The following is a 72089-nucleotide window of genomic DNA, read 5'->3' as shown; positions in this document are numbered from 1 at the left end:
AACACCACAATTATGACATGTAGGCACAAAACTAGATTTAGTATTATTAGACACAACGCTATTCCATCAATTTGCACAATATGCTTACTCTCTTTAAAGCAAGCAATTTCATCAAGTAAAAACTTATTTTCACTAGTCAAAGTATTGTATTTCTTCTTAAGCACAATATATTTTGAGTTAAGTTTTTCTAAGTCATTTTGCATACTTTCAAAATCTTCAAACAATTAATCATAAGAGCGGAGTTCTAGAGTTACCTCATCATCAAGTTCATCATCTTTTGCACTATGAGCCATAAGACCAAGGTGTGCTACTTCTTCACCATCACTTCCACTTTCACTTTCACTACTTCATCCCAAGTAGCCTTCATTGTCTTCTTCTTGAATTTCTTAGACGATTTGAGGAGTGGACAATCCATTCTTATATGACTCGGCTTTTTGAATTCATAACAAATCACCTCATCCTTTTTGCTCTTTTCATCTTTTGACTCTCTTGGGTTGATAGGTGTTTCTTGAATTGCTTCTTCCTTTTGATGAAACTTTTGTACTTACGTGAAAAATAGGCAGTTTCATTTTCATCAAAGAGATGGTTTTTAATGCAATACTTTTCTTCTTTTTGGACTCATCCAAGTGCTCTTTCATAGAGATCTCATGCAGTCATGAGTGAATTTGTGAGTTCCTCTAATGGAAGTTTATTGAAATCCTTTGCTTCTTGGATTGTCGTCACCTTTGCTTTCCAAGTCTTAGGTAGAGACCTAAGAATTTTTCTAACATTTTCGGATGTTGTATAGACTTTACTAAGTCCCTTCAAAGCATTGATAATGTTAATAAATCTAGTAAACATATCCGTTATAGATTCGTTAGTATTCATTTTAAATAATTCATAATTATGAACAAGCACGCTAATTTTAGACTCTTTAACTTGATTTGTTCCTTCATGAGTAATTTCAAGAGTATTCCAAATTTCTTGAGCAAAAGAACACATGGATATTTTATTAAATTTATCTTTGCTCAAAGCACAATACAAACAATTAATAGCCTTAGCATTAAAAGAACACTTTTTCATTTCATTTTCATCGTACTCTTCTTCTAATTTAGGCTTATCAATATTATCAACCTTTTTCATGGGTACATAAGAACCTTTAGCAACAATTAACCACAAATTATAGTCAATAGATTGCAAATAAATTTTCATTCTAGTTTTCCAATATGCATAGTTTGAACTATCAAAATAAGAAGGTCTAGAAGTAGATTGCCCTTCAACCATTCTATTTGCTACTAGATTTGCCATAATGCTCAAACAATAAAATTTATCAAGAAATTTAAATTTCAAGAGAGCAGTCTCACTCTGATACCAATTGTTGGACCAATATGGCAACCCTAGAGAGGGGTGAATAGAGTTTCATTAAATTTTTTTCTTAAAGTATGCTCAATTTGATCTAATTAGATATTATAAAATTAAACTAATAAAAACTCTAATTTATTCTAAAAAAAATATTGATAAAAATTATGTAACAATATACTCGATCACTCTCAACCAACAAAATTAAGCAATTAAAATCAAATGCAAAAATAACGATAAAGAAGAAAACACTATGATTTTTATAATGGTTCAGTCAAACACGACCTATGGATACGCCTCTTGGGACTTCGATTTAAAAAAAAAAAAATTGACTCTTTCTGCGGATGAGAGTCGAACCGCTACCTTACTCCTTTTACGGGTTCAAGAGTAAACCCGATCCTTTCCACGGATTAGGATCCAACCATTACAATGTTTTGAAATCTTAAATCACACAATAAAACTCTCTAAAAAGAGTGAATATACAAGTTTAAGCTCTTACACTTTAATCCTTACAATACAATAAAAATTTCTCTCAAGAATAAGATGAAAATAAAGAAAATTAGAAGTTTGCAGAGAGAGTAACAATGGTGGTTTTTTTTATTAATTTTGAGGATTAATATAAAATGTGAAAAGTTGAAATAATTTTGGAGAAGTTGAAGTATAAAAAGAGAGGAAAATGGGATAAAAATCACATTTTAATTTGGACCATTAGATTGATCAAAAAGTAAATAAAAAGTAGAGATTGAAAGAGAAAAAATAAAAATATAAAATAAATATATTTTTTTAAAAAGCACTTAAAGAGACCAATGGTCACTTTTTATATTTTCTTTTTTTAAAATTTATTTTTTTCTTAAAGTTACCGTGGGTCAATTTATATATATAGATATTTATTTATTTATAATTTTCAACCCAAACAATTTCTTTTAAATCTCTTTTCATAAAACTAAAATCAATTGATTACAATTTTAAGCCATGTGTCACCCACTTCAAAGTAACACTCTCTAATTGGTCCAATTTGATTCGTTAAATCATCGTTCCGAATATTTTTCCGTTACACTTCTTTTAGTTATATATTTTTCATATGAAATCTGATTTGGGTGATTCAAAAGTCTTTGGAATCGTTGTTTTGAGTTCCACGCTATGAATTATTTAAAATAATAAAATTTTTAGTAAATAAAATCATATTTGTTATCATCAAAACATTAATTAATTAATTGATTAAAATTAATTAATTTGAGATTAAGGCCCAAAAAAACAATGATGGAATTGTGTGGGTTGTTTCCTACCCAAGGAGGGTGAGAATGAAAGAGAGAAAATGTGGTATCTAGGGTTTCAACCTTTGTTTTCTTTTTACTAAGTCCTCATTTTTCTTTATCATCTCTTTGGTTCAAAAGGGAAATGCTCCAAACTAAAAAGGAAATAATAACTTTGAGATTACTTCCCATTCCATAACTGATTTCTCTTTTTCTCCCAAAATTAACCTAAATAATGACCCATCAGATTTCTAATATTTCAAATCCAATATCTTGAAAATACACATTTTAATTTTATTCTCCCTTCTTTTTCCAACATTTTATGAAATTTAATTTGACTAACTTAAAAGCCCAGACTGAAATTCTAATTTTCCAAATTAGAATTGAAACTTGAGAAGTCCAATTAATCTAGAATTAATAGACAAAGACATAGTTTATTCCAAAATTAGCTTAATTTCACTTGGCTTGCTTCATAAAATACCTTCAAGAGTTATCTGAATCTCAAGTTCAAGGAAGTGGCTAAGTTGTCGAAATCTAAAATTCTTTGGACAACTGAAGCTTTAGACGGTGCACATAGTCAAAATCTGAACCAGTAATAACAATGTCTCCAACATAAAACAAAAGGTAAGTTAAAGAAAAACTGATTGAATGCACAAACAGAGGGTTATCTGAAGTAAACATGGTAAAATCAAATGTAAATAAGTATGAAGCAAATCAATCATACTAAGCCCACGGTGTTTGCTTTTAAGTCCACAAAAACTTTTATGGAGCAAACAAACATGATGTGGGCAAGTTTTATTAACAAGTTAAACCAATATGTTGAGACATGTAAATGGTTTCTTGCGATTGGCTATGTAAGAAGGCAGTTTTCACATCCATCTGAGGTAAGGATCATGCAAATTGTGTAGCAAGCATAAGAATGACCTGAATGTATACTTGACTATCGGACTAATTGTTTTTTAGTAGTCGAAACCTTCAACCTGATGATACCTTTAGCTACAAGACGAGCTTTGTATAGAGCAACCAATCCATATGCATTGCGAGAACACCCACTTGCATCCACCCATATTCATATCAGTTTATTTGGGAACGTGAGACCAAGTGCCAAGCACTTGAAGCGCATTAAACTTAGAGGTCATAGCAACACACAAGTGTTGAAACTTGTAGGCCTCAATATAAGATACATGATCAGTTGAAGTAGTGATGCAGGCATGAAAGTTCAAATTCTGTGGCTTAAAGATTCCAGAGGAGACGGTAGAGAAAGGAAAATGATTCCATGAAAAATAACATACAAGAGAGACAATGGACTTCTAACACTGAATATTATAATAAATATAACCTTTGAAATCATGTGTGTAACCAAGAAAAACATGTTGATAGTCTTAGGTTCAAGTTCATATTTGTTGTAAGGTTTTAGCAACAGATAACAAGCACTTCAAAAAACTTTCAAATATAGTAAATCCAAAGTTGTTCCAAATAATTTTTCAAAAGGTGACAACATATTTAAGGAAGGGGTTGGCATTATGTTAATTAGAAAGATGGCTGTAGAGAAAGCATAGAGTCAAAATTCAAGAGGAACAAAAGAATGATTGAGTAAGGACATCGTAATTTTGACGATGTGCATGTGCTTGTGTTCAACAACATCATTCTATTCAAAAGTATAGGGACTAGATTTTTTATGTAAGACTCCTTTTGTTGTGAACAAATTATGGATACTTGTGTTAGCAAAATTCACCACCGCCATCAGAAAAAAAGATTTTTAAACGAACTGAAAGCAAATTCTCAACAAACGGAATAAATTTATGTAAAATTATAATGACATCAGATTTATAAGACAATTTTTTCATTTCCGCACGTAGACAACTAACATAATCACAAGTAGAAATAGACTTATTGATAGAAATACCAAGACGAGTCAAAGAACTATGTAGAACTCTTGAAGGCAGATGACCTATCCGAAAATGCCGTAAAGAACACTCCTTTTTGGCTGAAAAACAAAATTTTTATTTAATGTACTTGAGATGAAGATGCATTAGAGTTGATGGGAATGGGATATACGAGCCATCAATGCATTTGTCTGTATAGAGAGGACGACCAATGACTTTTTCCTCAATGAGGAATTTGTCAAAGTCAAACACAAATAGACAATTTATTATCGAGGAAAAGTTGACTAAAAGATAAAAGATTTGTAGGTAATTTTGGAGCATGAACAATATTGGACAAAGTAAATGATTAAGAGGGAGTCAGGGAATACCACCGCCATTATGAGTAATATTTTTTTGGATTTAGTGTCTTAAATCTCATTCATCTTGTAGTTTATAATTTGTAAATATAAATTATTTTTTAAATAAAATAAGAAATATTTTATTTGACATTTAGATAGCATTAACTCAATCCAATAAACTAAGATCCATAGTCGTTTAATGAAACTTGAACAATATGTGGTAGACATATAAGTGGATCATGTTCAAGTAATAACCTAAAAGGTCTGTAGTATATGGTTAAGTTTTGGTATCTTATCCTCGTGACACTGTGGATACGAACCAATTTGTAACTGTTACATCAGTTGTAAATGTTACAGACAATATGATCCACAATGTTCATGTGGAGACATGTCATTGGGGTATCCTGTATAAAGAGTTTATATAAGACCAATCCACGAAATGATTAGTTTCTCAGTATAACACCGTTGCTTGAAGAAACTAAATTTTCACTAGGATGACCATAGGTAAGAACTCCTGTCTATGAGAACAATCCTACTCAATTAGCTTACCATTTTGAGGAAAAGGGGTTAGTTTATAGTTGGACTCTAAATTATTTGTTAATCAGTGGCATTTAAGAAGTTAGATGTAACTGCAGGGTAAAACGGTATTTTGGTACTTTTGACCCAATTGTAGTTACAAGCAATTTGTGAAGGGTCAACTTACTATGAATGCTCGAACTACAATTTTTTCCTCTGTAATTTGTTGTCTGGGTCATTCGTGGTGGCTGGTTGCTGAGGAGAACGCCGAAAAACAGAGGAAAAAATTGTAGTTCGAGCATTCTACTGCAGCGTCACTGGGCTACGATGCGAGGCGGGCCGTGAAGATTTTTTCCTAAGCGTCACGATCGTGCGAGCTGTTAGTCTCTGGTTTGAGCCTCCCAGTATTGTTTTTTTTTCCATTTTTGCTTGTAATTTTATTTGTTATAAATTAATATAATTTGATTATATTAATTTAATTATTCGTTTAGGATACCAAATATCGGTTTATTTATGCTTATTATATAGTTTAATGTGCATGTGATGTATGTTTAAATTATACTGCTCCATCTCTCCGTTGCTTACCCTTTGTCGACCATCGCATATCCGACCACTGCTCGTTGGCCGCCACTTTTCTCTCTCTGTATCTTTCTTTCTCTCTCTATCAATTAATTTTTTAGGAATTTATGTAATAAAAAATAATTAGAAATTCATAATTGCTAAACTAAGAAACTGTTCGGGACTGCATATTTGCCATATTTGTAAAGTTTGAGAAGTGAAAGTCATAATTACTAAACCCTAAAGTTAATTTGCTACCAATACAATTTCTCAAAAATTAATATAAGATTTGACAGATATAGTTAAATTTGGAGAAGATTTGAAAAATTAGGTAAGATTTGGTATAAATTTCGAAAATATTATTTAATATTTGAAAAAAATTGGTAGAATCTTGTTGTTAATACTACTCGAGATTTCACCGAGAAAGTAAAAAATAATCGATAACATAAAAAAAGTTAGATATTGAAGTTGTAAATCTCAATGGTCGATCTCGGATGAGGTGTATCGAAAAAAATTATTGTAACGATTTAAAAAAAATGTTAATTTTTTTAAAAGTGAAAACTTGAATAGGCTATTTCTGATTATTTATTTAAGTGCATTATGAATTGTATTGGTTTTTGTTTAACCACCTAATTATCCTAACTACAGTTTCTCATATTGCAAACTTTTGTCTATTTCTTTTTAATTTTTTACTGTGTGATTGAAGTGAGTTGCACAAAATTGGATGCATTTTACCTTATATTTAATTTTATTTGTTGTGATACACAGGTCGTGGGCAAGATCCACAGGCTACTAAAACTTTGATGATCACACTAGAGAAGATGAATTCATGGTTGGATTAGGTTTTCATATAAAAGGTATTTTTGGTTCTAAAATAAATGCATCCCACAAAAGTTGTACAACTAGATGGACCATAAACATTAGAAAGATTTGTAAATTATGGTGGAAAGTCACACTAGTCTATCTATTACTTGGATGTTCAATAAATAAAACCGACCAAACTAAACCAAATGACAAAATCAAATCGAACTAATCAAAAATTTGATTTTTACTGAAATATCAATCCTATTCAATTATCGATATGAATCCAAATCAGAATCGAATCATTTACTATTATTATTATTGTTATTATCATTATATTATTATTATTATTATTATTATTATTATTATTATTATTATTATTATTATTATTATTATTAAAGATATATATTATATTATATATAAAATTGAAATCCAAAACCAAATATTTGTAGTTCAGTTTTATTGGGAGCAAACAAACGGTTGAGTTTGATTTGGTATATATCCAAAACTGTATTTTTCAGTTCGGTTTGATTTGACTACCAAATTGAATCATGAATACCACCATTTTTCACTATGGTGAATGATTTTCGTCCAAAAGATTTATATATAATGTGAGATATAAGATTATTGTAATTGTACAAACAAATTTAGGCTACGTTTGCATTGTGTTGGTTGTGTCAAAAAGTCATTTAAAAAATTTTAACTATCTTTTTCTGTTTGGTAAACCAAATTTAAATTAAAACATTTAAAATCACTTTTAGAAACTAGCTTTTAGATTCTCTTAAATTCAGGTAGAATTTTTAATTAATATTTAGTTTGTAATTTTATAGTTTAAAAAGAAGGTTTATTTTATATATCTATATATTTATCATATAATCAAATCTATTTTCTATTTTTCATGAGTTAAATATATCAATTTTTAAAAAAAGTATACCATATTGATTTTTTTAAGTAAAGATATTTCCCTTAATATTTAAAAATTGACCTATAATAAACAAAATTTATCGTACTAAACAATTATTTAAAGTTTTAAATTGCAAAAAAAAATTTAAAAAAAATTGCCTATTTTAGTTATTATATCAAAAATAAGATGTTTTTATATTTATTTACCAAATACTCTAATTTATTTTTTTAAGTTTAAGCTGAAATTTACCAATAATTATTTTACTTCTTCTCAGAGTTGACTTTTTAAAAAACACAGTTGCCAATAATTATTTTAAAAACTATAAAAATCTCAAACCAATCTTTAATCTTATTTTTCTTGAATGTGTAATCTCTGAAAACCATAGTGCATTTGTTCATAGTCGGTTTCATTAATTATTGATGATGTTATATTGTATGGTTTAAATTCACCATATAAAATGCTTGACCAATCCTATAAAGAATGGGTATGCTTTCTTACATTTGAGTGAGTGAGCAAAATTTTATTTTAAACTTGTATTTCATAAGTTCAATTGGAGTTAATTTTTTAGATCGGTCCATCTTGAAAGTCCTAGATTTTCTTTTATGTGATATGGAGATGACCTAAGAAAAAAGAGAGTGAAAAAAAAGGCAGAAAATTAGAGAGAAAGGCAGAAATCAGCGACAACTTCCACAAAATTATAAATTTCCAAAGTTTGAACCGTTGGATTGTGCTGAAATTTGATCAGCATGTTTAGGAAACATAGAGTCTCGTTTTGAACGGTAGGATTATTGTTTGAAGATTTGGTTTGTCCCTAATCACTGTTTAATAGAACCTATAAATTTTGGTGATTTTCATTCTTTTTATCTCTAAAGTGTTCATCTTTTATGTATGAAAGTATTGGTGGGTAGTGAATCTTTGTATGACTAATTTGGGTTATTTTTCCCTCAATTTTATCATAATAAGAGAAGTTGACAAGGGTAGACTCATCACAAGCCTCGTAACTTTTACTCTTCACATCAAAGGGGGTTTTCGTGTATAATTCGTGTGTGCTCTTTGCTTTTAACTCTTCCAGAATTTTATGGTTTATTGTTGTTGATTATTGATTGATTGCTTGATGATTATTTGGTGACTTATTTGTAGTATTTTGGAGATCAATTATTTGATTGTTTATCTTTGGAGAAGATCCTAGTGGGTTGTTATATTGTTTGGGTTCTTTCAGTTGATATCAGAGTGGGTTTTAATTTAATCATTGTTATGGAGTCTACTAGTAATAGTGGAGATAGTTCAATGATAAAATTTACATCAACCAATTATTCCATCTGGAGACCGATGATGGAGGATTTGTTATATTGCAAAGATTTTTTTGATCCTATTGAAACAACCACAAAAACAGATGGCACAATTTCTAAACCTACAAAACGATAGAAAATGGAAGAAAAAAATTGGGAAAAGTTAAAGAGAAAAACTTTGGCGACTATTAGGTAGCGGATTGATATTAACATGTTGCTTGATTAAACAATTAAAGGGCAAGAAGTCTGTTTCTGAGCATTTGAGTGACTTTCAGGGTATTATTAATAAATTGATGAATTGCAGACTTTGTTTTTGTTGAGTTCTTTGGCGGATAGTTGAGAAATCTTGGTTGTAACTATTAGTAACTCTGCTTCAGAAGATGTTTTGTCTTTAGATGTTATCAAACAAAGTATGATAAATGAAGAGATAAGAAAAAAGGATATGGGAGTTGATAATCCACATGCTTTTGTTACTGAGAATCGTGAAAGATGCAATAGTAAGGGACCTAAAAATCGAGATAACTCAAAAGAGAGTTCTAAGTCTAGAGACAGAGACTAGGACATGTCATGCCTGACCATATAAAAAAGCTTTGTTGTCATTGGAAGAAAGAACAATTATTTCTCAGAGTAATAATGTTGTCACCTTTATTGTGCAACCAGTGAGGGTCATCATGTAAAGAGTTCAAACACATAGTGGGTGGTAGATTTAGGTGCTTCGTACCATTGTGTTCCCAAAATAGAGTATTCCATGAACTATCAATCTTGTGATTTTGGTAGTGTAAAGATGGGAAATGAGAGCTCAGCTATGATGGAACATAAAGAACACATGCACAGCGGAAGCGATGAAATTGACAACATTCTAATTGCAATAAAAACAAGAATAAGCATGCAAAAAAGATAGAAAATACAACCTTTGAAGACTTCACCACAAACTTCCTCTCCCAAGCTCGATCGACACCATCAACGAAAAATCCTTGCTATTCTCCGATTGAAGAACATAGTGGTGGGACTGTTATGTTAGTGAAAATAAGGAAATTTCACTATTGAAAGGAGAGTAAAGGAGAGTTGAGGTGGAAGAGTTTAAGTTAAAAGTTATGGAAATATTAGTCTTGCAAATTTCAAAAACAAAGTCATTTATAGAGAAAACATATGCAAAATCCTATTTTGCATGTCTTCCACCTCAAACTCCACTAGCATGTAATATCTAGGTGTCAAGCTTTGGAAGTGTCACTTCAAAGTCCACTTAGTTAGTGGAAAAATCCAACAATTGGATTTTTCCACTAATTAATTTATTTTTCAAATTTAGAAATTATTTAATTAAAACAATTTCAATTAAATAAAATAAGCAAATTTAATATCACATATTCAATTGTTTATAACACCTAGCTTTGATCAATCACATTAATCAAGTTTAAAAAACACTTTCATGCTAATGATCAAGTATACTCTCAAAAATAATTAATTAATAAAAAAAAATTATTTAGTTGTAAATTATATCTCATATAAAATACAGTTTTCCCTAAAATCTGAATTTGAACATTTCAAATTCTTACTTCACCTAGTTCTTCAATTTTATCTGTATTGAGCTAGCAAGGAGACCCGATGGACCTATAGATCGAACCATCTGAGACTAACTGGTCAAATTTTTTAACCTAGTTAATCAACATTCGTTAACTAACAGGACTGTCCACTATAGCCTGCAGTTGCACTCCCTTCACTATAGATATATTATGTGTCCATTTGATATAACCATGATAAGTAAGTCAACCCTTCACAGGTTGTTCGTAATAACGACTAGGTCAAAAGCTGTTTTACCCTAAGATTACATCTTGCTCCTTAAGTCTCACTGATCTTCTAATGAATCAATTGGTTTATAATCCAATCACTAAACCGAGTCCCTCTCGGACCAATGAGAGGGTGGGCCCCTTATTCAAGACTCAGTATTAGCACTTAAGGGAACAACCTCTCTACTATCCCTAAAAGTGGGTAGGAGTGAATTTTGTCTTGCACCCTATGTTTCCAGCTATCTACCTGGTCTTACCCCTGAAATGGGAGGCTTATTGAGCCGGTGCTGTTAAGCCAACCCTCACCCATGCAAATCTGAAGATAAACTCAAATAACCAGGAGTTCATAGTTAGCTCAGGATTAAGGTTAAGTTACCTAGGTCATCGCTTTGAAATAGTTAATCTTAAACAATAAACAACGTTATAAAGTAAGAGTGACCTAATTCTTAGTCCGATCTTATGCGAACTCATTGCATAGGATGCCCCCGCTCCTCATGTCAATATATGAACAAATCAAGATCACTTCGTTTGTAGCACTTTACAACAAATTGTAATAACTTCAGAGTGGGTCGCATCTGATAGTATTACCAGTATAAGGTACCCAGCCTTATTCGTATACTATAGACCATTTTGGCTATTTACTAAACTTGATCCACTCTTATGTCTCCACATAAAGTTCATGTATTCATATAATAGTCATGAGTCTTTAGTTTATTGGATTTAGACTTTACAAGTGCAATTCACATATTCAATAGCAGTTTTATTGAATAAATGTCAATAACATCTTTATTGATAATAGAATATATATAATATTACAAACTGAGAGTTTTAGGACATGCAACCCAACAAGCTAACATAGTTAGGTTAGGTGATATTCATGTAAAAACTATTAGGTTTTATGCCCTAAAACTCGTAGATAGTAAATGTTATCAATTGCTCATCATTAATAAAGAGTTATCGATGTTAATCCAATAAATGTTATTGATTGTATTGCATTCTATTTTTTCTTAATAACCCTAAATCCAATAAACTAACATCCAAGGTTACCATATGAGTCGTGAACTGTATGTGGAAACATATAGGGATCAATGTTCAAGAAACAGCCTAAAGGGTCTATAGCATAGGAGTAAAGCTAGGTACCTTAGTCTGGTGACACTATATATACAACCCACTTTTTATTTGATATAAACGCGAGGATCCAATGTGTTCATGTAGGTGACACGCGAGTGAGGGTATCCTATGTAATGAGTTTGCATAAGACTGGATCGCGAAATAGTAACCACTAAATGTAACGTCATTAACTAGTTTGGTTCCTATTTCAATTGAATGACTTAGGCAACTTAGTCTTAATCTTGAGTGTATTATGAATTCTTGTTCACGAGAGATTGTCCTTTGATTTGTATGGGTGAGAGTGGCTGATAGCACTTGAAATGTGCTATTTTCTTCTGCTTAACTCAGGGTTGTTTAGCTACTTAATTTGGTTTAATTGTTTATTTTGTAGGACTCGAGTGTACAAGTGGTTGGATCAAGCGTTCGAGACTTAAAGATGCTAAAATAACAAAATTAAAAGGTAAATTGATCAAATGACCAAAAAAAGGAACAATGCCTGGACGTAGGCCAGCGTTGCAACGCTGCCCCAAAGCATTGCAACACTTCGGAAACTCAAGGATGCCAGCATTGCAATGCACTCCAACGTTGAAGCCTGACGCTATAAGACAGAAGCATCAGCGTTGCAACATACCTTTAGAGCATTGCAACGCTGCGAAGTTTGACGCGAACCCTTCAGCACACGTGGCACAGTCGAGCGTTGCAACGCTCTCCCTAGCATTGTAGAACTGTGGTTGGCCTATAAAAGGAACCCCTAGGGTTCAGCCGAAATCATCCCATCTTCTACCTTCTACTCTTGATTTTGGGTGTTTTAGTCTCTTTTCTAGCTCTATTTTTATTGCTTTTGCTTTTAGTATTGTAGTAAGTTCTTCCCCTTTGCCAATCGTGTTGATTTTTGACATGTTTCGTGGCTGAAGGATAAGAACTTAGCTTTGGTTAGTTAGTTTAATTTCATTCCAATGTAATTCTTAAAACTCGTTTTGTAATTCCATGAGTATTATTTTGACTTAATGGAATTTGTCTTAAGTAAATTTTTAGTTTTCGTGTATGGGATAATCTGACAAATTAGCTATGCACGTTTAATTAACTACTTTGATTGGCCCTAATTTGTAATTGTTAGGTAGTCATCACTTAGAAGCAAAAGTTAAGTCAGTTTGTTGGGTTAATTAGGGATTCCAATTAACAAGCATTTATTTTCTAACTTAGACAACTTTCACTCAATTAATCGGTTAGACGATGGAAACCAATTAATTGGCTTAGTTTTGCCCTAAAGCGTAAAGCCTATTAGTTAATTGATTGGTTGAGAATCCTCGCTCTTTTAATTAACTTGATTTTATGGACTACTGGTCAAGATTCTAATCGAGTAGATTAAGTTTTTTTAGTTCAAATAATCTCACACGTATTTTGAGTAGTCTATGATAGAGTTATTGAGGAATGAATTAAATTACAATTTCCCAAGCTAAGTGTTTCTTTGATTGATAATTTTCACAATTGTTACATTGCACTTCTTTTTGTTTTCAAAATTAATTTTTAACAATTTTCACAACCCCCTCCCCCTCCCCCGGTTACTTTCTACAAGTTCCAACTTTTTAAGGAATCCATATTAGGCTCTCTGTGGTGCGACCCCGAACTTACTACTTGTACTATTAATTGGTATAAAGGATTTGTTCGATGATTTATAAATTTTATTTTTATAGCAAGGGTTTAGGAGCGATACCAAAATTCTCATTGTTAGCTTGACTTCAAGGTAAGTAGATGAGTGTTCCCTTAAGTGGTGTCTCTGGGACTTGAACAAAGAGCCCTACCCTCTTATTGGCTCGATAGGGGTTTCTGTTTATTGGTTAGACCATAAACGGGGTTGTTCATTAGAAGAGCACTGGTACTGAAGGATACAGAGGTAACCGAAAGGTAAAACGGTAATTTGACCTAGTTAGTGTTATGGACACTCGTGGAGGACTAACTTACTATTATTAGTTATATCCGTGGGTACATAAATATATCTACAGTGAGAAGAGTACAACTATCAATCTTTAGTTGAGTGTTTAATTAATTAATCTCATATCATTAGAGCTTCTTATCTGTATGTCTATAAGGTTCTCTTGTTAGCTCACTAAAGAAAAAGATGAATGATTTGAATTGTTCAAATCAATTGATGGAATAACATATTAATAAAATTAGTATGATATGGTTAATTATAGACCTGATCTATAATTAAGAGAGAAATATTTGAATGCGTTCAAGTATTAAATTATTATGAATTTGATTAATAAAGAATTAATTAATTAATTGTAAGAGGTGAAGGCAAATAAACGTACGATGTTTATTAATTAGTTAAATATATATTAAATTAGATTTAATATGGTTATTTAATTAATGAGCTAATTAATTAAATAATGGTTATTTAATTAAATTAGCCCTAAGGGTAATTTTAGAAAGTTATGGAGAAGGCCTCCAAATAAATTTGTTATTTTTCCCAAATCAGGATAAGGGTATTCATTTGGTGAAATAAAACTTTAGCCTCCAAATTAATCTCCTCTCGGAGTTTCTCTTTTCCATATTCTCTATTATTCTTCCTCGTCCAAGGTGTAGAGACCATTCTTCTACCCTTGGATTTCTAAGAAAATAACGAGGTCTCACTTACGGTAGTGTCCATTTTGGTTCAATCTAGTGAGACGTTTTCTATCCAATCCAGGTAAGGCTCAGTGGGAAGTAGTGAAGTGGATCTTCAGATACTTGCGGGGCACCTATAAATTGAGTTTGTGTTATAGAGGTGGTAAACCTATGCTTGAAGGCTATACTGATTCAAACATGGCAGCTGATCTTGATAGCAGAAACTCTATCTCAGGTTATGTGTTTACATTTTCAGGAGGGAGCTATCTCATGACAATCCAAGCTAAAAAATATGCGTAGCATTGTCCACAATTGAGGCAGAGTATATTGCAGCAATGGAAGCAAGCAAAGAGATGTTATGGCTTAAAAGGTTCCTTCAAGAGTTGGGTTTGAAGCAAGGTGAGTATGTAATATTTTATAATAGTCAGAGTGCTATAAGTTTGAGCAAGAAATAAATGTATCGTAACGTACTAAACACATTGACATTAGTTATCATTGATTACGAGATGTAATTGAAGAGAAGATATTGAATCTAAAGAAATCCCACACCAACAAGAACAATGCAGATATGTTAACTAAGATAGTTCCCGGAAGCAAGATTGAGCTTTGTAGTAAGCCTTCTAGGATGATGTTCAAGTGATCATAGATGTGACTTGAGTCTTCCCCGTGTTGGGCTGGAGGGGGAGATTGTTATGGGTCTTCAACGAACTTATTGCACAAGCAAGACTTTATTTTAAGCTTATGTTTTGTGAACCCAATTGGGGCTAATTTTTTAGATTGGCTCATCTTGAAGCCCTAGGTTTTCTTTTATGTGATATGGGGATGACTTAAAAAAAAGGACTGAAAAAGGCATCAGTTTGATTTTTCACCGACAGCTTCCACAAATTTGTCGATTGCTAGAGTTTGAACCGTTGGATCATACTGAAATTTGGTCAGTATGTTTGAGAACATAGGGTCTCGTTTTTAACGGTTGGATTTTTGTTTGGAGCTCTGGTTTGTCCATAATTTCTGTTGAACAAAACCTGTAAAACTTGATGATTTTCATTCTTTTTATCTCTCAAGTATTCATCTTTTATGTATGAAAGTATTGGTGGATACTGAATCTTTATATGACTGATTTGGGTTCTTTTTCACCCAATTTTATCATAATAAGAGAAGTTAACAAGGGTGGATTCCTCACATGTCCAGTGTTTTTTGCTCTTCATATCGAAGGGGTTTTTCATGTATAATTCGTATGCGTTCTTTGTTTTTAGTCTTCTAGAATTTTGTGATTTATTTTTGTTCATCATTGATTGATTTCTTGGTGATTATTTGGTGATTTATTTATGGTGTTTTGGAGATCAATTATTTGGTTGTTTATCTTTGAAGGAGATCCTAATGAGTTGTTATATTGTTTGGCTTCTTTCAGAGTGAAGTTCTTCTTAAGTAGATGCATGATGAATAGTAAAGTTACACACATACATAAGCAAAGTAATTGTTTCTTTAAAATGATCAAAGTAATTGGTTTTTGCTAATCGGTAAACATTGATTGAAAATTCAAGTAAAATTTTAAAAATCATTGAAAACTATTTTTTTATTTTTTTAAAAAATTATACCTACATATAAAAAATAGACTAGCTTAATAAATATTTTAACAACCATTCTAATTTAGTTGCCATGGAGGAACCACCACCCTGAAAGCAATTACACCGATTTTGATGCTAATCAACTATGTCGGTTACTCGAACCTGCCCGTCCGACTGGACGGATGGCAATGGCGAGACGCATGTGTGGTGAAAAGGTTATACTTCCACTACCAATATACTTTGGACTTACATCTAGCTTGCCTTGTTATTTATACCCTTTAGACATTACTAAATTTTCCAATGTGGAACAAAACTCTCCCACTCTTTTAACTTTTGCTATAGGCCTAAGCCCAAAAATCATTTTCAATAATCCCCCACAAATGACTATTACGAAAAAGTTAACAAGTAAAACAAAAAAAAATAATAATAATTTGAAGAAACTATTCTGAGCAAATAAAGAGATCAAACTTAAACATCAATATCTAACTATTTGAATTGATGCATAATGAAACAGGGTAACAACCTCATTAGAGAGTGTGAGTTACCTCTTAAACTTTTCCTTCGGCCTTCAAATGGGATGCTCTAGTTGCTGCTGGCAGCTCTTAGCTGAATACCTTGCTTCGCCCTACAGCTAGTGGAGACACTGGTAGAGACCCCCACAATACGTTTTACTCCTAGTTTGTTTCTTGATTCAGTGATATGGAGTGTGCTTGATAACTTGTGGAAATACAAGTTCTTGTTCTCTCAAAGTTGAAATAGTTAGGATCTTTAATGATGTAAACAAACTCTTTATAAAGAAAAATGCATGAAATTCTATGTATTGAACACATACAAAAGTATAATTTTAAGTAAAAAGTTGCTTCACTAATGCATTGTAACACAAGAATTAAAGAAATTTACTAGGTATTGTAGACAAGGCCAATGCAGGGGTATGCGTTCAAGACAGTTAGATGCATGAAAGATATAGTTAGCTCATGCATTTTATGTCAAATCACCACTTGCAAGCATGGGCTTCTAACTAGCAATGTTTGAAATGATCAAATGTGGCAAGCAGCTGTTCCAAGGTACGGAAATTAATGCAGTCAAATCACCAAGTTGTTGACATTTTCCTATAAAAGAAGCAGACATCTATAGAATTAAGAGTTGGCCATTTTTTTTCACATAAAACAGTTATAATTTCTATAGTTAAAAGCTCTATGTCGTTACAAGCAAGAAGTAGGAGGGAAGACCACCATTCCACCATTGATCAAAAGGTGTTGGCCGGAGAGAAGCTCGAGAGAGATATCTTCCTCAAGTTCTCCACCGAGTTGGTCATAGCAAGCATTAAAAACAAACCAAAGAGGATAAGAGTTTAAACTCTGCAGCTTGACTTCTTACTTTTCACTTTTCATTTTCATTCTCCATTTACTTTCATTAAGCTAAGATTGTTTGTATAAACACTTGATATCTTTAATTCAATCTCATTTTCCACCATTCATCAATTCTCCATCTGTTTACTTTCAAATTATGTATGTCTGTGAATTTTCTGACTTAATGAGAGCATGAAATCTGTTGCTGAAATCTTTCTGATCAGTTGACTAATGTGGTAAAATAGTTAAGTCACTCGAGAGAGAAGTTTAACTATTGAATGCATTAAGTCAGGGCACAAAGTGATTTTAGAGATATAATTGCTCATGCATTTTATCTGTTCTTTGTAACCAACGCATGCACCCTAGAGATAGGATTACATGTGGCAGTCGTATCGGGAGATGTTGAATCTAGCATGAACTAAAGAACAGAATTTAATCCTATCACTTGGTTCAAGTGGTTCACAGGCGATTCGAATTTTGGGTGGTCCGGTTCGCTTGTTATGAATTGGTTAAAGCTATTATTTATGTAATAATTAATTTTTTATTAATTAAAGTAATATAAATATTATATTAATTTAATTAATAGCTTAGGAGTCCAATCCCGGTCCATAAATTTTTGCTTAAATTATGCATTTAATATATGATTTATTTTTAATTATATATCATCATGTATGCCATATAGTAAAATCTCACCATAGGTTATGCATTATTCATGCATCATTTATATTAGAAATGTTATAATATATGGTTGCATGATTTAATTTTATAGCATACTCATGCATAATATAATATAAGTGTTATAATATATTCTTGCATGCATAATAAGAGTTATATTATATAGTTGGATCATTTATATTATAAGAGTTATATTATATAGTTGGATGTATGTATGAATGTTATTTTATTATTTTATTACTTTAGTATATATAAATGTTATGTATGTTAAGTAACGAAATAGGAATTGCATGAAGCATGATACTATTTTAGATAATTTTATAAACGTTATAATTTTATTAAGTATGTCATTAAATGCAATGTATGATTTTAATTTGCTTCATTTATTTTATAATTGTTATAATTAAATGAAATTAGAAATTAAAATCGATAATTCATAATTGCATATAAACTTAGGTTAAAATCTTTTTTTAAAATAGTTTTAAAATATGAATCACATAGACCTAAGATCACAATATTTCTAATGAGATTAGAAATTAGTTTAATCTTTTAAGCAGTTTAATAGGATGAAATTGGTTTTAATTAAAATATTAAATTTGTAGCAAACGTATCTATAAGAAACCTTTTGTCTAAGCTAGTTCTGTCAAGGCTGGAGTATTTAAGTTGACGAAAATGGAACATCCCTACCTTGGAACTGACCTGGAAAGGCGAATTAGATAGATTTGCTACAAGCATGCAATTGTTGATTAAAGTTTATTAAAATGTTTAATGAACATTGATCAAAGTTGTTTCACTATCCAAAGTAAGTGTTACTTTTGGCAAATTTAAACAATCACTTAGTAAAAATAAGTAGTCGTATTTTTCTAAATTAATTAACCCTAGATAAACACTTAATGGGAGGAAAGTGGGGTATATGATACTTCATTTTTCCTTTTCACGTCTCTCACTCAAAGTTCACACCGTGCGATCTATACTTGGCCTCGAGGAACTTTTGCTTGTGTCCCCCTACAGGTTCCTGCGTTCGACCTTGGATTTACCAGGAAACTTGGATTAGATTTATTCTTAGGTCTGACCCAGGAGAACTTGTATGCATTATAAGGTGTGCACGCATCTATCCCCAATGCATCACTTTATTTTCATACCAAGAGATAAACCAATCCTTCATTCATTTTCATTCATCATACTCATTCATCTCCACTTACATTCACCACTGTAAGCACATTTAGAATCAAAATCATGAGGCGAACACTTATTATGGCCATGCACATAAACCTTGGGTCACCTTGAAAGCTCTAGAAAAATGCCTTTAAACTCTTTCATAGAGAGCGCCCACACCTTCACTGTCACATTAGATGCTTCATCAAGTTTGTTAGAAATAAACCACTTAAAACTGAGCTATGAAAACTTTATCATCTAGTCCGTGTCAGGACCATCTTCATCAATTCTGTCCAAGATAAACCGCTCAAATATTGAGCTATGAAGATTTTATTATTATCCAACGAGTTCATATTAGGACTGCCCAAAGAAAGGGCTATGAATCATTAAAAAGTTTTAATATTATCCATCAAGTCCATCGTAGAACTACTCACACAACAGGCTATGGACCATCAAACCTATCATAATAGACGACCCAAATAAAGGGCTATGGATTATCAAGTCTATCGCAATAGACCTCCCTGACAAAGGGCTATGGAATACTATAAGGGTTTAATCCCCATGTTCACTGAGGATTCTAAAATTATTTTCCTTGTTAAGTCTTTGGTTAAAGGACCAGCTAGATTCTTCTTAGACCTCACATATTCCAAGGAAATAACTCCTCCCTTTGACAATTGTTTCACAACTCTATGTCTAAGACTAATACGTCTCCTTTTGCCATTATATACACTATTCTTGGCCATACCAATAGCAGCCTGTGAATCATAGTATATAGAGATTGGTATTGATGCCTTTAACAATGGTACATCCCCTAGTAGGCTTCTAAGCCATTCAACCTCTTGTTCTGCTAATTCTAGAGCAATAAATTCATATTCCATGGTGGATGTAGCTAAGCAAATCTGTTTTGTGGACTTCCACGATATTGCTCCTCCTCCGAGTAAAAATACATATCCACTTGTAGAACTGACCTTGTCATTATCAGTTACCCAGTTTGCATCACAATAACCTTCTAATACAGTAGAAAATTTGTTGAAATGCAAAAAGTACTATATTATGCCCTTAAGATATCTCAACAGACGACAAAGAGCACCCCAATGATCCTTATTAGGATTATGTGTATATCTACTCATTCTACTCACAACATATGTAATATCAGGTCTAGTATAGTTCATTAGAAACATAACATTACCTATGATCTTTGCATATTCAGACTGAGACACACTATCTCCTTTATTTTTCTTAAGATTTATACTAGCATCATAAGAAGTTCTTACAGGAGGATCATCAAAACAGTCAAATCTCTATAATAAGTTTTCAATATAGTGTGATTGACACAGAGAAAATCCATTTTCAGTTTTTCTTATTTTAACACCAATTATTACGCCAGCTTTCTCTAAATCTTTCATTTAAAAAATGTGATGATAATAACAACCTGGTATTACTGATTGTCTCTATGTTTGTTCCAAAAATGAGCATATCATCAACATACAAACATATAATCACACACTTGGCTGTAAATAACTTTGAATAAACACACGTATCAGAGGAGTTTACCTTAAGCCCATTTTTTATTCATACCATTGTTTGAGAGTTGCATAAGACCATAAAGAGATTTTTTAAATTTACATACCTAGTTTTCCTAACCGACAACTATAAAGCCTTCAGGTTATATCATATAAATCTCTTCTTCTAGATCACCATTGAGGAATGCTATTTTTACATCCATTTGGTGAATTAAAAGTCCATGGATGGCACTAATGCAATCAAGGCTCTAATTGTAGCTATTTTTATTATAGGAAAATACGTGTCAAAATAGTTAATACCTTGTTTTTGTGTATACCCTACTACTAGTCTTTTAACCTTGTATCTTTCAATTGAACCATCTGACCTTGTTTTCTTTTTGAAAATCCACTTGCACTTAATAGGTTTAATTTCTTTAGCAAGATCTACTAAGGCTCAAGTTTGGTTCATGATTAGAGAATCCATAAATTTTGTATTTTTAGATGTGACGGGTTTAAAAGATTTGTTGATAAATTTTGTTTCTACACAAACAGGATATTTACTAGTTTCATGTGTTTCAAATGCATTAATCAGTTTTAATCCTTAAGTTTCTTAACCGATGTAATATTCATATGACCTAGTCTACCAGGCCACGTATCAAATACTCAACTATGTAAGCAAAATTAGAAGAACTTGCATTCATCATATTCGCAACAGGGATATTATTCAATACAAAAGACCATCAACCAAATACCTCTTACCAACAAAGTCTCCATTTTTTGTGAGGACAACCTTGTTAGCTTCTAGTACAACCTTAAGCCTAGCCCGATTCAATAGACTCTCAGACACTAGGTTCCTACGTAAGGAAGGTACATACAATACATTACTTAAGAATAAAGTTTTTCCAGAGGTTAATTTTAAAAGAACCTTCCCTTTTCCAAGTACTCCTGTCGTGGCAGCATGACCCATGAACACACACTCTCCGTTAGTAGTGTCCTCGTAGTCATGGAAGAGCTCTCGATTTGAGCAGAAGTGTCTTGAAGCCCCGGTGTCAAGTATCCAGTCAATTTTTTTTCCACCAGGTTGACTTCCACAATAACAATTATTATTTCATCTTGTTCAACTGATTTGGATTTCCTAGGATTTTTCTTAGGGTTCCCCAGACATAGCAAATTAATTTCTTCTTTTCAATCTTCCCACCAGCAATTTGGTGATGTCCCTTCTTTTTAAAGGTATTATTCTTTTCAAACTGCTTCTTGTGATTTTTGAACTTGTCTTTGTTAACAACAGAAGGTTCAACCAAGTTAGCATTAGCTGAATTAAAATTTCTAGAAATCAGCTTATCTTTTAGCATGTTGGCTTCTTCTGTGCGCACGTGACTGATCAGCTCTTGGAGTGTCAGATTATTCTTTTCGTGTTGCAGATGGTTTCTGTAGCTGCTCCAAGATGGGGAAAATTTCTCTAACAGTAGATTTTCTTGGAGAATATCACACATCCTCACGCCTTCAGACAAAACGTTGGCCACCAAGTTTTCAATATACATGAATCTGCTCCCTTATAAGTTTCTCATCCATCATTTGAAATTTTAGCCATTTATCGACAACGTACTTCTTGCGGCCTAAATCATCTCTTCCATATCGGGGCTCCAGTGTATTCCAAATCACCTTTGCTGACTTTTGGACCACGAACAAACATCGAATCTGTCATATGATTCAACAGATGACCACAGACTGTTTTGTTGTCTTTCTCATATTTATCAAGATTGATCGTAGATGACTGCTTCGGCTGGTCAGAAACATCAAGGGGTTCTTTGGAGTATTCTGGATCAGAGACATCAGATGCCTTCTTGGTATCAGTCGGTGCTTCTGTGGTGGGGATATAATTGATGGAACACGATACATACGCAGCGGAGAAAAAAACCTAATTACACTCTAATTGCTTTTAATTTGAAGGAAAAAAACATGTAATTTGAAAGAAAAAAACTAGTAATTAACCTACCTTTGAAGCTCTCGAAAACTGCTTTTCCTCGCTGAATCTCGACCCAGACTCTTCTGGACCACCACTAGAGTTGACCTACTATCCTCTGGACTCAGAACCGGATTGTGGGACCCGGTAGATGAAGAAAATAAGAGAGAGAAAGACATGGAAAAGAAGATGGAATTTGGGTAGGGTTTGGATTTTTTTTTTTCAACCCAATTTTAGGAAAAAAAAAATTGGCAAAATTGGCAAAAAAATTTCAACTAAATTGAAAAGCCCAATTTATAGAAAAAAAAAACATGCAACAATTGTTTGAACCAAATCCATAAAAACCCAACGCCTATAATTCAATATCTTAGTAGGCTAAATGTCTCCACTATAAGCCAACACCTAGCCCACTATTTTGTTAGTGGAATTATCCCACTAATTTTAGTCAAAGGGCAAAATAGTCATTTTGTCAAAGTCAAACTTTGACCAAAAAGTCAACATTTTGACCTTTTATGATTTTTTTCCGTGTTGACTAATTTTGACCACCCGAGCATGAACCCACATACATTTTCTTGAAATTCAAATCATATTTGAATATAAGGTCGGTCAAAGTTTGACTTTTCAAAGTCAAAAGTCAACTCTTTGACTTTTTACATCTTTGACCATTTCCATCATTTTCGAGCTTCTGAATATGAACATATTCATATTCTTGATATTTAAATCACATTTAAATATTAAAGTTGTATCTCTAAACTAAAAACTCGACCACTATATCACATATACTTGTCGGTTTCTCTCTCTTCACCTAATTCGAATCATTCTATTATACTGTTCTAAATTTATTCCATATGAGCTAGTAAGGGAACCTAATGGACTTATAGATCATGGGCTCCAATGATCCGAGATTAGCTGGCTAAACTTTTTAGACAAAGCTAATCAACATTCGTTAACTAATGGGTCATTCCACTATAGTCCCGTAGTTGCACTTCGCTCACTATAGATATATTTGTGTCCATTTGATATAAATATGATTAGTAAGCTAATCTTTCATAGGTTGTTCGTAATCTCGGCTGGGTCATAAAAACTATTTTACCCCCGAGACTACATCTTATTCTTTAAATTCTACTGATCCTCTAATGAACAATTGGTTTAAGATCCAATCTATAAACCGAATCCCTCTCAGGCCAAGGAGAGGGTAGGGTCCCTTGTTCAAAACCTAGATTCAGTACTAAAGGGAACAACCTATAAACTATCCCTATAACGGGTAGGAGTAAATTCCGTCTTGCACCCTATGTTCCCAACTATCCACCCGATCTTACCCCTGAAATGGGAGACTTATTGGGCCAGCGATGATGAGTTGCCCTCACCTATGTAGATCTAAGAATAATTCCAACTGAACAGGAGTTCATAATTAGCTCAGAATTAAGATTAAGTTACCTAGGTCATCAATTAACGAAATAGTCAGTTTTATACGTAAAACGACATTTAGAACGTAAAAAATGACTATTTCATGGTTCAATCTTATGCAAACATTGCATAAGATGCCCCCACTCACATATCTCTATATGAACGATTCAGGATCACATCGTTTGTACTAACTACAAAGTGGGTCGCATCCATAGTGTCCCCAGAATCGCCCAACCTTATTCATATACTATAGACCATTTTGGCTATATATTTGAACTTGATCCACATTTATGTTACTACATAAAGTTCAAACTACATTAAATAGCCTCAGGACCTTAGTTTATTGGATTGAAGATTACAATTTCAATAACAACTTTATCGAAAAACAAAACAGAATATGTTTATTAATTTACAAATTACAAGTTTTAGGACATAAAATCCAACAATAATCAACCTCCAGCTGCTTGAAGAAGACTAGTGGCGAGAGTTCGTTCCATTGAATAGTTCAAGCTTGGATAGATCGAGGAGGACCTTACCATTCTTGATCGACATTCGGAAATAATTGCTTTCAGATTGTTAAAACAGATGTCACGAAGAGTTGTTGCGCCATGGAGGAACCACTACCCTGAAAGCAATTATGGTGTGACCTTGGTGCTAATCTCTAAGTCGGTAGCTCGCAAGGTTAGCACAGCCTCCAAATTCATGCATGCACTTGCCAGAAAATTAATTAGAATCGGAAAAAAAGTGCTCAGAACATATGAGAAAAAAATATCGCCAAAAGGAACACGTTTAGATCTGTCTCTCTTAGATCTGATGAACATGTTAAGAAGAAGAAGAAAAATGGAAACGATTAGGGTTTGGAGAAGAGGAAACGTTCAAAGTAAAACATTCATAAATAGGCAAAATAACGTTTAAGCTTTTAATCAAAAAATTAAATGGATAAGTAATAAAAATGTAGTTCTTCATAAGCACGGTTACCAAAACCCACTTGTCCAATTGGACAAATGATGGCATGCACATGTGGTGAAAAGCTTATATTTCCACCACCAACACATTTTGGACTCACATCTAGCATACCTTAGTATTTATATCCATTAGACATTACTAAATTTTCCAATGTGGAACAAAGTTCTCCCACTCTCTTAACTTTTGTTATGGGCCTAAGTTCAAAAGTCATTTCCAACATAATTTTGACGTTGAAAGTACATATTTTATGACACTTAAATTATTCTTATTTTGATCTCCACAATATTTAATTATTAGGCATTTAAGTCAAGTGATAAAGTTATTTTCTTAAGATATGCTAAAAAGGATGGAAAAAAGTGAGAAATAGGTGGTTTAAGAGATTAAAAAAACTAATTAAATAGTTAATTAAACAAATACTATATAACAAGCTGGCAATCGACAATTTATTAAAATGTACAAAATCTGTCCAACTACTGTCTCCCATCTTCTATAACTCGACGACCAACGTTGTCTTTTTAGCCATTCTATCGAATATATAATTATTAAATCTGTTTTATTGTGTATTGTATAATCCAAATTATATATTTATTATATATGTTTTATAGTGTAGTGTTCTTTTTTCTTTCAAGGATAGTAGTTTTTTTTTCCCTAAAAAAGCTATATATAGTCCTACAAGTCCAACCAATATGTTGTTTTTCTTGATATATATAGGTATTCTTCATAATTTTCCTTTAAAAAATAGTTTTCAAATATCTCAAATTTGTTTTAAAAATTTGAAAAGTTAGATAAAAAAAAGTAATTGGTAAATTACATTACATTATAAAAAGTAAAATTTTTTATCAAACAAGATCTAAATTTGCAAGGCTCCAGCTATTAATATTAGAATATCTGCTAGACTCTGCATCCATAATATATATAGAGAGAGGTGTGTAAAATTATTGTGTCCAGTTATACCCCTAGTATTGATATCTTTTGGATAAAGATTTTTTATTTTTTATTTTTTATTTTTTATTCTTTATTCTTTTTATCTTTATCGTTTTGTAATGTTTATTTTAATTTAATAGAATCGTTGAACCTTAATCTCTCCTAGATTTAGTTTAGCAAAATTGTCTACTTTTATAGAATATAAGAATACATACTACAGCAAAAACTGTTTCAACGACAAAATTACAATAACAAAAAACATTTAGTCACAATTTTTGTGATGAAATATCACTTTCTTGTAACTCGTACAATAAATTATATTTTCGTCGTTCAAATCCTGCGACAATTTTTTATTTTCGTTGCAATTTGGGACGAATTATCTATTTGTTGCAACAATGCTTGCGAGAATTTCATATGTTTATTGCAAATTGTGACAAAAATATGTAATTGTCTCAAACTTAAAAACTCAAAAAATAGGCCAGCGGCAGAAGGGTTTTTATTTCCACCCTTTGGCCGCCCACGATCTTTAAACTTCATTTTAAGTTTTCTTTTTTCACAAAGAGCATATAGAGAATGATTTTGATGGTTTAGAGGTGCAAGTTCTTCCATTTTTCACATGGAGATGGGAGATTCTTCCATTTTCATAAGGGAGGTGACTTTTTCGATTTTTCAGAAAGGGACGTATGTTTTTCAATTTTAATCTTCTTTTAGGTTTTGTGTTTTAAGGTGTTTCTTCAATTTCAACGTGTTTTCATTTTTATTTTTATTTTTATTTTTTTTTTGGATTTTCTCTCATTTTTAAGTTTTTTGTTTCCTTTTTGTTTAAAGAACATTGTTGGAGCTTGAATTGTTTTTCGATTAAACATTTAGAGGTATGTAAAATTTTCCATTATGTTTTTTTAGCTTAAACTTTGTTATTGAGAAATATTTGTGTTATTTTGAGTCTATTTGTGTGATTTAAGTTTGATTTAGAGCTTGTTGTTGGATGAAAGTGTGATTTTTAATTTATTGTGTAATTAGAACTTTATTAACGATCATTTTGGTTTAGTTTAAGACTATATGTAACAGCATGTTTGTGACTATGAGGACTTCCTTTTGTTTGTATGTTTAAGTTTTTGAAAAAAAAAAGTTACGTTTAAGTAATTTGAAAAATTTGTTATTGTGATAATACATAATTTATGATTGGTAAATGCGACTCTACTGATGATTATAAGGGGAAGGGGTTGTTTAGTTTTTAGTTGTGATAGTAGTAAATGTTAATTTGTGATTGTTATGCGTATAGTATTGACTTGTTCTACATTTAGCAACATCTTAAATAACATTTTCATTCCTAATCATTGGCTTGTTACAAGATACATATATTATGAAATTGGAACTAAACTACTATTTATGATTCTATGTGTGTGATTGAAGTGTTATTTGGACGTTATTTATATAACTGAAATTTGTTTTGGAGCTTATTGTTTGATTGAATAGTGATTTTGCGTCTATTGTGCACTCAATTGTTTCATTTGGAAGTTATTTGTGTGGTTAAAATTTTATTTGGAGTTTATTGTTTGATTTGAAGCATGGTTTGTGTGATTACATTGCGGTAAGCCCAAATGTGTCATTAGTTTAATTTTGGGTTTCTTGTGTGTGATTAAGTTTGATTCTAGTCTTAATGTGCAATTGATTTGGAGTCTATTTTTTTTTATATTAATCCTATTGAATCTATTGAATCTATTGAACATTAAGTTATTACAATTTACAAATTGATTTTGTCATCTTAATTGAATCTTTTATTATTATGCTTGAGATTGTTTTAATACTTTTATTGTGATTTTACGGGTTTCAAATAAGAGAAAAATTGTATATATTATGTGAAGAATTAAAACTTATCCTTGTTGAGGATATAAGCACCGGCAGTCTCGTAAGGGTCAGGGGAGCACGTAAAATTATGATAATATTTAACAATAGATATATATAAAAAAAAAACATTTTTCTTAAAATCAAGAGTTGGTGTAACAGTAATTGGGGCACACATTGATGCCCTAGGTTGTTGGTTTAAATCTCGGGCCCCGCCTTATTATTATTTTTTTTTCATATTTTACATTTTTAATATAAAACTTAAGTAATATTTAACAATATATATATAAAAAATTCTCTATTCTTCCTACAACAAAAAGTTGGTGTAATGGAGGGACACATGTTCATGTAGCGGGTTCAAATATTTTTTATGTAATGTTTGAAATTTAATTTTTTTTAAGATTAAATTTTGGTAGCGTTGTTACCTATTGAAATTTTCTAGTTGTCACCTCAACAAAAATTTAAAAGAAGAAAAAATACAACAATTTTTTTTATTATAAATATTTTTTTTCAATCTAAATTTTTACACTCAAGTCTCAACAACATTCTATTGAAGAGGTATCATTAACTTTTTTTTTTTACCTAATTTTCAGATTTTTATTACTTAGTATAATATATATTTATTTTAATTAATTTCAGAGTTAAAGCTACAAGATAATTTTCACGTTCCTCGTCAGGATATACGTATCATATCATTCACAAGTAACTTTCGAATTTTTCTCAAATTTTCTCAATCTTTTAAATTTTCATACTTTTAGGTTTGTAATAAATCATAATACTTTTATTGATAATACTTTTGTAGAGCTAACTCTATATCAATATGGAGAGATATTTTAAAAGAAAAATAACAATAGAGACTATAGAGTCATCGTCTTCAAAAAGAAAATATACCTCTAATTCTAATAAATCTTATATAGAAATCAATTTAGCAGAACTACTTACAGATCATTGTCTAAGAACTAAAATTCTAAATATGATGATTATTTAAGATCAAGTTCGTAGATATACTTACAACAAGGTCTTTGTCAGACTCAGAATCATATTTTTTTTCATTTATGAAATTTGGATCGATTTCAAAACATAAAAACTCGTAGAGGATAGTTGTAATATGTACTAAATTAGTTAATATATCGAGCTATGAATATTTTTTAAAACATTTTTTATCGTTTTTTTTAATTACATAGTGCCCCTTATACAAAATTTCTAGCTTCCCACGGACATAAGAACGAAGATTGTTAATTGACTTCTTCAACTTTTGTGGTAGAACATTTAGAAATGTTTCTTTTGTTTTTTCCGGACATTATAACTTAAGCATTATGTTTGTTCACTTATTTTGTAATTTCAAAACTCTACACAAAAAAGTTGCTACATGTGTATATATTAATTTCAAACTATTTTATAAATATATTTGGTCTTATCTTATTTTATTTGATACTTTTTTCATGCAAAATGTTTGTTAGATTTGAAATACAAAAGATAGAAGAGATGTTGTCATTATCAGAAATTAAACAAAAATAATTTTTTTCTTTTAACAAAAGCAAGCTTTTGCAGCTAAATTCATTTTCGTCGCAAACAATTTTTGCAACGAAAATAATTTTCATCGTAAATTGCGACATTCCTCGAAAAATGTCGCAAAAGGTATTCATCGACAGAGCTTTAATGACGTTTCATGTGATGTTAATATTTACGTTGCTGAAAATTTTTTGAAATGAATTTGTGGCTATTAGCGATATTTTGATTTTTTCACTGAAAGCAATGATTTCTTGTGGGTTCATAAGGGATTTGATAAATTTTGATTTAAAAAAGATGTAACCATATAAAAACCCTACTATTTTGGGTTCTAACCTATGAATAAACGAAAGCTTTTAAATATTTGTATTTAAATTATATATATTACCTATATGAAAGTTAAAGATATCTACATTTTAAAATTTTGTGTCAATGGTCACACTCAAATGGGAGCGATGAGAGAAAAAATTAGGTGCTATCCTTATCAATAGGTGAAGGTGGCAGTTAAAGGTAGAATTATGGGTTTATTAGGCTAAACGATGAGTATGAAGGAGGATGACTCTAAACTCGAACAAAGTTAGGTAATATAGTTTATTAAACAAAAAGAAACACAAGTTCATTTCCACGTTGCAACAGAACACAGACGAGCTCATGAGAAATTATTTGCAAATCATAGGAATTATATTCAAATTAAACTTTTAAATTTGAAAATTGTATGGAAGTATCTACTGCACGTTAACTTATGGTATTAGTGAAGAATGTCTTATGCTCCCCTTCTCACTTGAACTATATCTTTCCTTCTTAGAGCAAAGTCCCCCTCGCTCAGTTAACCTAGGTTCCCTCTAAGCTTGAGAATCACTTCTCGATTAGATCACAATTCTAATGCAATGTGTGTTGGGGTTATGCCATAAATCTCATTGTTTTGTAGTATATAATTTATTTGTACAAACAGATTATTTATTTAATAAAATAAGTCATTATTTTATTTGATATTTAGTTGCATTAACCAAAACCAATAAACTAAGATCCTAGGTTATTTAATGTAGCTTAAACATGTATGTGGTGACATATAAGTGGATCATGTTTAAATGATAACCTAAAAGGTCTATGTTGATAGATAAAGTTGGGTACTTTATCCTGGTGACACTACGGATACGACTCACTTTGTAATTGTTACGATTGTTATAAAATATTACAAATGTTCTGATTCTAATCATTCATGTGGAGATATGTGAGTGGAGGTATACAAAGAGTTTGTATAAGATTGGACCACGAAACGTTTAACCTCTCTTTATAACACTGTTACTAGAAGAAACTAGCATTTCGCTAGGATGACCATAGGTGATTTGACCTTAACCTTGAGTCGTTGTGAACTCCAGCCTATAAGGGCAATCATTTGATCTGCATGGGTGAGAGTAGTCAGTTTTGCCAACTCAATATGCCCTCCATTTTGGGGATTCGTCTGAGTGGTGAGCAAGGAACGGGTCAGTAGATACATTACTCCTTAGGGTTGATTCCAAGTCTTGAACAATGAGGCGCCTCACCCTCTCACTGGTCAGGGAGAGGTGGAACTATGACTAATTGTTCATTAGAGAGGTCGATGGTACTTAAAGAGATGGATTTAACTACAGGGGTAAAACGATAATTTTAATCCAACTGTACTTACGAGCAATTTGTAAAGGATCAATGCACTGTTGATTCATTATATCCAATGGACACATAAATATATCTACAGTGTGAAGAGTGCAATTGTTGATCTTTAGTGGAGTGCTTGACAATTAATAAATGGAAATTAATTCAATTAAAGAGTTTAATTTCGATCTTTAGTGGAGTGATCGACAATTAATAAATGAAAATTAATTCAATTAAAGAGTTTAATTAGTTAATCTTGTATCATTGAAACTTCTAATTTGTAAGTCCAAGAGGTTTCCTTAATAGCTCAATAAGGATCAATGAAAAGCAATTAATTTTGGATTAATTTGAATTGTTTAAATTAATTAAAGAGAATTAATTGTATGAGATACAATCAATATAATGTATTTTGATACATTATATTATAAAGTTTATATGAGAGAAATAAATATTTGAATATGATTCAAATATTTATTATATGAATGGGATTCATATAAAAACTATATGTTAAAATTAACCTAAACTTGATTCATATTAAAACTATATGTTATATGACAGAATATAATCTCTAAGTTATATTATATGTGCTATAATATAAACTATAGGTTATATATTATATAGGATGAAATATATTATTTAATTTTAATAATATTAAATTAGTTAATATTATTAAAAATAAATTTGAAAATTAACTCCTAGGGAGTTATTTTCAAGTAGTGGAGAGAGTTATTTCTGATAACTCCCTCACACCTCTTAAAGGGCCTTAGACAGAGGAGTTGAGGTATTGATTGTTACATAAAATCATTCTCCACAAAAAGCTTTCTCATTCAACTTCTTCATCTTCTTCCTCTGTCAAATTTTCTCTCAGAATACTCTCCTCCCTTTCACCAAAATTAACCAAGGAAGCTCACAACTCTCCTTGATTCTCACTTTGAGAATAACAAGGCAATCATTGTGGTAGTGTCCTCATTATTTTGTTCAAGGTCTTGCTATGAAACAATGTTCATGAGAAGGAGATACTGTTCGTGATCTTGCTGTGGGAAAGAAATTCGAGAAGAAACGGTTCGTCAAGGGTAAGTCTATCTCCATCTCTTTCTTCTCTGAATTTACAATAGAAATGCATGTTGTAGGCTTATGTATGCTTATCCATGTTTCGGTCACTCTCTGTTTAATTTCAAGTTCCAAAATGAAATTCTAAGACATGAATCCAATCATTCGCTTCCGTTGCAAGAATTTTATTCCCTACAATTGATATTAGAGACAACTTGTGTCTCTGAATTTCGTTTTGCAACTTAAATTCAGAGTTTTGGTGGGTGTTTTCACTGCATGGTGAATGTATGGTTTCCACTTAAATGTTTACAAAAATTGGCATTAGATTTACCGTTTTAATTTGATTAAAGATATAAGGACCCTGGGTTTTGGGCATTTAAATTTTGCTATCGAGTTTATAAGTTCGTGTCTTGGAGATTTGGCAAGAGTTTCTAAAGAAACAAGCAGATTCAGAGCCAATTTGGTGAAAATCGAAGAAGATCAATTGCTTCTGGCCTAGAGCGTTGCGACGCTCTTGCCAAAGCGCGACTGCACTCATGGGTTTTTAGGTGACAAGCGCAGCGGTGATGCTTGAAAATCTATCAAGTGCCATTGTGCTCTTGTTGTAGCACCGCAACACTCCGGATGTGAAGGCCAGAGCGCAATAGTGCTCTTACTTAGTGTCATTGCACTTTGGAAGCGAAGTCTAGAGTGCAGCAGTGCCCTCCTAAAGTGTGATTGCGCTCCGAGAAATTCACGTGCGCGTTTCAGACAACTTTCAGATCGTGGGCTCGAGGCTTGGGCGGTTTTCTTTATTTTTTTATATTTTTTGAATTATTATGTATTTTTATTGTATTTTAATTAATTAAATTAATAAAAATGTTATATTAATATAATTAACTGCTTAGGATGCCAATTTTTGGTAAAATGTTGCTGTTAAATAATTTACATATGATGTATGTTTATTTTATTATATTGCACATTCTATGTCATATAGTTTAAAATCCCACCATAGGATAAACATTTTATCATGCATCATATTTAATATAATTATATAGTTTCATGATATATTAAGCATGCTCATACAACATATTAAATATAAATGTTATATTATATGATTGCATGCATTTATAACATGTCCATGCATCATACTATATTATCATTGTTATATTATATAGTTTGGACGATAGATATGTGTTTATTTGCATTTATAATATAAGTGTTATGTTATATAATGAAAACGAAAATGCATGAAACATGATATTACTTAGAAAGTATAATTGTTATATTTCATTTATGTCATTAGATGCATGTTTATAGATTTTAATTATTTCATTAATTTTATAAATATTATAAGTTTAATGAAGTTATAACTAAAATTATAATGAAGATGTTGCATGCAAAAATAGGTTAAATTAATTCTAGATAGTTTTAAATTGATTTCACCTAGACCTATACTGAATTATTTCTAATGAGATTAGAAATAGGTTAATCTTTTTTTTTTCTTTTAATAGGATTAAAATGAAAATTAATAAAAGATTAAATTTATAAAATAATTGTCTATAAGTGACCTTTGTATAAGAAAAGTTTTGTCTAGGTTGGGGTATTTAAGCTGACGGAAACGGAACACCCCTACCTGGGAATCGACCTGGAGGTGAATTAGACAACTATTTTATATGCATGCAATACATGATTAGATTTATTAAAGTGTTTAATAAACAAAAATCATATATTGTTAAACTATCCAATATAAGAGTTATATTGGGCCAATTTAATATTACACTTAGATAAATTCTTAGCCGAATTTACCTAAATAATGAACCCTAAGTTTAAAACACTTAGTAGAAGGAAAATGATGTATATGAGGTCTCAGGGCACCGTTTGCTTATGTCTCCATAAGAAATGTGTTTGCATAGGTCAATATCAAGGTGAACGAAGAGAATGTTTATAGTAAGTGGGAGAGAGACGTGTGTCAACACATCCGAGGGTCTCCTTCATTAGTTTGTAGTAAAGTTTCATTCTCGACCTCGAGGCACATTTCCTTGTGTCCCCCTAAAAAAGGTGTTTAGATGAAATTTTACTCAAACTCCAAAGATGATAGTATTGCTTTAGTTTTTGTCCCAATCGATTTTTTCCTACGATTGACTCATTAGGGTGGAACTCTATAATCTAAAATTAGGGGATACACTTATGAGAAATTATTAAGCAAGTTAATGATTTCTTGACCGAACAATGGTGACTAACCAATATAGGAATAAGAGTTATTATGGTGTAATGATTGGTTGAGAATGTCTCAATTCAATGAAGAGGTGACTACCCACCTTATAGTGGCGTTCATCTCAACCCACTGAAGCAACATTGCAAAATTAGATTGTTGGGATTGGTGTCCTAATTCTTCTGGAGACTCGTAATTTGTAAACTTTGTACACATTGTTATGAATAAAATAAGAGTTATTTTATTTGCATTTACTCATATCCAATAAACAAAGATTCATGATTATTGTACGTAAACTTAAGCATGTATATGAGATATAAAAGTGGATCATGCCTTAAGTAATAATCTAAAAGGTTTGTAGTATAAGTATAAAGGAGGGATACCTTATCCTTGTGACACTACAAATACGGCCTACTTTGTAGAGGTTTAAAAGAGTTGTGAACTACTACAAATGGTTTGATCCTGACCATTCATCTGGAGACATGTGAGCAGAGATGTCCTATATAAAGAGTTTGTATAAGACCGGACCACGAGATGATTAGTCTTTTTATATAACATCGTTGATACTTAAGACTTACATCTCACTTAAACGACCATAGGTGACATGACCTTAATTCTGAGTATGTTAGGAATTTCTGCCTTTGAGGGCGGTCATTTGATTAGTATGGGTGAGAATGGCCAGATTGCTAACTTAACATACCTACCTTTTTGGGGATTTGTCTGATTGAGGAGCTGGAAACATTGTTACATAAGTCGGAATTCACTCATTCCCCGAAGTAGGGGTAAGTAGATAGATTGCACCCTTAAGGGTTGATTCCGGGTCTTAAACATAGTGGCTACATCCTTTCTTTGGAAGAGAAGACCCAGTCATAGTAGGACTATGACTTATTATTCATTAGAGAAATCAGTGGTATTTAAGAAGTTAGATGTAACTATAGGGGCAAAACGGTAAAATGGCCCAACTGTACTTATGAACAATCTATGAAGGGTTATCGCACTGTTGATTGGTTGATATGGACACAAAAATATATCTAGTGAGGAGAGTGCAGCTGTCGGTCTTTAGTGGAGTGCCCGATAATTAACGGATGGTGGATCCCGTGACTAAAGAGTTTAGTCATTTATTTACGAACCATTGGAGCCTCAAGCTACAGGTCCATAAGGTCCCCTTGGTAGCTCAATGGATTCAAGTTGAGAATCAGTTCTTGGGGTTGATTTGAAATGTTCACATTCACAAAAGAAAATTCAATTATATAAGATATAATAGGTGTGATGTATGAGATACATCGAGTGGAGGATTAATGTAAATATGATTTACATTAAGTACCATAAAATAGAAACTATGGTTTATATGTTTCATGAGATGAAATATTAAAACGATAAGTTATAAATATAATATGATAAGTTGGTTGTCATATTTATTTATAATAATATTAATTATTTGATAATTAAACTTTTTTCTCTAATAACCGATTGAGTGGGAGGTTATTGGTAGTTTTATGGTAACCGTGAGATAAAAGGAAAAATGTTTTTCAAAATTTAGAAGTTGTTTTTGGAAAAAAAACTCACGAAGGAAGCTATCAAGTGAAAGTATTTCACTAAGCGATAGTTGGCAGAGACTAAACTATCTTGCACATTGACTAAACAATAGTTCATTCAGTTGATCATAGCTAAACGATCGTGTGGCTAAGTCTATACGATAGGCTACCATTGACTACACCGTTGGGCACATCGTCTATACGATATACGCTTCTTATCTCCTACTTGCTCGATCGTCTACACGATCGTTGTCCTCCAATCTCTTCCTCAAACCAAGTTCATACAGAGCCCACAACTCCTGGATTCTCACACCGAGAATACCAAGGTAACCATTGTGGTGGTGTCCTCACTCAACTCGATTGGTTTCAAAGAGTCATTGATTGTTCGTTGTGTTCGTGCTGTTGATCGTGCTATGCATCGGTCATTGCGTTCGAGTGTTGTGTTATTGTGGATGCTTATAGATTGATCGAGGGAGTTTGAAGAATGGTTCTTCAAAGGTACGTATACTCTGTCCCTTGATTCTATCGTTTATCATGTTGTAATTTCATTTTGTGCATGACATGTTAGTTTTCGTTCTTGTACTGTAATTGTTTATGTTTAATTTCGAATGAAATTTGGAACGATCCTTCCGCTACTCATAGAAATCCTCATGCATGATTTCCTTCAAATGTCACATAGGATACATTAGAATTTTGCTAAATTTTGATTGGTTTCAAGTGGGTAATGCTTAATAACTAATATAAATAATTTGTATGTTTCAGCAAGCTTCAAATATGACTAACACTATATTAAGCCTTCTAAGTGCTGATAAATTGAATGGTGACAACTATACAACTTGGAAGAACACAATAAATACTATGCTTATAATCGTTGATATGAGGTTTTTCCTACTTGAGGAGTGTCCTCAAGTACCCGTTCAAAATGTTCGGGATGCACATGAGAGATGGGTAAGGAAAAATGAAAAGGTTTGAGAGTATATACTTATCAGCTTATCTGAAGTCTTGACAAAGAAGCATGAATCCATGGTCACTGCATATGAGATCATGGAATCATTGCACAAGATGTTTGGACAACCGTTCTCATAGCTCTAACAGGACACTCTCAAATACATTTTCAATATCCATATGAAAGAAAGGACATCTATTAGAGAACGCGTTCTCAACATGATGGTCCACTTTAACGTGGCTAAAATAAATAGGGCCATCATCGATGAGGCTAGTCAAGTTAGCTTTATTTTAGAAACTCTGCCAGAGAGTTTCTTTCAGTTTCGTAGTAACACTAGTATGAACAAGTTTGACTACAACCTGACCACTTTCCTTAACGAATTACAGACTTACCACTCATTGATGAAAGTCAATGAGTAGAAGGGAGAGGCAAATGTTGCCACTTTCTCAAAGAATTTCTTCAAAGGTTCGACCTTTAGAACCAAGTCTGTGTCTTCTTCATCTAGCACCAAAAAGTGGAAGAAGGAGAAGGGAGGTTAGGGGAATAAAGCTAACCTTACTATAGCCCAGAGAGGCAAGAAAGCCAAGGTTACTAAAGGAACTTGCTTCCATTGCAACCAGGAGGGACATTGGAAATGGACTTGTCCCAAGTACTTGGCAGAGAAGAAGAAGGCCAAACAAGATAAAAATGTTTTACTAAGTTTGGAAACCTGTTTAGTGGAGAATGATGATTCTGCCTAGATAATTGATTCAGGGGCCACTAATCATGTTTGTTCTTCTTTTCAGGGAATTAGGTCTTAGCAACCGCACGGGGCTAGCAAGATGACTATGCATTTTGGAATTGGGCAAGTCGTCTCAGCAATGGTAGTGGGAGACCTCAGATTACTTTTACATAAATCCTATTTATTATTAAATAATGTATATGTAGTTCTTGGATTGAAAATGAACTTTATTTTTGTAAAATGTTTATTTGAAAAAAACTACTTTTAAATTTCAGTGTAAATAAAATGTTTATTTACAAGAATGATGTTCATATTTATTATGAAATTTAGAAAGTAGTCTTTATGTACTAAGGTCGTTAGCATCTAAGGTATTTCTTTATATTAAAATGTTTAGAATTGCAATAACTCAACATAAAAGATAAAATATTTCTCCTAAGGAAAATGCCCAACTTTGACACCTATGATTAGGTCACATAAATCTAAAAAAGATTGAGAGGTTGGTTAAAAATGGACTTCTAAGCGAATTAGAAGAAGATTCTTTACCAGTATGTGAGTCTGAAACATCTTTGGAATTATAGAATAGTCGTAAAGGTAGTTTATGCCACTTCAGAATTTGGAATTTCTCAGCACATGTGCTTGAGGCAAATCCTAAGAAATTGGAATCTCGTTCAAAATTATGCCTATTTGTAGGCTACCCCAAGGTTGAGGCAAATCCTAAGAAATTGGAATTTCTCAGCACATCTACTTCTATGACACTAAAGAAAATAAAGTATTTGGGTCGAAAAATACTACATTTTTAGAAGAGGAGCACATTAGATAGCATAAACCCTGTAGCAAAATTGTATTTAGTGAACTATCTAATGAAATTACTAAAACTTCAACAAAAGTTGTTGAAAAGGCTAGTACATCAATAAGAGTTATCGATGTCGGTTCATCTAGTCAAGCACATACACCTCAACAGTTGAGGGAGCCTCGACGTAGTGGGAGGGTTGTGAATCTGCTTGCTCATTATATAGGTTTAACGAAAACCCTAATTGTTATATCAGATGACGACGGTGAGGATCCATCATTCTTTAAACAGGCAATGGATGATGTAGATAAAGATGAATAGGTTAAAGTTATGGATCTCAAAATTGAGTCTATGTACTTCAACTAAGTTTGGGATCTTGTACATCTACTTGATGGGGTAAAACCTATAGATTACAAATGAATCCACAAGAGAAAAAGGGGTATATAGATAGGAAGGTACAGACCTTTAAAGCTAGACTGGTGGCAAAGGGTTATACCTAGGTTGAGGGAGTGGACTATGAAAAAACTTTCTCACTTATTGTCATGTTAAAATCTATACGTATTCTCCTGTCCATTGCCATGTATTATGACTATGAGATATGGAAAATAGACGTCAAAACTGCCTTTCTGAATGGTAATCTTGAGAAGATCATCTATATGCAACAACTAGAGGATTCATTAAACAAGGTCAAGAGCAAATAGTTTGCAAGCTTAATAGATTCAGTTATGGATTGAAGCAAGCATCTCGATCTTAGAATATAAGATTTGATATTGTGATCAAATCTTATGGCTTTGACTAGAATGTGAGTCTTGTATAGTCAAGAAAATCATCAACAATTCAGTAGCTTTCCTAGTGTTGTATGTGAAAGAACTCTTAAACAAGAGAACCATTGAGCAGAAGCAAGATCATTCCAAACCCATTGTGAAAGAACAAAGCATTTACAAACAAACAAGAACAGTTATGCATCATCGAGTAAATTACAACATGCTTTTTAAGATAAAATCAACTAGAGTCGAGTGACATACCTTTGAAGAACTATTCTTCAAGTATTCCATCGATCAACACCAGGCACGCGTCCAAGCACACTCAATCAGATGCATGAACACAACGAACAACCGGTGCAAATCACGAACTGTCAGATCCTCGAACACAATCGAGTAAGACTCAATCCTCGACTCTCGAATAGCAAACTCGACACTACCAAGAGGCTACCTTGGTATTCTCAGTGTGGGAATCCAAGAGGTATGGGCTCTGTGTGGATTTGGTAGAGGGAAGGAGGAGTTGAACGATCAAGTAAATGATCAAGTAAGTGGGAGAATGGCTAAGTGGCTAAGTCATTCGTATAGACTGGGTACTTGATCGTCTAGCAAACTCGATGCTTGATGCTTGATCATTCACTCTCTCAATGGCTATCGTATAGCTATTTCTTTACTCGATCGATGTGAATGTGATGCACACAAAAAATTGAAACATTTTTTTTCTTTTATTCAACATTATTAAAACTGATAAAAACCTCCCACTCAATCGGTTAAATGAGAAAAAATAACTACCAACAATTATCTAATAATTGTTTCGTTATAAATAAATATAATAACTAATTTATCATATTATATTTATAACCTATAGTTTTAATATCACATCATATGTAATATTTAAACCATAGTTCTTTTTCTCCTTTATTGACATTTAATATAAACTATATTTATATTAACTCCTCTAGTTAATGTGTCTAATACATCAAATCAATTTTATACATATAATTGAATCAATTTAATTATATCATCTATAATCAAATTCCCTCTTGTTAATTTGAACATTTCAAACTAACCCAAAAATTAATTCTCAACTTGAATCCATTGAGCTACCAAGGGAACCTTATGGATTTGTAGCTTGAAGCTTCAACGGTACGTGAATAACTTACTAAACTCTTTAATCACAATATCCACCATCCGTTAACTGCCGGACATTCTCCTAAAGACCGACAGCTGCACTCTTCGCACTACAAATATATTTCTATGTCCATCGGATATAATCAATCAATAGTACTTCGTAAGTACAATTGAGCCAATTTACCGTTTTTCCCCTGTAGTTACATCTAACTCCTTAAGTACCATTAATTCCTCTAATGAACAATACCTCATAGTCCTAATATGAGTGAATACTTCTCGGGCCATGAGAAGGTGTGGCACCACATTGTTCAAGCTCCAGAATCACAATTTAAATCCATTAAGCTACCAAGGGAACCTTATGGACCTATAGCTTGAAGCTCCAACGGTATGTGAATAAATGACTAAACTCTTTAATCACAATATCCACCATCTGTTAACTGCTGGGCATTCCCTTAAAGACTGAAAGCTGCACTCTTTGCACTACAAATATATTTCTATGTCCATCGGATATAACCAATCAATAGTACGATGACCCTTCAAGAATTGCTCGTAAGTACAATTGGGCCAATTTACCGTTTTTCCCCTGTAGTTACATCTAACTTCTTAAGTACCATTAATTCCTCTAATGAACAATACATCATAGTCTTACTATGAGTGAACACTTCTCAGGCCATGAGAAGGTGTGGCACCACATTGTTCAAGCCCCAGAATCACAACTTGAATCCATTGAGCTACCAAGGGAATTTTATGGACCTGTAGCTTGAAGCTCCAACAGTACGTTAATAACTAACTAAACTCTTTAATCATAATATCCATCATCCGTTAACTACCGGGCATTCCCCTAAAGACCGACAGTTGTACTCTTCGCACTACAAATATATTTCTGTGTCCATCGGATATAACCAATCAATAGTACGATGATCCTTCACAAATCGATCGTAAGTACAGCTGGGCCAATTTACCATTTTGCGCTTAGAGTTACATCTAACTCCTTAAATACCATTGATTCCTCTAACAATATATCATAGTCCTACTATGAGTGAACACTTCTCGGACCATGAGAAGGTGTGGCGCCACATTGTTCAAGCCCCGGAATCAGCCTTTAAGGGAACAATCTATCTGCTTACCCCTACTTTGGGGAAGGAGTGAATTCTGTCTTGTGTAGCTGAGTTCCCAACTCCTCAATCAGACCAATCCCCAAAGTGGTAGGTTATGAATTCCATCTTATGTAGCTGAGTTCCCAACTCCCCAATCAGACGAATCCCCAAAATGGTATGTTTGAGTCAACGATCTGGCCACTCGTACCCATCCAAATCAAAGGACCATCCTCATAGACAGGAGTTCCTAACTCACTCAGGATTAAGGTCATGTTACCTATGGTCATCTTAGTGAAATGAAAGTCTCTGTCATGAACGATGTAATATAACAAGACTAAACATTTCATGGTCCGGTCTTATACAAACTCCTTTGTATAGGATACCCCTGCTCGCATGTCTCCACATAAATGACCAAGATCAGATCATTTGTAGCACTTTACAACATTTGTAACATCTACAAAGCGGGTTGTATCCATATTGTTATAAGAATAAAGTTTCCCTCCTTTATCCATATACTATAGACCATTTAGGTTATCACTTAAGGCATAATCCACTTGTATGTCTCCACATACATGCTTAAGTTATAAAAATAACCAAGGACCTTATTTTATTGGTTTGTTGTTACCGCAACTAAAATATCTCATATTTCATAGACAGTAGTGAATAGAATATCTCATATTATTACATCACAAAATTTTTTTCATACATGTGTTTACAAACTACAGGACCCTATGAGATTTAGGACATCAACCCCAACAGTATGTGGACGATGTCCTACTCACTAGGAATGATGTAGGTCTACTGATAAATATTAAACATTGTTAGCAACCCAATTATAAATGAAAGATTTAGGAGAGGGGCAGTTTTCTCTAAGGATCCAAATCATCAGGAGTCGTAAGAACAAAATGCTAACCTTGTCTCAGGCATCTTATATTGACAAGATGCTTGTCAAATATTCGATGCACAATTCCAAAAGGGGTTTATTACCTTCCAGGCATAGGTTTGTATTGTCTAAATAAAAGTGTCCTAAGACATCTGGTTGAGGAAATGAGATGTATCTCATACATATTGGCTGTTAGCAGCCTAATATATGCAATGTTATGTACTAGACTTGACATTTGCTATGTAGTGGGGATTATCGGTAGATATCAATCTAATCCAGGATTAGATCACTGGACAATATTAAAACCATCATCAAGTATCTTCGAAGAATGAGAGACTACATACTTGTGTATGGAGCTAAGGATTTGATCCTTACAAGATACACTGACTCTGATTTTCATACTGATAGGGATTCCCGGAAATCTACATCTTAAAGGGCCGTAAACAGAGGAGTTGAGGTATTGATTGATACATGAAATCATTTTACACAAAAAGCTCTCTCATTTAACTTTTTCATCTTCTTTCTCTGCCAAATTCTTTTTCAAAACTCTCTTTTCCCTTTCACCAAAATTAACCAAGGAAGCCCACGACTCTCTTTGATTCTCACCTTGAGAATAACAAGGTAATCAGTGTGGTGGTGTCATCTTACTGTGTTCGAGGTCTTCTGTGAAGCAGTGTTTGTGAGAAGGAGATTTTTTTCGTGATCATGTTGTCGAAGAGGAATTCGAGAAGAAATGGATCTTCAAGGATATGTCTATCTCCATCCCTTTCTTCTCTGTAATTTGTAGTAGAAATGCATGCTTTAGGCTTATGTATGTTTATTCATGTTTCCATCGTTCTCTATTTAATTTCAAGTTCCAAAATGTAATTCTAAGACACAAATGCGATCACTTGCTTTCGCTGCGGGAATTTCATTCCCTAAAATGAGTAGCTTGGAGTATGTCTCCGAACAGTGCAACTAACTTTCTTCTTTCCAAGATTGAACACTCTAGTCGCGACCGGATACACACCACAATGCTAAAACATAATAACATTTTCACACAAAATAACCAACCCTAGGTGAAGGACTAAGAGACCTTAAATATGCACAATAGAAAAAAAAATGAGCAACCTCAGCTTCTAAAGCAGTTGCACACATAAAAGCAAAGAAATTTGTGAAAATACTACTGATAGGAAATTCCAAAAAGGAAAGTATTTTTGCAGAATTAACATTTCGAGAAAACATACCTTTGTCAGAAAACCACTAATGCAGAAACATCTCAAAAAACATATGTGAAACTTAAACAAATGTTGCCAACACATAATATCTAACAAAAACTATCGTAACCAATTTGAAATTGAAGTCCAAACTACATATACGAAATCAAAACTCTTAAGATGATAGTCATATCTAAATCGAGCTTAACTAATTATAATGACTATATTTATAATATAACTAGAAATTTATTAACTAAATAACTCATGATTGTAAAAAAAAAAGATTATGCCAATATAAACATAGTTCGACTGGCATAAAGGTCGTTGTATTATCGGCCACAGCATGAGAGCATCGATTGTAATGTAAAATTATTATGAAATGTATGTTATATATTTTTTATATGTTATATGATGGAAGGGAAAGAAAAAAAATGTAGATCAATGGGGAATCTGTTTGATTTAATTGACAAGTGACAAAACATGTAATTCTCAAAAAGAGGGGGGGGGGAAGCTTTATGAGTGAAGATTAAAAGAATTAGGAGGGGGACCATGAATAAGAGAAAGAGAGAGTATTTTGGATGAATTATTGTGTATATAGGAATGGCAAGTTGTTGAATGGCCAGTCCCCAAGCAAAAAGAATAAGAGGTAGTACTTGATATCATGTAATAGACTACACCCAACAAAATGGGATTGCCAACACACACTCCACAACAAGGTTGACTAAATAATAATCCATATAAAAATTCAACTTTTTATTCAATTCTTTCTTTAAAAAAAATAATAAAATTATATGAATAGATAAATTGTTCCAAATTTCTTTGAATTTTAAAGTAGCTAGGTTATATTCAATTATGTCTCTAGATTTCCAAAGCTTTCATTTTTACTTTTGAAAAGTTTGACATTTGTTTTAAAAAATATCCATCAACTTTCAAGTTTGGTTTGAAATATATATCTTTTGTTAAGATAAAGATTATAAATTGATGTGACAGTTAATGTAATAAAATTTAAAAGGATATCAAAATATACTATTTCATCTATAAAAATATATCATTAAAATAATTTGATTTATATATAAAATCAATTTTTTTTTTTTGCATAAGTTATTACATTAATTTACGTGAATGATGTTTAGATAATGATATGTATGTCTTTTAATTTTTACACAATATTTGTAGCACGTCAATTTACATTAATGAAAAGGAACTCTCGCATAATATTTTTTTGAACTAGCGAGTTTTAAAAGTTGAAGAACAAAATTAATTTTTTTCTTTGAGATATAAATGAAACATACCGAAATTTAACATTTAATTCCTAGAGCTTGAACAAAAAAAAAAAAAAAGAAGAGGAGAAGAAGTTTTCTTCCCCTTCCATATGACATATGAAAGGTGACGATTTAAACTTTTGTGCTTCAACTTTTAGAGGAGTTCATGCCAATTATTTTATTAATTTATTTTTGTGTTTGCAAAAGATAAAGTTTCTCTTAAATTCATAAATATAAGAATAAAATATTTTCATGTTTTATGTTTAATTTACCCTCATAAATTTAGAAAAGATCAATTTTGATCTTGAATTTATGAGGTTATAAACTCTTAATTCAATTTTCACTAATTTACTTCCCATCCCCCACCCAAAAACAACAATGGAAACAAAGTTTTGCATAAAAATAACTTTTACACATGCAAAAAATTAACCGTGGAATAACATTCCCAAAATTCATAAAATTTGACATAAGCTAGTTCTAACATTAGTTCTCTCTAATAAAAAATTATACAAATTGTATATGTGTTTTATAATTCTTTAAACGATAAGAGCAAACTTTTTTAATAACATTTTTTAAGTTTAATATGAAAATTGTAACACTCAGGTTAAAACTAATGAAAAGTTTATAGAACAAATTGATACAATCCCCTAATTAAGTTTATGGTCAAAGTTCGATCATTTTTCAATTCGACCATAGTTTAATGACAAAGTAACCAATCAACATTCTAAAGGTCAATAGTTCAATCATCCACTTCCACAATCGTTGAACAACAAATAAATGCATTTCCAACTTTTCATATTTCAATAATATCGAATATAAAAATTACATGCTTTTAAAGTTCATTATTCTTTCTTTTCATTTTCAATCTAGTACGCAGATAAAATATCAATTATCGTTTGAAGTTTCACAGTACTTTTAAAAAAATAATTCTTCCATACTTTTTAATTTTAAACATAAATTATATAGATACCTTTGGAATCTAAGTACCAAAATAATAAAATCACATCTTTATATAGAAGACAATAATATTATTAATAAATTCCACTTTTAAATATAAGAATATTTATTTAATTAATTAGCACAATGAATCACTCTCTATAATGTTGTAAAATAATCGATTAAAATTATGTTAAAAGGCAAATGGTCGGTTGGAAAAAGAAGAAAAAAATAAAATTAAATGCATGCGAATGATCCATAATTTAAATATATATAGATATTAAATATATATATTTATATGCATGATAATATTTATTGTGGAACACATTGATCCAATTTTGAACTGTGCTACAGCTGGATTTTATCTGTAACTTCATGAATCATGTCCAACCCTCCTTTTCATATTATTATTAATTATTGTATGCTTTATAATAGTAGCTCGCTAACCTTTTTGTCTCCCAAAATATATCTAATTATTAACACCCTTGATTTGGACGCATTATATTATTTTTATATAATCCATCACTATTTTTCTCTCACATATTCTCCATTTTAAAAATAAACTTGTATTCAATCTTGATCTTTTTATTATTATTAAAGATGTACCAAAGTAAGATAGAATCATCGATCTCTACGATTATAATTGATGTGAATTCACTGAGTTAAGTTATGTTTGAATTGATAGATAAAAATATTGTCTAAATGGAAGAATCTACTGGAATACGTCAAAGGCGTAATCCTGCTACCTAATATAGTAACTGATGTTTGTAGGCTACAGGTCAATTAGATTCCATCTGCTAGTGAACACCGTTTAACCTAGAAGTATGGTAGATATGGTAATTTGGGACACAACAAAATAATGTGCAGCCAACCGTTATCAAGTAACCGAAATAGTGACCAATAGAGATAGAGGTAATATACATATTTTATTTGGGTTATGCTTACATTGTATGGTTTTTTTATTATGTTTAATTTATACATCGCGCTTTTTCTTTTGAATCGGGATAGAGTTGAGGAAAAAGCATCGGGCTGATTTAGATATCGCTCACGCGAGGCAAGGCTGAATGGAAAAAGCAAGAAAAAATGATGTTGCACTGGTCTATATCATCCAGTCAGAGACGAGCCACTGTTAGGTTAAAAAGGTCATTCTTAAGACGATGTCACTTAAAATATTGTTAGTACGTTTTAACGTGGTCATAAGGTTAGATTTCACATCTTGTAGATGGGTGAAAGATTATAAAAATGTTCGTAAAAGAATATTTGGAAAAAAAAAAAAAAAGAACTCAGATTGGAAAGTGGTTTTTTTAAAAAATAAAAATAAAAAATCAGCAAGTATGACCATAAAAAAAAAATTTTAAAAAAAAAAAAAAAAAAAAAGGAGAGAGGAGAGAGAGAGGCGTTCCCGAAGTTGACAAATGCATTATTATTTTATGGGTCAAAAATGTTATGAATGGGATTTTCTCCTCGAATTCAGGCAGTTTTTGGAAACATTATAATTTTGTACGTACACATACTTTATAATTAAATATATATTTTGTCTTTGTTATAAAATTTTAAACATTTCCTTAAAGAAGAAAAGAAAAACCACAATTTTTTTTTTCTGATTTTACAGGACAGTCCTTTTTAAAGTTTCATGTTTTCCCATAAAAATACTGCTTTTCACTTTCAGCAGACTGCCCCCATTTACATTAAGAAATTAACTCGGGATCCACCATCAAATTCATTTTCTCATTGTGTTTTATTCCTACTTATCACTTCTTTCTTCTATTATGAAAAACAACTCAGTCAAGGAGAATAAAGGTTTTTTTCCCTAAATTTTGTATCCACTTCAATTTAATTTTTAAGTTTCAAAATATTACTGATATAATTATTTTTATTTTTGAATATTAAATTTCTTTCTTTCTTATTTTTTAAAATGATATGCATATTTCTTAAATATGATGATTAGATTTTTAGCCAAATTTCAAAAGCAAAACAATTTTTTAAAAGTTATTTTTTTATTTTTAAAATTTGGCTTGGTTTTTTAAACCATTAGTAAAAAATATATAACAAACAAATAAATTTAGAGGTGAAAATAGTGTTTATATGTTTAACTTAAAAAAAAACAACAACAAACAAAATAGTTATTAAATAGAGCTTACATTTTAGGTCTCCTTTGGTAACCATTTGATTTTTTATTTGTGTTTTTTTTTATATAAATTAAGTTTATTTCATTCACATTTTTTACAATAGTTTGCATATTTAAGTACAATAGTTGAATTCTTAACCAAATTTAAAAAAAAAAAAAAAAAAAAAAAAAAAAAAAACTACTTTTTGTTTAGTTATTAAAATTTGACTTGATTTTTTAAACCATTGGTGAAAAGTAAATAAAAAAAGAAAAAACTTAATGGTGGAAATAGTGTTTATATGTTTAATTTTAAAAAACAAAAAACAAAAAACAAAATAGTTACAAAACGGGACCTTAGTTTTTTAATTTTGAATTTAGTTTCAATTTAGTCTATCAATTTTAAAATATTACAATTTTACTTTTTAAATTTGAGTTTGTTTCAATTTCATCCCTAGACTTTAAGATTTATACATTTATTTTTTATTTTTCACTAAATATCTACTTATCATCTCTATTAATAATGTATGCTAATCAATTCAAAAGAATTAAAATAATCATAATGACTCAAAGTTTTACTATTAAAATTAAATTTAAAATTCTACATCATAATTATTTTAAATTAAATAATAGACATTAACATCAAAGATTGAAAGCAAATATTAATTTAAAAATCAAAATTAAAAATATAAATCTTTTAAATTGAAATAAAATTCAAATCTGAGAAATAAGATTATTAACCCTAAATCAAAATCAAAATCAAACTCAAGAACAATGCTACTAAAATTGAGATTAATTATGATTAATATAATACAAATTAAGCATTGATTAAATAGTGACAGGTCAGATGGTGTTTGTATAAGCCCCATGTTCCCTTCTTCACTTCAGCTTCAAACTTCAATTTCCCTTTCTTTCTCTCTCTCTCTCTCTCTCCCTCTCCCTCTGATCTGTGATTGCATGAAAATGCGTGTTCATTACATCTCCTCCACAATTCTTCTTTTTCTTTTCCCTTAAATTCTCCCATTTTTCTTCTTTTAATCTCTTCATTTTTAACTTCACACTCCGACATCCCCTCCGCCACCGTCGCCGTCGTCCTTCACTCCCCTTCCTCCGATCGCCGTCGTCATGCTCCGATCCTTCGCCAGGTTCCTTTTAATTAGTTTATTGCTGATTCCTTTTTTTTTCCTCTCTTTTGTGATGGAAACGATCGTGACCGTTGATTTTTGATTTTTTTAGAGAGATTGAGATTATCGGTAATGGTCTTCTCAGAGGCCGTTTCAGGTCGTTTTCTTCAGTTTCCAGTCGGAGACGGTAAGAATTCCATCATTTATTTCTTCTTCGATTTTAATATTTTCGTTTTGGCTTTGTTGATTTCTGTTAAGGAAAAATAAAAAAGAGAATAATTAATTAATGGAGGTTTTTTTCCATCCTTTTTTGTATTTTGGATTTATGTGATTTTTGTTGTTTTTAATATATATATATATATAATTCGGAAGCAAGATTCTCATGCCTTTCCTTTCGTGATCCGCCGTGTTTAATATTAATAAAATAATCATTTCTTTCTTTAAAAAAAAATAATAATAACAACTAAACCTTCTTTTGAAACTAAGCTTGTTCATTCGTTCCAAATCGAGGATAAGATTTCGTTTCGTAATCATTTTATTTTTTATTTTTGTTTTTGAAAATTAAGCCTACAAACACTATTTTTATCTCCAAAGTTTTATTTTTATTATCTAATTTTCACCAATAATTTAAAAAATCAAGTCAAATTTTGAGAACTAAAAAAAGTAGCTTTTAAAAAGTTGTTTTTGTTTTTAGAAATTAGCTAAGGATTCAACTATCGTACCTAGAAAAGATACAAATCATGTAAGAAATATAGATGAAATAAGCTTAATTTTCAAAAACAAAAACAAAAATCAAATAGCTATCAAACGATACGTAAATATTTGATTTTTGGTTTTTTGTTTTTAAAAATTAAGTCTATAGACACTACTTCTACCTCTAAATTTTTTTTTTTACATTTATTATCTACTTTTTAAAAAACAAGCTATATTTTAAAAACTAAAAAAAAAAGTTTTAAAATTTTGTTTTTGGATTTTAGTTAAAAATTCAACCGTTGGACATAAGAAAGAAACAAATTATTTATAAGAAATTGAAATAAAAATAAGTTTAACCTGTAAAAAAACAAAAAAACAAAATGGTTTAAATTTTTTGTTTTCTACAAATACAGATCAATATATCTAATTTTATATTAAAAATCAAATCGAACTAGCCGATTGATTTGATTTTTCAATTTTCTGTTGCACTCCTACCTCCGACCATCATTTTGTCTCATTTTGTTGTTTTATTATTTTTATAGTGTTTAAAAAGTTCAACAAATGTTTTTAAAACTTATTTTGAAATATAATTTAAATCTCTACTAAATCTTAAATTTGATATTTCAAGGTTAATTTTTATATAACAATAATAATTTTCCTGTCAAAAGATATATTATTTGAATATAGTTACAAATTTTATAGCGAAGATGTTTTAACAATTTTTTTTTAAAAAATCAATAATAATAAATATTAAAGATTAAATTTAAAATTTATTAAAAACATATAATTAAAATTAAACATTTAAATACATCTACTAAAATGAATGGTAAGCAAATTAGTGTGATTGTACATGATGGAATAAGTGCCATTTATAAAGTCATGACCATGGGAGGGTGATCTTTTATTTTTGCAAAAAGCAAGTCCATTAGAATAATATAACTTTTTTCTTTAAAAAAAAAAAAAAATTATCCAGACACATTTTGAAAGAATTCTTATTCTTTAAAAAATATATATATTTTTTAATGAGTAATATCCAAATAATCATTGAGCTATAAGTTTTAATGGCTTGACTAAGATTGTTTTTTCTTCTTCTCAAAAGTAGATAAAAAGAATGAGAAAAATGTTTCATAAATTACATTATGGCTTACTTGGGACAACATTTTGAATTAATCTTTCTTCTTGTCTATAGGTGTAATTGTTTTTAATAACTATAGTTAAGTTGCATATATTAAGTTTGTTGTGCAATTTAAACAACTATATATAAAACTTCCTAAATGCATTGTGAATAGAATATTAAAAAGAGGATTGATATAATCAAATAAATAGTACTTGTTTTTCATTAATATGAATAATTTTCATCTTCTTCTCTTTCTCTTTCTACTTATTTGGTAAAAATGATGTATAATTGTTCTCACCACATTGAATAGGATTATTTTGGAAGAAAATTATTTATTTAGACGATTTTGAGTTGATTTTAAATTAGATTAATTCAAAATAGTTATAAACCACCAATTATGAAAGTTTGAGTATTTGGTTTAACTTTTCAAGTATTATATTTTGAAAATAAATCATCTTGAAAAATTTGAAGTGTTTGGCAAACACTCAAATTAATGAGTTTAAATAAAAGTGATTTTTTAAAAATATTTTCTTTATAATCTATCCAAAAATGCCCTAAGATTTAAATCGATGTCAATTTGAGTATAATTCAGTAGATAAACACATTAATTACTATTTTAAAAATCAACAATTTAATTTTCTACCCCAAAATTATTGAATAAAAAAAGACTTTAAGTGATATAATCTAAAAGTTAAGAGATATGAATTGCTTTTTCCTTAATAAAATCACTCTACACCTATTCCTTCGTTAGGTGTGGAATATGAAATTTTGAAACTTGATCTTTAGAAAAATAGGTTACTATTTTGATTCATATAATTTGAATTTTGTTCAATTTTAGTTCATGTAATTTAAGTTGTCTAATTTTAGTTTATATACTTTGAAAAGTTTAGTCAACACTACTAGTTTATTGTTACTTTTTGAAAAGTTTTTGTTATATATTAAGGTTTTTACTATAATTATGGTATTTTTTGCATGAAACTATTATTATATTTAACAAAAATTAATTTTGAGGAACTAAATTTAAGATTTATTAAAATTACAGGGACTAAAATAGGACAATTATAATTATTGAGACTAAAATTGAACAAATTTTAAAAGATAGGAACGAAAATGTTATCATAACAGTCAATGTGAATTTAGCTTAACAGTAATTGATATGAACTTATTTCCTAGAGCTTAAATATCCGATCCCTTATCCTTCCATTGTTGTATATATATATATTATGACAATTAATCTAATAAATTCAGCGAAGAAAAGGAACCTATGAGTAGCCTCATACCATTCGCTTTCTTTTCTGTCACACTTTCTTTTTCCGCTTAATGTAATAAATATTTAATTATAATCCCGAAAATGAGTCATGCTTTTATTCCTATATTCATTACCACATTTCTTTTTAATAATAATGCATTACAAATTTTCATATTTTATGGTTTAGATAATAATAATAATAATTGTGATAAGAGTAATAATATTAAGGCTAAATTATGCAGAATATACTTAGAAGAGACGTTTCAATTAACTCGAGAAAAAAGTGTTTTACGAAAAATTCATTTCTATTTAAATATTTTTTTATAAAAATTAATTAAATATACTTAAAAAACTATTTTGAATTGATGAGATTTTATGTTCTAACTTAGATTTTGGTTATTATTTGGGTTACGAAGAGGTTGATGTAAGAATTAAAGATCAAAGAAAAATGAGAATATGTATATGAAAAAAAATGAAAATATATAATTTGTTTAGAATTGATTCTCTTCAAATTTAAGAAAACTTCAAACAAATTGATCATTTTATTAATGGTAGAGCATTTTTTAATTTTTTTTTTTTTAGGAAAAAATCTTTTTGGTCCCTAGGTTATGGGTCTAGTTTTTATTTCGTTCTTAGATTTCAAAATGTTATACATTTAGTAGCTTTTGAGTGTTTCAATTTAGTTCTTAGGTTTCAAAATATTACAATTTTACCATCGACATTTTAGTTGTGTTTCAATTGAGTCCCTAAATTTTAAAATTTATATTTTTAACCCCGATTTTTCACACATTACTCATTTTTTCGTCTTTATTGATAATGTATCTCAATAAATTTAAAATAATTAAAAGAATTATAATTAATCAAGTTTTATTATTTTTAATCACTTTTAAAATTAAATTCAAATTTTCACTTTATAATTATTTTAAATTAATAAAAGATATTGACATCAATGATTGAAAATGAGTATTTAATGAAAAATTAAGGTTAATAATACAAAATTTTGAAATATAGGGAGTAAATTGAAACAAAACTCCAATTTAAAAGATAAAATTGTAACATTTTGAAACCTATGAACTAAATTGAAACCAAACTCAAAACTTCACAACTAAAGGTGTAACATTTTGAAATCTAGGAATCAATAAAAACTAAACTCAAAACCTAGAGACGAAAAGGGTACTTTTTCATTTTCTTTTTCTTTTTTTAAAATTTTTTAAAAGTTATTTATATATATATATATATTTGTTCATATATTAACGGTTAAGAATATTTTTAACTTTTTTCCTTTTTTTTTTTTATTAGTTTGAGGATATTTTTCAAACTCTTAAAAATTTAGAATTTTTTTTTAAATATTTAAGAAATATTTTTTAAATAAAACATTAACGATTTTCACTCAAAATTTAAGGGTATTTTTCAACTCTTTTAAAAGTAATGTAAAATCAAATATTTGATTCTTGTATCTGTCTAATATAAAAGAGAATAAAAATTGAATTTAAAGTTAAATCTTGGAATATAAAATGAAAACTTATAAAGCTAGTGAAGTGCAATTACAAAGACTCAAATCCACTATCAAGATCGCTGCATGTGATAATATATAAGCAAATATGAAGGTTGGAACTTCAAAAACTTGGATAAAAAATAGAGTTTAAATTTAGTCAATTATACTGACTTCTGTTTATATTAACAACAAACATAATGTTTAAAAAATAATCGTTATTGTTGGGCCTTAATTATTCACTTTTTGTTTTCCGAATCAGGCTGGAAGGCAAGGTGGCTTTGATAACCGGGGCAGCAAATGGGCTGGGCCGGGCCACAGCCCAAGAGTTTGTGGATCAAGGGGCCCAAGTGATCATTGCCGACATAGACACCACACTGGGCCCACAAGTAGCCGAGCAACTGGGCCTCACCGCCAAATTCGTACAATGCGACGTGGCACTGGAGTCGGAAGTTGCCGCCGCTGTGAACTTCGCGGTGGCCCACCACGGAAAGCTAGACATAATGTACAACAACGCCGGAATCACCGGACCAGCACTGCCACCGAGCATAGCGGAGCTAGACCTAGCCGAGTTCGACCGAGTAATGAGCGTCAACGTCCGTGGAGTCATAGCCGGAATAAAGCACGCGGCTCGGGTCATGGTCCCGGCTGGGTCCGGGTCCATCCTATGCACCTCAAGCATAAGTGGGCTCATGGGTGGGTTAGGCCCACATCCTTATACCATATCGAAACACGCAATTCCGGGGATAGTGAGGTCGGCGGCGACGGAGCTGTGCCGGAACGGGGTAAGAGTGAACTGCATATCGCCGGCGCCTATAGCGACGGCGATGGCGGTGAAGGGGATAGGGGAAATATACAAAGGGGTTAGTAAGGAAGAGATCGTTGGAATAATAAATGGGGTTGGAGTTCTTAAGGGCACAATTTGCGAGGAAGGTGACGTGGCGAAAGCGGCTCTGTTTTTGGCTTCCGATGATGCCAAATACATCACCGGTCATAATCTCGTCGTCGACGGCGGATTTACTTGCTTTAAAAACCTCGACTTCCCTTCCTTCCACTAGTCTATTGCCACGTGTGTAGATAAGGAAAAAAAATATTAAAATATCATTCTCCCTTCCCTATTTTTCCTTTGGTTCATGTAGTATCAATTATCAAATTTTAGATACTTCCAATTTCAATAAATTTCGGCTAAATTATATATAAAAAAAAAAGTCATTGAATTTTATATTTTCTGTTAAAAATATCTATATTTTTAAAACGAGTTAAAATATACTTTACTATTTATTTTTAATAGAAACCATTAACTTTTAGTATTTAATTTTTAAAAAGTATTAAAAATATTTTTACTCTGAGTATATAAACAAAAACTACTAATATTTTGTTGTAAAAATAACTCTAAAATTTAAAGAAAAATTAGAAATTGAACAGAAACCATTAGAAACCACTAATATTCTTTCTTTGGTTTCGTTCTACTTATTATAGTAGTATTAATGATAATGATATATCAAAATGAAAGTAAAAAATAGAAAGTTTATAAATTTTCAAGTTTGAATTTCAAAAATACTAGATTTTAAAAAGTCTACAACATCATGTCACTTTTGAACTTTAAAATATCTAATTAGTCTTCCTAAATTTTTATTTATTTGTTTTTATCTAAATTTGATATATCTATTTTAAATGATTAACTAATATATTATATATCAAATTTTATTTTATGATTAATAAGACATTGAATTTAATTTTTGTTTTTAGTATATTAATGATTGATTGACATATTAAAATTCGAAGATTTATTAGACATAAAATTAAAAGTTTAATTAAGCTATAATATATATTTTTTTAATGAGAATCAAATAGATATACAAACTTTTAAAAGTTTAAGCTTTTCAAACATTGAATTTAACCTACCATCAAATTTGGAGGCTAAGGATACATAAACATATACATATATATACACATGTATGTATATCTTAGGAAGAAAAATATTGATCTAACTAACAAAGTTAAGGTTAATTTATAAATCAGTTTAAATTTGGTTATGAATCAAATTAGGAAATAAGTCTAAATAATCATCAATGTGAAATAAATGGATTTTGGTGGCAAATAAAGGGTTAAAATATACTTTTGGACCCTCAACTTTCATGAAAATAATAATTTAGTCTCTCAATTTTGTTTTGTAACGATTTAGTCTCTATACTTTCATTTTGTTATAATTTAGTCCATAAACTTTAGTATGTCACAATTTATAAGTCTTTGTACTTTCAACATTGTAATAATTTAGTCCCTAGCGTAAAAAAATTGTCAAAATTTGATGTCAATTTTTAATACTTTATGATATAAACTTTGTATTTTGTAAAAATATCAAGTCTCTAATTAGTTTAACAGTTTATTTAGATATAAAATCTTATTATACCTTAACATTAAGTTATATAATAAAGACTAAATCGTTATAGATTTTAAAGTTCAAGGACTAGTTTGTTGTATAGTAAAATTTAGAAACTAAATTATTATAAAATTAGAAATACAGAGACTAAATTATTATAAATCAAAGTTGAAAGATTAAATTATTATTTATATAAAAGTTTATAAATTAAAAGTGATTTTTAACCCAATAAATTCACATAGCAAAAGCATAAAAGTAAGGGAAAGGATATGTGTGATTAGAGAGATGATTTTGATGGGTGGATTTGGAGAGGGAGTTGGGTTGAAACGGTGTCGTTTGAAAGAGATGCAGAGCACATGGAAAAGATTAATTATCTACACGTGTGGTAAAGTTGCATGTTGGACACGTGTGAGTTTGTGTTATCCATATTATCCACAAATTGACACTTTCCCTTTCCATGTGAGGAGGCATTTCCTCTCTTCATCTAAATTTTTTCGGTCTCGTTTAGTATTCATTTCGTTTTTTTTTTTGTTAAAGTATATATTTTTTTTCTTAATCAAATATCATGAAATACATCTTTTTAAGTATATGAGTTGAATTCTTACTTTAAAATTTAAAAACAAAAATAAAATTTTTAAATTTTTAAAATTTAACTTATTTTTCAAAAGCATCAACAAAAAGTAGATAACAAAACAAGAAATTTAAGTAGAATATGTATTTGTAGGTTTAATTTAAAAATAACTAAATCAAAATTAAAAATCAAATTGTTATCAAATAATGTTATATGAATAGTATCACATAATACTATAAAAATACATAACATTGTATGCATGAAAGAATCTAAATTCTTCTCCCTCTAATGCATGAGTTTCCTGAGTAATTGTCTCCCATGATATAACATATTATTTTCCTTATGGAAGCAACACCTCGTTCATAAGATCCAATGAACTATATTTTGTGAAAATCAACCAAATTTGAACAAATCTATAAAAGGGAGAAAAGTTTTATGGAAGAAAAGTGCTTGTGAAAAAAAGTTAAAATGCAATTTGAAGAAGAGACATATTTATAGACTAATCGGTGGTTATTCAAATAGTCGTCTCTTCTTCAATTTAGTTATTTATGAAAAAAACATATACATTCATGAAACAATGCAACTTATGAAAACGAAATGATGCAATCTTACACGAATAGTCACATACCATTTATTCCAACAAATGAAACTTTAACTTTATACATCTATCGAATGATCAAAAGGTTAAGTTATAGAAAATACTTCGTACTTAAAAGATTACTCTTGAACTTTCATGAGTTTCATTAATAACCTTATTTAAAAAAAAAAAAAAAAAAACTCTTACACTTAGTATATTAATAAAAATCGTTAGTACATCATTTCATAAATATTCTTGAACTTTTCAAGGTTGCATTCATAACCTTAACCTTTAAAAAAATAGTTAAGAAATGCTTTTAACCATTAGTATATGAAAAAAAATCTATTTATCTCCAACAATCTCCATGGTTACCTTCAACTACGAGTCTACAATATGAAATTCTTTTCTTTGTAAAAACTAGAATTTGCAAAACGGTCTCTTAGACTACACTACTTAGTACTGGTTGACACCAATATTTTTCCAGCAAATTTTTACACCAAAATAACTCGTAACACTTTTCAATCATCAAATAATATTCATGCTATTTCGATTGACTTCATTTTAATTTATTTCCATTTTGATTTCAGCTCATTTTTTATTTGTAGTAAATAAATAGGGGCCTTCGTTTCTTCTCTCTCTCTACCTCTCTCCATCATTTGGAAACTCTCGTTATAATTCTCATCTACCTTCCCTGATCATTTGTTGTCACCACCTCTCTTCAATCTAGTTATTTATGTTGTCACCTCTTTATTGGTCGTGGTTGTTGACACCATGCAAGCGCACATGTCTGAAGTGTTAAATTTCTAACAAGCTGGCTATTGTCTTTAGAGATTGATAATTGTACTTTTGCTTAGCGAACTTACTAATTTTATTCAAGCGAATGACAAGTTGATTTTGTTTCCAAATTAAAGATAAAGCAAGAGAAATCAAGTAATTCAATGAGATGTGAATTTCAGGGTGTTATTTCTACATGAATTTTCACAAAAATCGTTAATGATGGATTATTTATTTAAAACTGCATGAATCTAAAAATTTAAATTTGAAATATTTTTTTTCAAGCTCAATTCTTTCTAACCCAAATACTCTAATTTGAATCCCTTCGTAATTATTATACTAACATAACATTAAGACCCTTCAATTGCAACTCTTGCTATCTTGTTATCATTTTTATGCATAATTAGATAACAATATAACCTATCATGTCCAACTAAAATCTCTCTCTCAAGTAGAAAATTTAGTCCATGAATCATTCAATGAATGGTCAGATGATCAAAAGGATTAGCACAGATAAATTAAAGGCAATTAAAGCACTTTCAAGTGCATTTCAGCTGTCCTTCAATGTCTCTTCAACTTTGGAATGAAGATCTTTATTCTAGATTATTTAACGAACCCTGAAATGAAGTCGACGATGGATGACGAGCAGTAATGAGGGCTTTTTGAGGACCATTCAGCTGTCCTTCAATTTCTCTTCAACTGTGATTTTGTCGGCCGGCCTCGGGGGAGTTTACTCGACCCATTCTCCAGTCTCAACTAGATACGAGATACTTTATCTAAATTCTTAAATAGGAAATAGCATACCATTTGCCGACATATGTCATGTTAGCCAGAGCACTCTAAACCGATAAAATCACAGACGAAGGAGGAAATAACGATTTTGAAAATAAGATAGGGATGGATTCTTTATAATGACTATCAATTGAAAAGGATGTTTTGGAAGGAGATAGACGATAGAGGACCACTAGGGGGAGTGGATGGTGACGTTAATGTTGTTTGTCAAAGGAGGGAGAAGGAGGGACGAAGAATAAAACAGAAACAGAGAAAAAAAGGGGTAAAATAATATTAATTTAATATATCTTTCATGTTACCAAATACACGTTTAGCTATTATACAGTCGTGTCATGTTTTCGTTAGCTAAACTAATCATCAAATTTAACTCAAAGCCCATTTAAATCTATTTTTTTATATATATATATATTTAAATCTCAAGAGACTAAATACATATTAGTTTCAAACATAAGAGACAAGTATATTTTCCCCTAAATTATTTGAATTAACTTTTGATTTTTCACTTGCAAAATATTTTAAATGTGTTTGATTTCAAGCTTTTTTTGAATGGTTAGGTTGGGTTTTAAAGGTGGTTTTAAAATTACCAAATTACTAAAAATGACATTTCTTTTTCTAAAAAATAAGTTGGCCAAATTTTACTAGAAAAGAAGATCCAAAAATAAAAGTGGAACATATTAATGAGTTATTTAATAGTTATTTATTTTATGTACAATATTGTATTATCCATATATATTATAGTAAAATCGTAGCTTATATATTAAATGCAATCTTAAATAGTATGTGGTGGACATAGGGTGAATCATGTTCAAAAAATAACATAAAGGGTATGTTTATTTTATACGTTTTGTAGTTGGATTTTAGATAGACATTTAATATTTTTGTTTGTTTCATAGAATTTAATTTTTTAAAATCCAGAATATTATCACCTAAAGAATTTTAAAACAGATCTAACCTAGGATTTTAATACCTGTATATAAATGAGATATTTATACCTAGAAGAGAGGAACAATAAAAATATAACTAAATTAATATCAATTCATCATTACTACTCTTTTTTAATTAATTATCAAGACTTAATATATGTCAACAAATGAGAAGATTCCAAGTGGAGACTACATGTCATATCTTTTGGGAATGTAAGTTTTCTAGAAAAGTATGGGGGATTTCTTCCTCCCTTCTCATGTTGGGTCGTTTGTTTTGAGTAGGTGATACATGTCATGAAATACATGTCTTTTGACTTTTATATGCACACTTTTACTTAGAAAAATGGTTTCTTAGATGTATTTTCCCCTAAATTTAGTCTTAAATGAGCTAAAATGAGCTTAAGAGGGTTTGATTGAGTTTAAAAGTTGTTATTTACTGATTTGAAGTGATTTTGACCAGATTGCAGATTTTTGCTCAATGCAGCCGCATCACCAGATTCATTGCGGCCCCATCAGTGATCCCTAATTTTCTAGAACTCAACACAATCAAAGGTGCTTGCGATTTTCACGTTCCAAGCACTTGTTCAACCCCGATTTCATCTGATATTCCTCAGAGCATGGATTCCACCTTTTCAATCGATTTGGAGCCTATAAAAGGAGGAGAAGCTCTTCATCTCAAGAGAACAACTCTTTATCACCTTAGAAATAAGGGACTGTTTGGGATTGATATCCTAAATCTAATGTATCTCGTGATTTGTAGTTTTGTTAACACAAATTATTTATCTAGTAAAATCAGAGTTATTTTATTTGACACTTAGATAGCATTAATTCAATCCAATAAACTAAGATCCAAGGTTATATGATGTCACTTGAACAGTATGTGGTTGACATACAATAGTTGATGTTCAAGTAATAACCTAAAAGGTCTGCTGTAAATGAATGAAGGTTGTGAAGGGAAACCATCGAAGGTTTTGCAGCTGAAGCGTGGATCATTCCCAAAATTTCTATTTCACAGAATTGTAAAATTACAGAACAGAAACAAAAAATTATGCATTATCAAACGTAAATTACAACATGCTTTTTGGGAATAAATTAGGGAAGATAACGACGTACCCTTGAAGAAAAAATTCTTCGCGTAATTCCCTCTATCCAGATCACGAATCCTCCATTCTGGATCTTGATCTCCAAATTGAAATCCTAATTGGGCACCACTAGTTGAAAACCCTCTGTATTCTCTTGAGATTAAGAAGAATTCAAGCAAAAGTTGTGTGTTTTGCTTGAATTCTTGGAAGAAAGAAAAGAGGATGTGATGGAGGAGAATAATTTTTCTTTTCTGTATGATTGAAAGTGAAACTAGAGAGAATTCTCCTTTTTTTTTTTTTTTTTTTTTTTTTTTTTTTTTTTTTTTTTTTTTTTCTTTCAGTTCCACACAAAATGGAATAAGACGACTTCAACTTCTCTAACTCCTCACACTGCACGTATTTGGCTGAGAGAATTAGGGGAGGGAGTTGTAACTCCCTCCCTTTAATTAAATTAAATATAAATATAATTTAATTAAATTAAAATTAATATATACATATATAATAACTACCTTATTATATATATATATATATTTATATATACTATATGTTATATCAAATATAACATATAACATATAGTTTTATATTGTATCAAATACAATATAATCTATAGTTTTATTTTCTCTTAAGACATTTAATATAAATCACATTAATACTAAAATTTAATTATACAAATCTCATCCGTATAATTAATATTCGAATCATATTCAAATATTTAATTCCTCTCAACTATTTATGGTATTTAACATAAATCATATTTATATTAAATTTAATTATATGAATCTCATTCATATAATTAGTATTTGAATCATATTTAAATTCCTCTCAAAATACTTTATATTATAATTTATCAAATACATTATATTAATTATATCACATATAATTTATTAATTAATTAATTCACTCGATTAATTTGAATAATTCAAATTAATTCAAAATTAATTCTCAATTTAATCCCTGTTGAGCTACAGAGGGGACCTTATGGACCTGTAGATTGAAGCTCCAATGATACTTGGATAATTAATTAAACTCTTTAATTAAATTATCCAATATCCATTAACTATTGGTTACTCTACTAAAGACCGATAGCTGCACTCTTCGCACTACAGATATATTTCTGTGTTCATTGGATATAACCAATTAACAGTGCGACGACCCTTCACAAATTACTCGTAAGTACATCTGGACCAAAATTATCATTTTGCCCCTGTAGTTACATCTAACTCCTTAAGTTTGGAGTTGATGCCCTAAATCTCATAGGGTCCTGTACTTTGTACACCTGTATGAAAAAACTCTTTGTGATTTAATAATATGAGATATTTCATTCACTAGGGTCTATGAAATACAAGATATTTTAGTTGCATTAACCATAAACCAATAAACTAAGATCCCTGGTTGTCGTTCTATCTTAAGCATGTATGTGGAGACATATAAATGGATCGTGCTTTAAGTGATAACCTAAATGGTCTGTAGTATATGGATAAAGGAGGGAAACCTTATCCTGGTAACACTACGAGTGTGGCCCGCTTTGTAGATGTTACAAGTGTTGTAAAGTGCTATAAATGGTCTGATCCTGACCATTCATGTATTAGACATGCGAACGGGGATGCTCTATACAAAGGAATTTGTATAAGACCAGACCACAAAATGTTTAGTCTAGTTATATAACGCCGTTCATGACAGAGACTTTCATTCTACTAGGATGACCATAGGTAACATGACCTTAATCCTGAGTGAATTGTGAACTCCTGCCTATGAAGGCGGTTCTTTGATTTGCATGGATGTGAGTGGCCGGATCGTCGATTCAAACCTACCACTTAAGGAATTCGTCTGATTGGGGAGCTGGGAACTCAACTACACAAGACGGAATTCACTCATTCCCCGAAGTAGGGGTAAATAGATAAATTGCTTCCTTAAGGACTGATTCCGGAGCTTGAAAAATGTGGCGCCACACCTTCTCTAGGCACGAGAAGGGCTTACTCATAGTAGGACTATGATGTATTATTCATTAGAGAAATCAGTGGTACTTAAGAAGTTAGATGTAACTACAGGGGAAAAATGATTAATTGACCCAACTATACTTACGAGCGATTTGTGAAGGGTCATCATACTGTTGATTGGTTATATCCAATAGAAACAGAGATATATCTGTAGTGCGAAGAGTCCAGTTGTCGGTCTTTAGTGGAGTACCCGACAGTTAACGAATGGTGGATATCGTGATTAAAGAATTTAGTCAGTTATTCACGTACCGTTGGAGCTTCAAGCTATAGGTCCATAAGGCCCCTTTGGTAGCTGGATTCATGTTGATAATCAATTTTTGGGTTAATTTGAAGTGTTCAAATTAACAAAAGGGATTTTAATCATATATGATATAATTAAATTGATTCAATTATATGGGATATAATTGATTTCATGTATTAGATACATGAGGAATTAATATAAATATTATTTATATTAAATGCCACATAGGAGAAAAAGAACTATGATTTATATATTACATGAGATGTGATATTAAAACTATAGGTTATAAATATAATATGATAAATTAGTTATTAAATTTATTTATAATTAAATCAAATATAAGATAATTGATTTCGGTTTTTTTCCTAATAACCGACATTATTGGGAAGTTGTAATCAATTGTGATAACTGATAGATAAAATAAAAATCATTTTCATTTTTTCATAATTAAACGCGCATAAAGAAAAAGCTATATGATAGCCTTGAGAGAGTAAAAAATCATGCATCGAGTTTTTCTATACAATAGTCGCTTGCTACTAAACGATCGAGTACTTAAGTTTACACGTTTGACTTCTGTCTTCTCTCACTTACTCGTTCGTCTACACGATCATTCTGTTCCTCCTTCCCTCTACCAAATCCATACAAAGCCCACACCTTCTGGATTCTCACACCGAGAATACCAAGTTAACCTCGTGGTAGTGTCAAGTTGCTATTCGAGGGTTGAGGATCGAGTGTTGCTTATTTGTGTTCGAGATTCTACCAGTTCATGTTGTTCACTGGTTTGTGCGCGTTGCAGTTTTGCAGTTGAATGTGTTGCTGACTTTGATCGAGGGATACGGGAAGAAAAGTTCTTCAAGGGTATGTTCACTCGATCTCTTAGTGTTAATTTTATGAAGCATGCTGTAATTTAAACTTGATGCATAACCATTCTATGTTAGATTGTAAATGTTGACATTCTTTCACAATGGGATTTGGAACGATCCGCTTCCGTTCATTGGTTCTCTTATTAAGGAGTTTCTTCAATTGGTATCAGAGCCAGGTTGTTCTGATATTCCAAATTTCATTAATGCATTGAATTACATTTGCAGTCTTGGTGGGTTTTATGAGTATACAATGTGTTTAAGCATTAGATGTAGTTGTTGATGTGAATTGATGAATGTTTCGAGATGATTGCCTCTGTTTGTTAAAGATTTCTTTACGTTTCAAGTTAATTTGTCAGGGGCCCTATGTTTTTGGGCATAATTTCTTTGCTATTGAGTCTGTATTCGAAGTATTTGAGTCTATAAGAGTCGTTTTTTATGAAGCTTCAATGCATGGAGATGTTGTTCACTTTGAGGAAGAAGACTAAGGGTTGGTCGCATTTTGTAGCCCAGGCTAAACGAACGTTTAGATTTGGCTACGCAATCATGTTGCATTGGCTACTCGATCGTGTAGTATTTTCTAAATGATTGCATGGCTGATGCTATGCGATCGAGTAAAGAGTTTGCTTGATCATGTTGCGTTGGCTACTCGATCGCGTAGACACTGAGGTAAACGATCGTTGAGTATATGATACTCAATGTATGGTGGCCACGCACTAAACGATCGAGTAGGCCAGCATACTTCATCGCATAGTCATTAGCTACTCAATCACTTGGTGTGCGATACTTGACGCTTGCTCCACGATCACTTAGACGATCATGCTTCATCGCATAGATTTCGTCTACTTGATCGTTTAGGCATGCGTTACATGATGTGCGCTGCACAATCACGTGACCTTCATGCTTCATCGCATAGTTATAGGCACTCGATCCATGCTATACGATCGTTTATACTTGTTCAGTGTTACTCGACGATCAAAATGAGCTACTATACGATCAAGGTTCGAGGCTTCGCCCGGGCGGTTCAAGACCCGATTCGCTTGTTTGAACTGATTGGCTCAATGACTTTTGTAATAGATAGCTTTTCATTTCCGATTTTTTAGGCTAATTATCCCGGTCCATTGATTTTTGATGAATATACATGTGATGTATGTTTAATTATATGTCATAAAGTATGCCATATAGTTTTAAAACCCACCATAGGTTATGCATTTATTCATGCATCATCTTTATATTATAAGAGTTATAATATAGTAGTTTGCATGATTAAATTATATTAAAGCATGCTTATACATCATATAATATAAGAGTTATAATATATGCATGCATTAAGCATATCCATGCTTCATCTTTATATTATAAGTGCTATAATATAAGGGTGTATGAAAGCATGTATGCTTGGTTCATTACAAGTTATATAAGTGTTATATATATTAATGAATGAACATTACAAGAAGCATGACACTTAGGTTAATTTATAAAAATTATAAATACCTAGTCTAGCTTAACAATGTTGTTGGTTTTAGTTGTTTCTTTTTGTAAGTGTTATAATAGAAATTAGAACTAAAATCAATAAAAAAGACATGCATGCAAACTTAGGCTTAATCATGTTTTAAAGGAGTTTTAAATTTTGATTGAGATAGACCTAAGATCACGGTTCTAATGAGATTAGAAACGTAAGTTTAATCTTTTAATTTGGTTTAATAGGATTAAATTGACTAATAAAAGATTAAACATGTACCAAATCTATCTATAAGGGACCTTTTGTCTAAGGCAGGTTCTGGCTAGGCTGGGGTTTTTAAGCTGACGAAAATAGAACACCCCTACCTGGGAACCTATCTGAAAAGGTGAATTAGATAGATTTATTGCATGCATGCAAATTTGATGATAGTATGTTAAAGTGTTTAATAAGACTTGATTCAAACTTGTTTAATTATCAAAAGCAAGAGTTGTTTTTTTAGCAAATTAAACTCACACTTAGATAAAATCAGTAGCCAGATTGTCTAAGTTAATGAAATCCTAGGTAGAACATTCAGTGGGAGGTACTTGAGGTATATGATACTTCATTTAGACCTCTACACGTTTCTCCCTAAAAGTTCACACCATGAGATCTATCCTCAGCCTTGTGGCACCCTAGGAGTATCCCTTTAAAGGATGGTGTTTGGGTAGATCAATACCAAGGTGAATGAAGAGAATGTTCATAGTAAGTGGGAGCGGAACATATGAAAACATATCCCACGATCTCTCTCATTAGGTTGGATAACGTTTTTGTGCATCGCCTTGAGGCACCTTGGGAGTGTCCTCCTAAAGGATGACAATATTTGCACAACTCTTTATCTGATCTCCTGAAAAGGATCAGGTTTCTTTAGTCTCCTGTCCTAATCTGCTTTTTTTCTACGGTGGGCGCATTAGGGCAGGACTCTAGGGCCTAAAATGAGGGGTTACACTTACGCGAAATTGTTAAGATTGTTAACAAATTATGGACAAAAAAATGATGACTGTTAGAGTCAGTTACAAGAGTTTTTTCTTTCTAATGGTTGAGAATGTCTCATCCTAGTGAATGAGCACTTGATCACCCCAACGGTGACTTGTGTCCTGCCTTGCTGGGGCATCATTGCAAAATAGATGTCACTTCACTTAGGGTACAATAGAACTATTTTGCTAAAACCTAAAATTAGTATTAAAAGTGGTAATGTAAATAGACTTATTAAGTTTGTTCTTGTTTCCAGCAACTTTTAAATTATGGAAACCACTATTTTAGCACTTTTAGCCGCTGACAAACTAACTGGCGATAACTATGCTAGTTGGAAGTGAAGAAACTCTTATTCAAGAGTACCTTTCCAATTCATTGTGATAGAATTACCACATATACATTCAAACATACTAATATGCATTCATAATGCTAAAGAGTTCAAGAGATCATACCAGTTGAAGACTTCTTCTTCACAACGAATCTAAAACCCAATCGTCTACCTCGAGCAATCACCACACGAATAGAAGGAAACAAAGATGACACCACCACTCAGAGCCCTCAGTATTCTTGGAGTGAGAATCCAAAGTGTGGGCTTTGTTCGATTTTGGTAGAGGGGAGGAGGAAGAGAGACCGTACACAACGATCAAGCAAATGGTAATGGGCTCGTCTATCACATAGACAAGATGCTTGATCGTTTCGGTGAAGTATACGATCGTGTAGGAAAAAGTAAGCGATCATCTAAACGATCGTGTAGGGAAAAGGGTAAACGATTGTCTAAACGATCGTGTAGAAAAAAGGATAAGCGATTGTCTAAACGATCGTGTAGGAAAAACTAAGCGATCGTCTATACGATCGTTTAGTAAATATCGGGAGCTAAACGATGGCTTAGAAAAAGGTAAATGATTGTTTAGTAAATAATACGCGAAGGTGTAATCGGTAAGCGATCGCTTAGCAATATCGTATAGGTAAGCGATCGTGCAAGCACTATCATATAGGCACTGATTTTCTAAGCAATGACACACTCTTTAACATAATGTCCGCGCATCTCATGCTTAACACACCGTGAGCTATTTATTCATCTCAAAGTGATCTTTTAACACACTCATCCGTTATTAAAACAAAAGAGACGCCGTCCTATTTCCCTTTAACTGTCCAATGAATGTGATCTCATCATATTCATAACACATAAATTAATATCATATATTAATTATAGTATTTTTCCTCCACTAGATATAAATCATATTTATATCCAATTTCCTCCAAATGTATCTCATACACAAAATTAATTATATCATATATAATTAACTAGTTCAATTATATCATATATAATCAAACTCCCCTTTTTCAATTTGAACATTTCAAACTGACCTAAAACTTGACTCTCAACTTGTATCCAAGCTACTAAGGGGACTTTATGGACCTAAGGCTCGAAGCTCCAATGGTACGTGAATAACTGACTAAACTCTTTAGTCACGATATCCATCATCTGTTAACTGTTAGGCATTCCACTAAAGACTGACAATTGAACTCTTCTTGCCATAGATATATTTTTATGTCCATTGGATATAACCAATCATCAGTACAATGACCCTTCACAGATGCTTGCAATTACAACAAGCCAATTTACTGTTTTACCCCTATAATTACATCTTCCTCCTTAAGTACCACTGATCCCTCTAATGAACAATACAACATAGTCCTACTATATATGAACACCTCTCGGGTCATGAGATGGTGCATGGCGCCACATTGTTAAAGCCCTAGGATCAGCCTTTAAGAGAACAATCTATCTACTTGCCCCTGCTTTGGGGAAGGAGTGAACTCCATCTTCTGAAGCTGAGTTCCTAGCTCCCAAATCAGACGAATCCCCAAAATGGTAGGTTTGAGTCGGCGCTCTGGCCACTCGCACCCATGCAAATCAAAGGACCGCTCTCAATGGCAGGAGTTTCCAACTCACCAGGATTGAGGTCATGTTATCTATGGTCATTCTAGTGAAGTGAAGTCTCAGTCATGAACGAAGTTATATGACAAGACCTTAACATTTCGAGGTTAGGTCTTATACAAACTCTTTGTATAGGATGCTTCCGCTCTCATGTCCACTACACGAATGATTAGGATCAGACCATCTGTGACAAGTCACAACATTTGTAACAATTTCACAAAGCGGGCCGCGTCCGTAGTGTTACTAGGATAAGGTTTCCCTTCTATATCCATATACTACAGACTATTTTGGTTGTCACTTAAGACATGATTCACTTGTATGTCACTACATACATGCTTAAACTACATAAAGACAATCAAGGATATTAAGTTTATTGGTTTGTGGTAAAAAAAAAAAACATCTAAATGTGCAAAGTCAAGAAGTGAAGTAAATATCATATATATTATACATTACAAGTGTTCTTACAAAGTTGTTTACAAACTATAGGACACGAGACTTTAGGGCACAAACCCCAACAAGAAGAACTCAATAAATACAATACTTATCATCGATGACCTTCGATTCGTCATTACGGAGAAGTGTCCTTCTATTCCATCTTCTATTACTGCTCGAAATGCTCGAGACGTGTATGAGCAATGGACACAAGCGAATGAGAAGGCCCGAGCGTATATCTTGGCCAGCCTGAACGATGCCTTGGCCAAGAAGCATGAGCTCATGGTCACTGTATGTGAGATCATAAAGTCCCTGAAGGGAATGTTCGGACAACCGTCCAGGCAGCTCAAGCATGACATTCTAAAGTGCATCTTCAACTCCAAAATGAAGGAGGGTACATCTATTCAAGAACATGTTCTGAAAATGATGGTTCATTTTAATGTGGCGGAGATGAACAGGGCTTGCATCAATGAGGGCAGCCAGGTTAACATTATTCTGGAGACATTGCCAGAAAGCTTTCTGCATTTCGTAAGCAATGCTATTCTGAACAGGGTTGATTACACCTTTACAACTCTCCTTAACGAGTTGTAGACATTCCAATCCTTACTAAAAAGCAAGGGGAAGATGGTTGATGAGGTAAATGTTGCTTCATCATCTAAAAAGTTCTTTCGAGGTTTGACCTCAGGAACTAAGTCTTCACTTTCTTCTTTTGGCACTAACAAGAGGAAGAAGAAGAAGGGTAGTAAGAGGAAGGGGAAGGCGCCGGCTATCCTACAACCAGGATGGGCACTGGAAAAAAGAAAATATTTCCACTGCAATCAGGATGGGCACTGAAAGTGGAACTGCCCACGTTGGTTGAAGAAGAAGAAGAAGGCCAAGGCCAAGACTAAACAAAGTAAATGTGATTTACTGGTTTTAGAGACTTGTTTAGTGGAGAATGATTATTCTTCTTGGATTATAGACTCTGGGCCCATGACCTATATTTGTTTTTCTTTTCAGGGGATTAGATCCTGACGGCAGCTTGAGGCTGGTGAGATGACGATGCGAGTAGGCACCAGGCACGTCATCTCAACTGTGGTAGTGGGAGGCCTCTGGTTGACTTTACAAAATAGATTTATCATTTTGAATGATGTATATGTTGTTCCCGAGTTAAAAAAGAACTTAATTTATGTAAAGTCCTTGCTTGAATAATACACTCTTAATTTTTTAGTTAATAAAGTGTTTACTCTAAAAGATTGTGTTGAGATATGTTCAACTTTAATGGAAAATAATTTGTATAAGCTAAGGTCGTTAGCAACAAATTTCCTCCATAACATAGAGATGTTTAAACCTACCGTAACTCAAAACAAATGACTTAAAGTTTCTCCTAAAGAAAATGGCCAACTTTGGCACCTTCGATTAGGGCACATCAATCTCAATAGGATTGAGCAATTGGTGAAGAATGGACTTCTAAACGAGTTAGAGGAAAATTCTTTACCTGTGTATGAGTCATGCATTGAAGGCAAGATTACTAAAAGACCTTTTATTGGAAAAGGTTATAGGGCCAAAGAGCCTCTAGAGTTAGTACATTCAGACCTTTGTAGTCCGACGAATGTGCGAGCCAGGGGAGACTATGAGTATTTCATCACTTTTACTAATGATTATTCGAGGTATGGGTATGTTTATTTAATGCAACATAAGTTAGAATCCTTTGAAAAGTTTGAAGAGTTTAAGGCTGAAGTTGAAAACACATTAGATAAACGGATCAAGACGCTTCGATCTGATCGGGGTGGAGAGTTTTTGAATTCTGAGTTCCAAAACTATTTGACAGAACATGGAATCGTTTTCCAGCTCTCAACACCTGGTACACCTCAGCAGAATGATATATCTGAGAGGAGAAACATAACCCTGTTGGACATGGTTCGGTCGATGATGAGCTATGCTTCCTTACCAGACTCGTTTTGGGGTTTTGCAGTAGAGAATGCAACTTATATCCTCAACTGCATTCCTTCCAAGAGCGTTGCCAGAACATCTTTGGAGTTGTGGAACAGTCGTAAAGCTAGTTTGCGTCACATCTGCATTCGAGGTTGCCCAACACATGTGCTTGAGGCTAATCCTAAGAAACTGGAACCATGCTCGAGGCTGTGCCTATTTGTAGGCTACCCCAAAGGGACACGAGGGGGTTACTTTTATGATCCTAAGGAAAGCAAGGTGTTTGTGTCGAGGAACACTACCTTTCTCGAGGAGGATCATATAAGGGAGCACGGTCAAGAAGTACAATTGTGTTGAGTGAACTTTACAAAGAAACTACTGAAACTTCAACAAGAGTTGTTGACGAATCTGCTACATCAACAAGAGTTGTTGATGGAAGTTCATCTAGTAGGTCAAATCCACCTCAAGAGTTGAGGGAACCTCAAAGTAGTGGAAGGGTTGCGAACCCACCTGTTCGCTATCTGGATTTAACTGAAATCCTGGCTATGGTAACCAATGGCGAGGTTGAGAATCCGTTGTCTTACAGGAGGGAAATAGAGGATGTTGGCAAAGATGAATGGGTCAAAGCCATGGATCTCGAGATGGAGTCTATGTACTTCAACTCAAGGCTAGACTTGTGGCAAAGGGTTATACCCAGGTGGAAGGAGTTGACTATGAGGAGACTTTCTTGCCTGTTGCCTTACTTAAGTCTATTCAGATCCTTACTACTACAAAATCTACATTACTTGACACTTGTAGTTTAATTACTTGACATTTCTTTGGAAAAAAAGTCAAGTAATGACCTTTTAGAAAAGAAAATGTCAAGTAAAAGGGTTAAAAAAGCGGAGATTATGTTTTAGATATTTTCACATGATCCATTACTTGACACGTTTTTCGTGTCAAGTAATATAAGGTCTTGCTTGACACATTTGTCACGTCAAGTATAAGAAGCTCTTACTTGACATATTTTTCGTGTCAAGTAAAATATAAAAATAATATTTTTTTAATCTTTATTTTTTGTTTCTCCCCCTCCCCCATTTTCATTTCCCTCTCAAATTTGGTTTCCCTCCTACCAACATTATCAAATAAATTATTATTTTAAACAAGTAAAAGGATTAAATGCCCTAGTAAAACAAACTCTTCCCCCTTCCAAAACCCCTTCTTCGCAGCATCCTACCAGCCGCCGACTCTCCTTCTCTCCGCCCAAACTTCAGGTAATTTTAATTTAATTGTATTAAATTATTTGGGTTTTTATTTGCTTGGAGCTGGAGTTTGAGATAATTTAATATGATAATTGGTTCAAATATATTGGTTAAGATATTTGGAATTTTGGATTTGATTAATTTTTTTTTTTTTTTTTTTTTTTTTTTTTTTTTTTTTTAAATATGGAGGGATTTGAATTAGCTAGAGAATCTAAGAGATTAAAATTTTGAGAGGGAAAAGGAAGATATTTATGTATTTTGTTTAAACAAAAAGGAATTAACTTGATTGGTTGGACTATAATATAATATTTTATTTTATTTTTCTTTTATTTTTTTTCTTTCCTTTTTCTTTCTTTTTTTTTCTATTTTTCTTTCTTTTCCCCTTCCGTTCTTCTTCCAGCCGCTAGACCCCCTATCTCCACCTCTCTCTTGCCTCTCCCTCTCTGCAACCCACACGTTTGCCCAACCGTCGTCGGATCTGAAGCCATTTGTCGGATTTGAAGCCGGATCTGAAGTCGTTCGTCGGATCTGAAGCCGTCGTCGGATCTACAGGCCGGATCTGAAGCCGTTCGCCGCAGCTCTGTTCGTTGTCGCAGCATCGCTCGACTGAAGATCTGAAGCCGTTTGCCGTATATCTAAAGCCGTTCATCGATTCTGAAGTCGTTCGCCGCAGCTCTATTCCTTCGGGTTGCGTTCAACCGACCATCCGACGACCGCTTCTTAGACTGGCCGACACCCA

General features: G+C 31.8%; 1 protein-coding gene and 1 long non-coding RNA gene across 2 annotated transcripts in view; both read left to right on the top strand.

The window, feature by feature from the left end:
- Positions 1-48337: 48337 nt before the first annotated feature.
- On the top strand, positions 48338-54362 carry LOC120088100 (short-chain dehydrogenase reductase 5-like). Its single transcript, XM_090315357.1, has 3 exons — positions 48338-48624; positions 48716-48790; positions 53417-54362. Exons 1-3 carry the CDS (start codon positions 48605-48607, stop codon positions 54210-54212), a joined length of 891 nt encoding a protein of 296 aa, XP_090171483.1. The 5' UTR covers positions 48338-48604; the 3' UTR covers positions 54213-54362.
- Positions 54363-71629: 17267 nt separating this feature from the next.
- The window catches only part of LOC150038505 (uncharacterized), a 1335-nt gene continuing 875 nt past the window's right edge, over positions 71630-72089 (top strand). Inside the window, exon 1 of the long non-coding RNA XR_016531539.1 lies at positions 71630-72089. This exon is cut by the window's right edge and continues 360 nt beyond it. This is a non-coding gene — a long non-coding RNA (uncharacterized LOC150038505).

Source organism: Benincasa hispida, chromosome 1 (genome assembly GCF_027475165.1).
Source record: "Benincasa hispida cultivar pf3 chromosome 1, pf3_genome.v1.1, whole genome shotgun sequence".
In the NCBI taxonomy this organism is placed as follows: domain Eukaryota; kingdom Viridiplantae; phylum Streptophyta; class Magnoliopsida; order Cucurbitales; family Cucurbitaceae; genus Benincasa; species Benincasa hispida.
The sequence above is the reverse complement of the archived record's forward strand: the minus strand, read 5'-3'. Positions and strand labels throughout refer to the sequence as shown.

What these genes read in the sequence shown, in the direction of transcription:
- LOC120088100 (XM_090315357.1), top strand. Translation starts at nt 48,605, where the DNA reads ATGCTCCGATCCTTCGCCAG. An exon ending in ATGCTCCGATCCTTCGCCAG is followed by an intron (nt 48,625 to 48,715) that starts GTTCCTTTTAAT and finishes TGATTTTTTTAG; the next exon opens with AGAGATTGAGATTATCGGTA. An exon ending in TCAGTTTCCAGTCGGAGACG is followed by an intron (nt 48,791 to 53,416) that starts GTAAGAATTCCA and finishes TTTCCGAATCAG; the next exon opens with GCTGGAAGGCAAGGTGGCTT.